The 56,238-nt window shown below is 46.0% G+C and overlaps 2 protein-coding genes across 3 annotated transcripts; both read right to left on the bottom strand.

Moving 5' to 3' along the window:
- Positions 1-20,654: 20,654 nt before the first annotated feature.
- LOC120922735 lies at positions 20,655-30,785 on the bottom strand. The gene is made up of 9 exons (XM_040334775.1): positions 30,427-30,785; positions 27,489-27,613; positions 27,331-27,402; positions 25,911-25,982; positions 24,786-24,845; positions 24,489-24,560; positions 23,365-23,424; positions 23,107-23,214; positions 20,655-21,137 (listed from the first exon to the last, which is right to left on the bottom strand). The coding sequence occupies exons 1-9, from the start codon at positions 30,783-30,785 to the stop codon at positions 20,701-20,703; spliced, it is 1,365 nt and encodes a 454-aa protein (XP_040190709.1). The 3' UTR covers positions 20,655-20,700.
- On the bottom strand, positions 25,935-38,302 carry LOC120922734 (zinc finger BED domain-containing protein 4-like). Of its 2 annotated transcripts, XM_040334774.1 has the most exons (7): positions 33,749-38,302; positions 33,439-33,506; positions 32,389-32,480; positions 27,489-27,613; positions 27,331-27,402; positions 26,208-26,267; positions 25,935-25,982 (listed from the first exon to the last, which is right to left on the bottom strand). In XM_040334774.1, exon 1 carries the CDS (start codon positions 37,925-37,927, stop codon positions 34,868-34,870), a length of 3,060 nt encoding a protein of 1,019 aa, XP_040190708.1. In that variant the 5' UTR covers positions 37,928-38,302; the 3' UTR covers positions 25,935-25,982; positions 26,208-26,267; positions 27,331-27,402; positions 27,489-27,613; positions 32,389-32,480; positions 33,439-33,506; positions 33,749-34,867. The 2 variants fall into 2 exon arrangements, with proteins under 2 accessions (XP_040190708.1, XP_040190707.1); XM_040334773.1 differs by having other exon boundaries at positions 33,439-38,302.
- Positions 38,303-56,238: the final 17,936 nt, after the last annotated feature.

Genomic DNA, 56,238 nt, shown 5'->3' with positions numbered 1-56,238 from the left:
CCTGTTTCCCCATAGACTCCCATGTTAAATGGTCCATCTTTGGAGGCAAGGTACCGGCCAGCCTTAGGTGCCAGTGACCCCACCTTTGGTAGACATGTAGCCGAGAGTCTCCTCTACAAATGTGGGTAGTTTGGAGGTCCTAGCACCAAAGGCCAGAGGGTACCTAGTGTGACCAAGAAATCGGTAAATTCCTGGTAAAAAGTCGAAAAAACTTCAATTTTTTATATGCTCCGGTTGCTATTCAGGAAGATGCTCCCCAAGTTTGAAGGCTCTAGCACCTTCCGTTCAAAAGTTATAGCCCAAAAACCAATTTACACCAATTTCAGGCAAAAGTCCCAAAACACCAAATTTTGGATGGCCAGTTATCCCGAACCATAACCGATAGCGACTTACTTTCTTCACCACATTGTAGCCCCATATGTCCTGAACAGACCAAGCCAAGTTTGGGGTCCAAGGGTCCAATAGCCGTGGAGATATCGCGTCTCAAGCTAACCCTGTTTCCCCATAGACTCCCATGTTAAATGGTCCATCTTTGGAGGCAAGGTACCGGCCAGCCTTAGGTGCCAGTGACCCCACCTTTGGTAGACATGTAGCCGAGAGTCTCCTCTACAAATGTGGGTAGTTTGGAGGTCCTAGCACCAAAGGCCAGAGGGTACCTAGTGTGACCAAGAAATCGGTAAATTCCTGGTAAAAAGTCGAAAAAACTTCAATTTTTTTATATGCTCCGGTTGCTATTCAGGAAGATGCTCCCCAAGTTTGAAGGCTCTAGCACCTTCCGTTCAAAAGTTATAGCCCAAAAACCAATTTACACCAATTTCAGGCAAAAGTCCCAAAACACCAAATTTTGGATGGCCAGTTATCCCGAACCATAACCGATAGCGACTTACTTTCTTCACCACATTGTAGCCCCATATGTCCTGAACAGACCAAGCCAAGTTTGGGGTCCAAGGGTCCAATAGCCGTGGAGATATCGCGTCTCAAGCTAACCCTGTTTCCCCATAGACTCCCATGTTAAATGGTCCATCTTTGGAGGCAAGGTCCCAGCCAGCCTTAGGTGCCAGTGACCCCACCTTTGGTAGACATGTAGCCGAGAGTCTCCTCTACAAATGTGGGTAGTTTGGAGGTCCTAGCACCAAAGGCCAGAGGGTACCTAGTGTGACCAAGAAATCGGTAAATTCCTGGTAAAAAGTCGAAAAAACTTCAATTTTTTATATGCTCCGGTTGCAATTCAGGAAGATGCTCCCCAAGTTTGAAGGCTCTAGCACCTTCCGTTCAAAAGTTATAGCCCAAAAACCAATTTACACCAATTTCAGGCAAAAGTCCCAAAACACCAAATTTTGGATGGCCAGTTATCCCGAACCATAACCGATAGCGACTTACTTTCTTCACCACATTGTAGCCCCATATGTCCTGAACAGACCAAGCCAAGTTTGGGGTCCAAGGGTCCAATAGCCGTGGAGATATCGCGTCTCAAGCTAACCCTGTTTCCCCATAGACTCCCATGTTAAATGGTCCATCTTTGGAGGCAAGGTCCCGGCCAGCCTTAGGTGCCAGTGACCCCACCTTTGGTAGACATGTAGCCGAGAGTCTCCTCTACAAATGTGGGTAGTTTGGAGGTCCTAGCACCAAAGGCCAGAGGGTACCTAGTGTGACCAAGAAATCGGTAAATTCCTGGTAAAAAGTCGAAAAAACTTCAATTTTTTTATATGCTCCGGTTGCTATTCAGGAAGATGCTCCCCAAGTTTGAAGGCTCTAGCACCTTCCGTTCAAAAGTTATAGCCCAAAAACCAATTTACACCAATTTCAGGCAAAAGTCCCAAAACACCAAATTTTGGATGGCCAGTTATCCCGAACCATAACCGATAGCGACTTACTTTCTTCACCACATTGTAGCCCCATATGTCCTGAACAGACCAAGCCAAGTTTGGGGTCCAAGGGTCCAATAGCCGTGGAGATATCGCGTCTCAAGCTAACCCTGTTTCCCCATAGACTCCCATGTTAAATGGTCCATCTTTGGAGGCAAGGTCCCGGCCAGCCTTAGGTGCCAGTGACCCCACCTTTGGTAGACATGTAGCCGAGAGTCTCCTCTACAAATGTGGGTAGTTTGGAGGTCCTAGCACCAAAGGCCAGAGGGTACCTAGTGTGACCAAGAAATCGGTAAATTCCTGGTAAAAAGTCGAAAAAACTTCAATTTTTTATATGCTCCGGTTGCAATTCAGGAAGATGCTCCCCAAGTTTGAAGGCTCTAGCACCTTCCGTTCAAAAGTTATAGCCCAAAAACCAATTTACACCAATTTCAGGCAAAAGTCCCAAAACACCAAATTTTGGATGGCCAGTTATCCCGAACCATAACCGATAGCGACTTACTTTCTTCACCACATTGTAGCCCCATATGTCCTGAACAGACCAAGCCAAATTTGGGGTCCAAGGGTCCAATAGCCGTGGAGATATCGCGTCTCAAGCTAACCCTGTTTCCCCATAGACTCCCATGTTAAATGGTCCATCTTTGGAGGCAAGGTCCCAGCCAGCCTTAGGTGCCAGTGACCCCACCTTTGGTAGACATGTAGCCGAGAGTCTCCTCTACAAATGTGGGTAGTTTGGAGGTCCTAGCACCAAAGGCCAGAGGGTACCTAGTGTGACCAAGAAATCGGTAAATTCCTGGTAAAAAGTCGAAAAAACTTCAATTTTTTATATGCTCCGGTTGCTATTCAGGAAGATGCTCCCCAAGTTTGAAGGCTCTAGCACCTTCCGTTCAAAAGTTATAGCCCAAAAACCAATTTACACCAATTTCAGGCAAAAGTCCCAAAACACCAAATTTTGGATGGCCAGTTATCCCGAACCATAACCGATAGCGACTTACTTTCTTCACCACATTGTAGCCCCATATGTCCTGAACAGACCAAGCCAAGTTTGGGGTCCAAGGGTCCAATAGCCGTGGAGATATCGCGTCTCAAGCTAACCCTGTTTCCCCATAGACTCCCATGTTAAATGGTCCATCTTTGGAGGCAAGGTCCCGCCAGCCTTAGGTGCCAGTGACCCCACCTTTGGTAGACATGTAGCCGAGAGTCTCCTCTACAAATGTGGGTAGTTTGGAGGTCCTAGCACCAAAGGCCAGAGGGTACCTAGTGTGACCAAGAAATCGGTAAATTCCTGGTAAAAAGTCGAAAAAACTTCAATTTTTTATATGCTCCGGTTGCTATTCAGGAAGATGCTCCCCAAGTTTGAAGGCTCTAGCACCTTCCGTTCAAAAGTTATAGCCCAAAAACCAATTTACACCAATTTCAGGCAAAAGTCCCAAAACACCAAATTTTGGATGGCCAGTTATCCCGAACCATAACCGATAGCGACTTACTTTCTTCACCACATTGTAGCCCCATATGTCCTGAACAGACCAAGCCAAGTTTGGGGTCCAAGGGTCCAATAGCCGTGGAGATATCGCGTCTCAAGCTAACCCTGTTTCCCCATAGACTCCCATGTTAAATGGTCCATCTTTGGAGGCAAGGTACCGGCCAGCCTTAGGTGCCAGTGACCCCACCTTTGGTAGACATGTAGCCGAGAGTCTCCTCTACAAATGTGGGTAGTTTGGAGGTCCTAGCACCAAAGGCCAGAGGGTACCTAGTGTGACCAAGAAATCGGTAAATTCCTGGTAAAAAGTCGAAAAAAATTCAATTTTTTATATGCTCCGGTTGCTATTCAGGAAGATGCTCCCCAAGTTTGAAGGCTCTAGCACCTTCCGTTCAAAAGTTATAGCCCAAAAACCAATTTACACCAATTTCAGGCAAAAGTCCCAAAACACCAAATTTTGGATGGCCAGTTATCCCGAACCATAACCGATAGCGACTTACTTTCTTCACCACATTGTAGCCCCATATGTCCTGAACAGACCAAGCCAAGTTTGGGGTCCAAGGGTCCAATAGCCGTGGAGATATCGCGTCTCAAGCTAACCCTGTTTCCCCATAGACTCCCATGTTAAATGGTCCATCTTTGGAGGCAAGGTCCCGGCCAGCCTTAGGTGCCAGTGACCCCACCTTTGGTAGACATGTAGCCGAGAGTCTCCTCTACAAATGTGGGTAGTTTGGAGGTCCTAGCACCAAAGGCCAGAGGGTACCTAGTGTGACCAAGAAATCGGTAAATTCCTGGTAAAAAGTCGAAAAAACTTCAATTTTTTATATGCTCCGGTTGCAATTCAGGAAGATGCTCCCCAAGTTTGAAGGCTCTAGCACCTTCCGTTCAAAAGTTATAGCCCAAAAACCAATTTACACCAATTTCAGGCAAAAGTCCCAAAACACCAAATTTTGGATGGCCAGTTATCCCGAACCATAACCGATAGCGACTTACTTTCTTCACCACATTGTAGCCCCATATGTCCTGAACAGACCAAGCCAAGTTTGGGGTCCAAGGGTCCAATAGCCGTGGAGATATCGCGTCTCAAGCTAACCCTGTTTCCCCATAGACTCCCATGTTAAATGGTCCATCTTTGGAGGCAAGGTCCCGGCCAGCCTTAGGTGCCAGTGACCCCACCTTTGGTAGACATGTAGCCGAGAGTCTCCTCTACAAATGTGGGTAGTTTGGAGGTCCTAGCACCAAAGGCCAGAGGGTACCTAGTGTGACCAAGAAATCGGTAAATTCCTGGTAAAAAGTCGAAAAAACTTCAATTTTTTTATATGCTCCGGTTGCTATTCAGGAAGATGCTCCCCAAGTTTGAAGGCTCTAGCACCTTCCGTTCAAAAGTTATAGCCCAAAAAACAATTTACACCAATTTCAGGCAAAAGTCCCAAAACACCAAATTTTGGATGGCCAGTTATCCCGAACCATAACCGATAGCGACTTACTTTCTTCACCACATTGTAGCCCCATATGTCCTGAACAGACCAAGCCAAGTTTGGGGTCCAAGGGTCCAATAGCCGTGGAGATATCGCGTCTCAAGCTAACCCTGTTTCCCCATAGACTCCCATGTTAAATGGTCCATCTTTGGAGGCAAGGTCCCGGCCAGCCTTAGGTGCCAGTGACCCCACCTTTGGTAGACATGTAGCCGAGAGTCTCCTCTACAAATGTGGGTAGTTTGGAGGTCCTAGCACCAAAGGCCAGAGGGTACCTAGTGTGACCAAGAAATCGGTAAATTCCTGGTAAAAAGTCGAAAAAACTTCAATTTTTTATATGCTCCGGTTGCAATTCAGGAAGATGCTCCCCAAGTTTGAAGGCTCTAGCACCTTCCGTTCAAAAGTTATAGCCCAAAAACCAATTTACACCAATTTCAGGCAAAAGTCCCAAAACACCAAATTTTGGATGGCCAGTTATCCCGAACCATAACCGATAGCGACTTACTTTCTTCACCACATTGTAGCCCCATATGTCCTGAACAGACCAAGCCAAGTTTGGGGTCCAAGGGTCCAATAGCCGTGGAGATATTGCGTCTCAAGCTAACCCTGTTTCCCCATAGACTCCCATGTTAAATGGTCCATCTTTGGAGGCAAGGTCCCGGCCAGCCTTAGGTGCCAGTGACCCCACCTTTGGTAGACATGTAGCCGAGAGTCTCCTCTACAAATGTGGGTAGTTTGGAGGTCCTAGCACCAAAGGCCAGAGGGTACCTAGTGTGACCAAGAAATCGGTAAATTCCTGGTAAAAAGTCGAAAAAACTTCAATTTTTTATATGCTCCGGTTGCAATTCAGGAAGATGCTCCCCAAGTTTGAAGGCTCTAGCACCTTCCGTTCAAAAGTTATAGCCCAAAAACCAATTTACACCAATTTCAGGCAAAAGTCCCAAAACACCAAATTTTGGATGGCCAGTTATCCCGAACCATAACCGATAGCGACTTACTTTCTTCACCACATTGTAGCCCCATATGTCCTGAACAGACCAAGCCAAGTTTGGGGTCCAAGGGTCCAATAGCCGTGGAGATATTGCGTCTCAAGCTAACCCTGTTTCCCCATAGACTCCCATGTTAAATGGTCCATCTTTGGAGGCAAGGTCCCGGCCAGCCTTAGGTGCCAGTGACCCCACCTTTGGTAGACATGTAGCCGAGAGTCTCCTCTACAAATGTGGGTAGTTTGGAGGTCCTAGCACCAAAGGCCAGAGGGTACCTAGTGTGACCAAGAAATCGGTAAATTCCTGGTAAAAAGTCGAAAAAACTTCAATTTTTTTATATGCTCCGGTTGCTATTCAGGAAGATGCTCCCCAAGTTTGAAGGCTCTAGCACCTTCCGTTCAAAAGTTATAGCCCAAAAACCAATTTACACCAATTTCAGGCAAAAGTCCCAAAACACCAAATTTTGGATGGCCAGTTATCCCGAACCATAACCGATAGCGACTTACTTTCTTCACCACATTGTAGCCCCATATGTCCTGAACAGACCAAGCCAAGTTTGGGGTCCAAGGGTCCAATAGCCGTGGAGATATCGCGTCTCAAGCTAACCCTGTTTCCCCATAGACTCCCATGTTAAATGGTCCATCTTTGGAGGCAAGGTCCCGGCCAGCCTTAGGTGCCAGTGACCCCACCTTTGGTAGACATGTAGCCGAGAGTCTCCTCTACAAATGTGGGTAGTTTGGAGGTCCTAGCACCAAAGGCCAGAGGGTACCTAGTGTGACCAAGAAATCGGTAAATTCCTGGTAAAAAGTCGAAAAAACTTCAATTTTTTATATGCTCCGGTTGCTATTCAGGAAGATGCTCCCCAAGTTTGAAGGCTCTAGCACCTTCCGTTCAAAAGTTATAGCCCAAAAACCAATTTACACCAATTTCAGGCAAAAGTCCCAAAACACCAAATTTTGGATGGCCAGTTATCCCGAACCATAACCGATAGCGACTTACTTTCTTCACCACATTGTAGCCCCATATGTCCTGAACAGACCAAGCCAAGTTTGGGGTCCAAGGGTCCAATAGCCGTGGAGATATCGCGTCTCAAGCTAACCCTGTTTCCCCATAGACTCCCATGTTAAATGGTCCATCTTTGGAGGCAAGGTCCCGGCCAGCCTTAGGTGCCAGTGACCCCACCTTTGGTAGACATGTAGCCGAGAGTCTCCTCTACAAATGTGGGTAGTTTGGAGGTCCTAGCACCAAAGGCCAGAGGGTACCTAGTGTGACCAAGAAATCGGTAAATTCCTGGTAAAAAGTCGAAAAAACTTCAATTTTTTATATGCTCCGGTTGCAATTCAGGAAGATGCTCCCCAAGTTTGAAGGCTCTAGCACCTTCCGTTCAAAAGTTATAGCCCAAAAACCAATTTACACCAATTTCAGGCAAAAGTCCCAAAACACCAAATTTTGGATGGCCAGTTATCCCGAACCATAACCGATAGCGACTTACTTTCTTCACCACATTGTAGCCCCATATGTCCTGAACAGACCAAGCCAAATTTGGGGTCCAAGGGTCCAATAGCCGTGGAGATATCGCGTCTCAAGCTAACCCTGTTTCCCCATAGACTCCCATGTTAAATGGTCCATCTTTGGAGGCAAGGTCCCGGCCAGCCTTAGGTGCCAGTGACCCCACCTTTGGTAGACATGTAGCCGAGAGTCTCCTCTACAAATGTGGGTAGTTTGGAGGTCCTAGCACCAAAGGCCAGAGGGTACCTAGTGTGACCTAGAAATCGGTAAATTCCTGGTAAAAAGTCGAAAAAACTTCAATTTTTTATATGCTCCGGTTGCAATTCAGGAAGATGCTCCCCAAGTTTGAAGGCTCTAGCACCTTCCGTTCAAAAGTTATAGCCCAAAAACCAATTTACACCAATTTCAGGCAAAAGTCCCAAAACACCAAATTTTGGATGGCCAGTTATCCCGAACCATAACCGATAGCGACTTACTTTCTTCACCACATTGTAGCCCCATATGTCCTGAACAGACCAAGCCAAGTTTGGGGTCCAAGGGTCCAATAGCCGTGGAGATATCGCGTCTCAAGCTAACCCTGTTTCCCCATAGACTCCCATGTTAAATGGTCCATCTTTGGAGGCAAGGTCCCGGCCAGCCTTAGGTGCCAGTGACCCCACCTTTGGTAGACATGTAGCCGAGAGTCTCCTCTACAAATGTGGGTAGTTTGGAGGTCCTAGCACCAAAGGCCAGAGGGTACCTAGTGTGACCAAGAAATCGGTAAATTCCTGGTAAAAAGTCGAAAAAACTTCAATTTTTTATATGCTCCGGTTGCAATTCAGGAAGATGCTCCCCAAGTTTGAAGGCTCTAGCACCTTCCGTTCAAAAGTTATAGCCCAAAAACCAATTTACACCAATTTCAGGCAAAAGTCCCAAAACACCAAATTTTGGATGGCCAGTTATCCCGAACCATAACCGATAGCGACTTACTTTCTTCACCACATTGTAGCCCCATATGTCCTGAACAGACCAAGCCAAGTTTGGGGTCCAAGGGTCCAATAGCCGTGGAGATATCGCGTCTCAAGCTAACCCTGTTTCCCCATAGACTCCCATGTTAAATGGTCCATCTTTGGAGGCAAGGTCCCAGCCAGCCTTAGGTGCCAGTGACCCCACCTTTGGTAGACATGTAGCCGAGAGTCTCCTCTACAAATGTGGGTAGTTTGGAGGTCCTAGCACCAAAGGCCAGAGGGTACCTAGTGTGACCAAGAAATCGGTAAATTCCTGGTAAAAAGTCGAAAAAACTTCAATTTTTTTATATGCTCCGGTTGCTATTCAGGAAGATGCTCCCCAAGTTTGAAGGCTCTAGCACCTTCCGTTCAAAAGTTATAGCCCAAAAACCAATTTACACCAATTTCAGGCAAAAGTCCCAAAACACCAAATTTTGGATGGCCAGTTATCCCGAACCATAACCGATAGCGACTTACTTTCTTCACCACATTGTAGCCCCATATGTCCTGAACAGACCAAGCCAAGTTTGGGGTCCAAGGGTCCAATAGCCGTGGAGATATCGCGTCTCAAGCTAACCCTGTTTCCCCATAGACTCCCATGTTAAATGGTCCATCTTTGGAGGCAAGGTCCTAGGCCAGCCTTAGGTGCCAGTGACCCCACCTTTGGTAGACATGTAGCCGAGAGTCTCCTCTACAAATGTGGGTAGTTTGGAGGTCCTAGCACCAAAGGCCAGAGGGTACCTAGTGTGACCAAGAAATCGGTAAATTCCTGGTAAAAAGTCGAAAAAACTTCAATTTTTTATATGCTCCGGTTGCAATTCAGGAAGATGCTCCCCAAGTTTGAAGGCTCTAGCACCTTCCGTTCAAAAGTTATAGCCCAAAAACCAATTTACACCAATTTCAGGCAAAAGTCCCAAAACACCAAATTTTGGATGGCCAGTTATCCCGAACCATAACCGATAGCGACTTACTTTCTTCACCACATTGTAGCCCCATATGTCCTGAACAGACCAAGCCAAGTTTGGGGTCCAAGGGTCCAATAGCCGTGGAGATATCGCGTCTCAAGCTAACCCTGTTTCCCCATAGACTCCCATGTTAAATGGTCCATCTTTGGAGGCAAGGTACCGGCCAGCCTTAGGTGCCAGTGACCCCACCTTTGGTAGACATGTAGCCGAGAGTCTCCTCTACAAATGTGGGTAGTTTGGAGGTCCTAGCACCAAAGGCCAGAGGGTACCTAGTGTGACCAAGAAATCGGTAAATTCCTGGTAAAAAGTCGAAAAAAATTCAATTTTTTATATGCTCCGGTTGCTATTCAGGAAGATGCTCCCCAAGTTTGAAGGCTCTAGCACCTTCCGTTCAAAAGTTATAGCCCAAAAACCAATTTACACCAATTTCAGGCAAAAGTCCCAAAACACCAAATTTTGGATGGCCAGTTATCCCGAACCATAACCGATAGCGACTTACTTTCTTCACCACATTGTAGCCCCATATGTCCTGAACAGACCAAGCCAAATTTGGGGTCCAAGGGTCCAATAGCCGTGGAGATATCGCGTCTCAAGCTAACCCTGTTTCCCCATAGACTCCCATGTTAAATGGTCCATCTTTGGAGGCAAGGTACCGGCCAGCCTTAGGTGCCAGTGACCCCACCTTTGGTAGACATGTAGCCGAGAGTCTCCTCTACAAATGTGGGTAGTTTGGAGGTCCTAGCACCAAAGGCCAGAGGGTACCTAGTGTGACCAAGAAATCGGTAAATTCCTGGTAAAAAGTCGAAAAAACTTCAATTTTTTATATGCTCCGGTTGCAATTCAGGAAGATGCTCCCCAAGTTTGAAGGCTCTAGCACCTTCCGTTCAAAAGTTATAGCCCAAAAACCAATTTACACCAATTTCAGGCAAAAGTCCCAAAACACCAAATTTTGGATGGCCAGTTATCCCGAACCATAACCGATAGCGACTTACTTTCTTCACCACATTGTAGCCCCATATGTCCTGAACAGACCAAGCCAAGTTTGGGGTCCAAGGGTCCAATAGCCGTGGAGATATCGCGTCTCAAGCTAACCCTGTTTCCCCATAGACTCCCATGTTAAATGGTCCATCTTTGGAGGCAAGGTCCCAGCCAGCCTTAGGTGCCAGTGACCCCACCTTTGGTAGACATGTAGCCGAGAGTCTCCTCTACAAATGTGGGTAGTTTGGAGGTCCTAGCACCAAAGGCCAGAGGGTACCTAGTGTGACCAAGAAATCGGTAAATTCCTGGTAAAAAGTCGAAAAAACTTCAATTTTTTATATGCTCCGGTTGCTATTCAGGAAGATGCTCCCCAAGTTTGAAGGCTCTAGCACCTTCCGTTCAAAAGTTATAGCCCAAAAACCAATTTACACCAATTTCAGGCAAAAGTCCCAAAACACCAAATTTTGGATGGCCAGTTATCCCGAACCATAACCGATAGCGACTTACTTTCTTCACCACATTGTAGCCCCATATGTCCTGAACAGACCAAGCCAAGTTTGGGGTCCAAGGGTCCAATAGCCGTGGAGATATCGCGTCTCAAGCTAACCCTGTTTCCCCATAGACTCCCATGTTAAATGGTCCATCTTTGGAGGCAAGGTACCGGCCAGCCTTAGGTGCCAGTGACCCCACCTTTGGTAGACATGTAGCCGAGAGTCTCCTCTACAAATGTGGGTAGTTTGGAGGTCCTAGCACCAAAGGCCAGAGGGTACCTAGTGTGACCAAGAAATCGGTAAATTCCTGGTAAAAAGTCGAAAAAAATTCAATTTTTTATATGCTCCGGTTGCTATTCAGGAAGATGCTCCCCAAGTTTGAAGGCTCTAGCACCTTCCGTTCAAAAGTTATAGCCCAAAAACCAATTTACACCAATTTCAGGCAAAAGTCCCAAAACACCAAATTTTGGATGGCCAGTTATCCCGAACCATAACCGATAGCGACTTACTTTCTTCACCACATTGTAGCCCCATATGTCCTGAACAGACCAAGCCAAGTTTGGGGTCCAAGGGTCCAATAGCCGTGGAGATATCGCGTCTCAAGCTAACCCTGTTTCCCCATAGACTCCCATGTTAAATGGTCCATCTTTGGAGGCAAGGTCCCAGCCAGCCTTAGGTGCCAGTGACCCCACCTTTGGTAGACATGTAGCCGAGAGTCTCCTCTACAAATGTGGGTAGTTTGGAGGTCCTAGCACCAAAGGCCAGAGGGTACCTAGTGTGACCAAGAAATCGGTAAATTCCTGGTAAAAAGTCGAAAAAACTTCAATTTTTTTATATGCTCCGGTTGCTATTCAGGAAGATGCTCCCCAAGTTTGAAGGCTCTAGCACCTTCCGTTCAAAAGTTATAGCCCAAAAACCAATTTACACCAATTTCAGGCAAAAGTCCCAAAACACCAAATTTTGGATGGCCAGTTATCCCGAACCATAACCGATAGCGACTTACTTTCTTCACCACATTGTAGCCCCATATGTCCTGAACAGACCAAGCCAAGTTTGGGGTCCAAGGGTCCAATAGCCGTGGAGATATCGCGTCTCAAGCTAACCCTGTTTCCCCATAGACTCCCATGTTAAATGGTCCATCTTTGGAGGCAAGGTCCCAGCCAGCCTTAGGTGCCAGTGACCCCACCTTTGGTAGACATGTAGCCGAGAGTCTCCTCTACAAATGTGGGTAGTTTGGAGGTCCTAGCACCAAAGGCCAGAGGGTACCTAGTGTGACCAAGAAATCGGTAAATTCCTGGTAAAAGTCGAAAAAACTTCAATTTTTTTATATGCTCCGGTTGCTATTCAGGAAGATGCTCCCCAAGTTTGAAGGCTCTAGCACCTTCCGTTCAAAAGTTATAGCCCAAAAACCAATTTACACCAATTTCAGGCAAAAGTCCCAAAACACCAAATTTTGGATGGCCAGTTATCCCGAACCATAACCGATAGCAACTTACTTTCTTCACCACATTGTAGCCCCATATGTCCTGAACAGACCAAGCCAAGTTTGGGGTCCAAGGGTCCAATAGCCGTGGAGATATCGCGTCTCAAGCTAACCCTGTTTCCCCATAGACTCCCATGTTAAATGGTCCATCTTTGGAGGCAAGGTCCCGGCCAGCCTTAGGTGCCAGTGACCCCACCTTTGGTAGACATGTAGCCGAGAGTCTCCTCTACAAATGTGGGTAGTTTGGAGGTCCTAGCACCAAAGGCCAGAGGGTACCTAGTGTGACCAAGAAATCGGTAAATTCCTGGTAAAAAGTCGAAAAAAATTCAATTTTTTATATGCTCCGGTTGCTATTCGGGAAGATGCTCCCCAAGTTTGAAGGCTCTAGCACCTTCCGTTCAAAAGTTATAGCCCAAAAACCAATTTACACCAATTTCAGGCAAAAGTCCCAAAACACCAAATTTTGGATGGCCAGTTATCCCGAACCATAACCGATAGCGACTTACTTTCTTCACCACATTGTAGCCCCATATGTCCTGAACAGACCAAGCCAAGTTTGGGGTCCAAGGGTCCAATAGCCGTGGAGATATCGCGTCTCAAGCTAACCCTGTTTCCCCATAGACTCCCATGTTAAATGGTCCATCTTTGGAGGCAAGGTCCCGGCCAGCCTTAGGTGCCAGTGACCCCACCTTTGGTAGACATGTAGCCGAGAGTCTCCTCTACAAATGTGGGTAGTTTGGAGGTCCTAGCACCAAAGGCCAGAGGGTACCTAGTGTGACCAAGAAATCGGTAAATTCCTGGTAAAAAGTCGAAAAAACTTCAATTTTTTATATGCTCCGGTTGCTATTCAGGAAGATGCTCCCCAAGTTTGAAGGCTCTAGCACCTTCCGTTCAAAAGTTATAGCCCAAAAACCAATTTACACCAATTTAGGCAAAAGACCCAAAACACCAAATTTTGGATGGCCAGTTATCCCGAACCATAACCGATAGCGACTTACTTTCTTCACCACATTGTAGCCCCATATGTCCTGAACAGACCAAGCCAAGTTTGGGATCCAAGGGTCCAATAGCCGTGGAGATATTGCGTCTCAAGCTAACCCTGTTTCCCCATAGACTCCCATGTTAAATGGTCCATCTTTGGAGGCAAGGTACCGGCCAGCCTTAGGTGCCAGTGACCCCACCTTTGGTAGACATGTAGCCGAGAGTCTCCTCTACAAATGTGGGTAGTTTGGAGGTCCTAGCACCAAAGGCCAGAGGGTACCTAGTGTGACCAAGAAATCGGTAAATTCCTGGTAAAAAGTCGAAAAAACTTCAATTTTTTATATGCTCCGGTTGCTATTCAGGAAGATGCTCCCCAAGTTTGAAGGCTCTAGCACCTTCCGTTCAAAAGTTATAGCCCAAAAAACAATTTACACCAATTTCAGGCAAAAGTCCCAAAACACCAAATTTTGGATGGCCAGTTATCCCGAACCATAACCGATAGCGACTTACTTTCTTCACCACATTGTAGCCCCATATGTCCTGAACAGACCAAGCCAAATTTGGGGTCCAAGGGTCCAATAGCCGTGGAGATATCGCGTCTCAAGCTAACCCTGTTTCCCCATAGACTCCCATGTTAAATGGTCCATCTTTGGAGGCAAGGTCCCGGCCAGCCTTAGGTGCCAGTGACCCCACCTTTGGTAGACATGTAGCCGAGAGTCTCCTCTACAAATGTGGGTAGTTTGGAGGTCCTAGCACCAAAGGCCAGAGGGTACCTAGTGTGACCAAGAAATCGGTAAATTCCTGGTAAAAAGTCGAAAAAACTTCAATTTTTTTATATGCTCCGGTTGCTATTCGGGAAGATGCTCCCCAAGTTTGAAGGCTCTAGCACCTTCCGTTCAAAAGTTATAGCCCAAAAACCAATTTACACCAATTTCAGGCAAAAGTCCCAAAACACCAAATTTTGGATGGCCAGTTATCCCGAACCATAACCGATAGCGACTTACTTTCTTCACCACATTGTAGCCCCATATGTCCTGAACAGACCAAGCCAAGTTTGGGGTCCAAGGGTCCAATAGCCGTGGAGATATCGCGTCTCAAGCTAACCCTGTTTCCCCATAGACTCCCTAGTTAAATGGTCCATCTTTGGAGGCAAGGTCCCAGCCAGCCTTAGGTGCCAGTGACCCCACCTTTGGTAGACATGTAGCCGAGAGTCTCCTCTACAAATGTGGGTAGTTTGGAGGTCCTAGCACCAAAGGCCAGAGGGTACCTAGTGTGACCAAGAAATCGGTAAATTCCTGGTAAAAAGTCGAAAAAACTTCAATTTTTTATATGCTCCGGTTGCAATTCAGGAAGATGCTCCCCAAGTTTGAAGGCTCTAGCACCTTCCGTTCAAAGGTTATAGCCCAAAAACCAATTTACACCAATTTCAGGCAAAAGTCCCAAAACACCAAATTTTGGATGGCCAGTTATCCCGAACCATAACCGATAGCGACTTACTTTCTTCACCACATTGTAGCCCCATATGTCCTGAACAGACCAAGCCAAGTTTGGGGTCCAAGGGTCCAATAGCCGTGGAGATATCGCGTCTCAAGCTAACCCTGTTTCCCCATAGACTCCCATGTTAAATGGTCCATCTTTGGAGGCAAGGTACCGGCCAGCCTTAGGTGCCAGTGACCCCACCTTTGGTAGACATGTAGCCGAGAGTCTCCTCTACAAATGTGGGTAGTTTGGAGGTCCTAGCACCAAAGGCCAGAGGGTACCTAGTGTGACCAAGAAATCGGTAAATTCCTGGTAAAAAGTCGAAAAAAATTCAATTTTTTATATGCTCCGGTTGCTATTCAGGAAGATGCTCCCCAAGTTTGAAGGCTCTAGCACCTTCCGTTCAAAAGTTATAGCCCAAAAACCAATTTACACCAATTTCAGGCAAAAGTCCCAAAACACCAAATTTTGGATGGCCAGTTATCCCGAACCATAACCGATAGCAACTTACTTTCTTCACCACATTGTAGCCCCATATGTCCTGAACAGACCAAGCCAAGTTTGGGGTCCAAGGGTCCAATAGCCGTGGAGATATCGCGTCTCAAGCTAACCCTGTTTCCCCATAGACTCCCATGTTAAATGGTCCATCTTTGGAGGCAAGGTCCCGGCCAGCCTTAGGTGCCAGTGACCCCACCTTTGGTAGACATGTAGCCGAGAGTCTCCTCTACAAATGTGGGTAGTTTGGAGGTCCTAGCACCAAAGGCCAGAGGGTACCTAGTGTGACCAAGAAATCGGTAAATTCCTGGTAAAAAGTCGAAAAAAATTCAATTTTTTATATGCTCCGGTTGCTATTCAGGAAGATGCTCCCCAAGTTTGAAGGCTCTAGCACCTTCCGTTCAAAAGTTATAGCCCAAAAAACAATTTACACCAATTTCAGGCAAAAGTCCCAAAACACCAAATTTTGGATGGCCAGTTATCCCGAACCATAACCGATAGCAACTTACCTTCTTCACCACATTGTAGCCCCATATGTCCTGAACAGACCAAGCCAAGTTTGGGGTCCAAGGGTCCAATAGCCGTGGAGATATCGCGTCTCAAGCTAACCCTGTTTCCCCATAGACTCCCATGTTAAATGGTCCATCTTTGGAGGCAAGGTACCGGCCAGCCTTAGGTGCCAGTGACCCCACCTTTGGTAGACATGTAGCCGAGAGTCTCCTCTACAAATGTGGGTAGTTTGGAGGTCCTAGCACCAAAGGCCAGAGGGTACCTAGTGTGACCAAGAAATCGGTAAATTCCTGGTAAAAAGTCGAAAAAAATTCAATTTTTATATGCTCCGGTTGCTATTCAGGAAGATGCTCCCCAAGTTTGAAGGCTCTAGCACCTTCCGTTCAAAAGTTATAGCCCAAAAACCAATTTACACCAATTTCAGGCAAAAGTCCCAAAACACCAAATTTTGGATGGCCAGTTATCCCGAACCATAACCGATAGCGACTTACTTTCTTCACCACATTGTAGCCCCATATGTCCTGAACAGACCAAGCCAAGTTTGGGGTCCAAGGGTCCAATAGCCGTGGAGATATCGCGTCTCAAGCTAACCCTGTTTCCCCATAGACTCCCTAGTTAAATGGTCCATCTTTGGAGGCAAGGTCCCAGCCAGCCTTAGGTGCCAGTGACCCCACCTTTGGTAGACATGTAGCCGAGAGTCTCCTCTACAAATGTGGGTAGTTTGGAGGTCCTAGCACCAAAGGCCAGAGGGTACCTAGTGTGACCAAGAAATCGGTAAATTCCTGGTAAAAAGTCGAAAAAACTTCAATTTTTTATATGCTCCGGTTGCAATTCAGGAAGATGCTCCCCAAGTTTGAAGGCTCTAGCACCTTCCGTTCAAAAGTTATAGCCCAAAAACCAATTTACACCAATTTCAGGCAAAAGTCCCAAAACACCAAATTTTGGATGGCCAGTTATCCCGAACCATAACCGATAGCGACTTACTTTCTTCACCACATTGTAGCCCCATATGTCCTGAACAGACCAAGCCAAGTTTGGGGTCCAAGGGTCCAATAGCCGTGGAGATATCGCGTCTCAAGCTAACCCTGTTTCCCCATAGACTCCCATGTTAAATGGTCCATCTTTGGAGGCAAGGTACCGGCCAGCCTTAGGTGCCAGTGACCCCACCTTTGGTAGACATGTAGCCGAGAGTCTCCTCTACAAATGTGGGTAGTTTGGAGGTCCTAGCACCAAAGGCCAGAGGGTACCTAGTGTGACCAAGAAATCGGTAAATTCCTGGTAAAAAGTCGAAAAAAATTCAATTTTTTATATGCTCCGGTTGCTATTCAGGAAGATGCTCCCCAAGTTTGAAGGCTCTAGCACCTTCCGTTCAAAAGTTATAGCCCAAAAACCAATTTACACCAATTTCAGGCAAAAGTCCCAAAACACCAAATTTTGGATGGCCAGTTATCCCGAACCATAACCGATAGCAACTTACTTTCTTCACCACATTGTAGCCCCATATGTCCTGAACAGACCAAGCCAAGTTTGGGGTCCAAGGTAGGCATGTGCACAAGTAAAAATTTCGTTTCGTTTCGTTTCGTTTTAATTCGTTATTAAAATAATTTCGTTAAGTTAGGTTCGTTACATGTGTTTAATTCGTTTTCGGAATTCGTGTTCGGAATTAGTTCGTTTTCGACCGAATTTCGAAAAATACGGTCGAATCCGTAAATATTTCGACTGGAGTGGATTCGATAATATTTCGACCGGATTCGAAACAAGAATTCTATTCGATTTGGTTTTCTGAAATTCATTAGAGAAAAGATTCGACATGATAGAAAAAAGATGCGACATGATAGAAAAGATTCGACATTATAGAGAAAATAGATTCGACATGATAGAAAAGATTCGACATTATAGAGAAAATAGATTCGACATTATAGAGAATAGATTCGTCATTATAGAGAAAATAGATTCGACATTATAGAGAGAATAGATATAGGGAGGGGCTCAGGGTGGCGGTTTATTATTATAGATTCTGAATCTCTAGTTTTATTTTTAGATTCTATATAGATTGAAATTCTAAGTACACATGTAGCCACTAGCCAATGCCATCTTACTTTTACTTAAAGTGGAGGTTCACCCAAAACAAATTTTTTAACATTACATTCAGACGAGTTGTCCTAATGACAATCTGCTGTTTTTTGTTTTCCTGTACATACCGTATTTCACCGCCGCTTCCGGGTATGTCTTCTGCGGGACTGGGCGTTCCTATCTGATTGACAGGCTTCCGACCGTCGCATACAGCGCGTCACGAGTTGCTGAAAGAAGCCGAACGTCGGTGCGTAGGCGCCGTATACACTAGAGCCGCACCAACGTTCGGCTTCTTTCGGCAACTCGTGATGGTCGAAAGCCTGTCAATCACAATCAGATAGGAACGCCCAGTCCCGCAGAAGACATACCCGGAAGCGGCGGTGAAATACGGTATTTACGGGAAAAAAAGTTGATTGTCATTAGGACAACTCGGCTGAATGTAATGTTCAAAATTTATTTTTGGGTGAACCCCCGCTTTAAACTTACGACGATTGCTAGCAGAGAGAGACAGACATACTCTGAATGATTTCAGAAGAGAGTCAATCTTAGCTGTTCTGTTTGTCAGAGAACCTGAATTAATAAGCACTTCAGCAATAAGCACAAGCTATTGTGTTAATGTGAATTGATCTTGATTTGATATTAGTGATACTAGTGAACGAACTTGTTGCTGCCTGCTTGTGTGTGATAGCCTCAGAGGCTGCCTGTGTTGTGGGGAGGGGGGCGATATTATTATAGATTCTATATTATAGATTGAGATTCTATATACCCTATCTTGTGTTACCTTACCTGTCTGATCCAGACTGTGATCACCACTACAGCAACAGCAATGTACCATTGTAAGGGAAAAGTGAAGGCAGGTCGTGGTCGCGTTCGTGGTGGACGCCTTGCTAAAAAAAGTGCCAAGGTCTCTGCTACTACTAGTGTCTCAGACATGTCTGCCGCCACAAACATGCTATCAGTGTCTACAACAGTGGCTGTCACCACCAATGCCACCAGCAAAGCTATTTCCACCACCAGTTCTACTAGTAGTAGTTTTCCTGCCAGACCACCAACATCTGCTGCTGCTTCCACTGCTAGTGCAGCGCCTCCTTCTACAGGTGTCATGGCTTTGTATTTTTATAGTAGAGGCAAGAAATCTATTAAAAAACAAGTGGAGTTGCCGTTACACCAATCACCCACACCACCCACCACCACCAATGACACCGCCAATGTGCCCAGCTCCCCAAAGAAGCAATTGAGGGAGACAGCAGCAGCCAGAGACAGAGTGAGACTTTGGGCCATATTGTCAAATAATTTACGCCGGCGTATTAGCAGATACGCCGACGTAAGTCCGATCCTATGTTTAAGTGTATTCACAAACTGAGATACACTTAAACATGCCTGAGATACGACGGCCTGCGCCGTTGTATCTTAGGCTGCAATATTTACGCTGACCGCTAGGTGGCGGTCAGCGTAGAATATGAAAATGACTAGTCACGCCGATTCTCTAACGTACGCTTGCCCGCCGTAGTGTTTTAACGTTGTTTCCGTAAGCGATACGCGGCATAAAGATAAACATGCCCCCTAGGTGGCGTACTCAATGTTAAGTATGGCCGTCGATCCCGCGTCGAAATTTGAAAATTTAACGTTGTTTGCGTAAGTCGTCCGTGAATGGCGCTGGACGCCATTTACGTTACAGTCAAAACAAATGACGTCCGTGAGACGTCATTTAGCGCAATGCACGTCGGGTAATTTACCCGACGGAGCATGCGCATTACAATCGGCGCGGGAGCGCGCCTAATTTAAATGATCCACTCCCCCGACCAGGATCATTGGAATTAGGAGGGCTTGCGCGGGTGGACTTTACGCGACGCCGCCGCAAGTTTACAGGTAAGTGGTTTGGGAATCAGGCACTTGCCACTTAAACTTGCAGAGGCGTAACGTAAAGGACATACGTTCCGACGCCTCAGATGTTTAAGAATATGCCCCTTTGTCTTCTTAATTGCCCCATGAGAATGATTTTGAATGCGATGCTCCTCTTTCCCCAACCACTGCAGACATGTTATACAGTCTTACCCCACAAGACTTACAGAATGACTTGGGGAAAGGGCAAGAGGGATATTCTGTGAGGAGTAGGACAGGTAGCATTTCACTTTTTTCATCTGCTCCTAACTCCCCTTCTCCCTCTGTTATTGTGGAGGAAGAATTCTGTGAAGATGACAGTGACACCTAAAATCCCCAGCACCCCTGCCATGAGCAATAGCACTAGTTCACGAAGTGTAACAGTATTGGCAAGTGCAACAGCTTCCACCACTGGTGTGCTACCTGCTGCAGCTATATCAGACCTAAATAGAGATGAACAGGGTCAAGGGACTTGGTCAAGAATATGTTATCTTACCAACACAACATAGCACAAAGAAGCATACAGCTGGAAACGTGATTCTATGCAAGGTCGATTAGTTGGTCATTGCTGATCTGCATCCCGATGCCCGCCCGGGACCCCTCCCATTTGCCATCTCTGACCCTGGGGACAACAGGGCCCTCTCTGATCCTCCGCCTGTTTCATGACCATCTGTAATTGTCTCCAGTTTGAGTAGATTACCCTGCTGCCATGTTACTCAAGCCCTGGAAATGATGACTGCCCTTTGAACTGTTGACGAGTGTATGTGTATTCTGGTGGGGGGATAGCTGTATTGAACGGCGTGACTGGACACAATATGAATATACATGGGATTACCCTTTGCACATCAAAATAGTGTAGAGAAAAATCTCTTACATTTTCTAAGTTCAGCCTGATGATTAAATGTAAGTTAGTAACAATACATGGAATAGTTCATTTACATACAGTACATCACCTAATGAACCTAACAAGGAAAGCAAAAACTCCAGAAAACAATTATTTCTGATCAAATTTTTTTTTATTGAAAAGTAACAAACATGTATAAAAAGAAAACAAAAAAAAAAATTACAAACTTTGGTTTCCTTCCAACTTGGTCAGTATGCATTCAAGTGTGGAGTTTATGGCTCTCATATTCTCACACACCATCCTCCTCGTTGCCCGTTGGTACCTCTCCAGAGCCATATATTGCCGCATCTGCTGGCGATTGTGGAGGGCCAAGGAGTGAGACAGCCTCCTTAACTGTCTTTCTTGACAGTGGCACTTCACAATGCGCCGCAGAGGCTTGCATGGCTCTGGAGAGTGCGCGTGTCCTGGAGTAGGCTGCTGCATTGTGGAGGACGCGCCCGCGTCAATGGGTATGTCCTGGTTGGGGGATGCTGCTGAAGGGTGATGGAGATGATGCGCTGGAGAAACTGCTGGGGAGGAAGAATGGTGAGCCAAACCAGACGCGTCCAGGTCTTCGTCCACTGCATGTAAATCAAGAATGATTAATTCATCTTGATCTGTGAAGAAAAGAAAATATATTAGATAGATAATACAATAGAAATACACATGGCTTCTTCACCCTAACATTATATAAACGCAATTATCTTCCAGCCCTTGTAGACAATCATGTAACATCTTGAGATCTTTTCACTTACATATCATTCTTCAATATATGATATTCAGTGATATGCACCTAATCAATTTGTGTGTAGGAGAGAGTGGTTTCTTTCTGTGTCAATTCGCTGTGTCATCCCAAGTTTGCATAGCTGTGCAGGAAGGTGTAGTACTTTACTGTACTCTGACCAGGGCATAGCTGAGTGTCCTCCCCAGGCCAGGCGGCCAGAATACAAAGGGATTCCCCTCTACACATCAAGCAGTGTAAAGGGGAATCTCCACAAGATTTTAGCAGCTTGGTGGCATGGCGCATCCACTAGGTCCCTATAGAAAATCTAAAGGTGTAATGGACACCTAAGTGCTGACCGACCACCACTAACTAATCTACCTTATCAAGAAAGACTGACTGACTGTCGCAAATATGGAAGAAAAAATATGCACTTGCAAGTAGAAAAACATTAGCTACACCAGCTATTAACATTACATACACCAAAGAGAAGCCATTTAAGCCATTGCATTAGGGACGACTTAAAAAAAGTTGTTTAATAAAATATAGCCGGCTACTAAGTTTTTAAAGTTGATAATTTTGTATGGCCACTTGGCCACTGATTGAATAAGCCCCACTCCTGTTCTAGGCTAGGTAGGTTACTCACTCCTGGTCTAGGCTAGTAGGTATAAAAGAGAATTTACAATTACTGAGCCTTCCATATCCTGGCAGCTGGTGCTTCATCTGCTCCTCTCTGATACTGCATTGTTGGTCTGGTCTCTCCCAGAGCCTTTAAGACCTATGCAGGTCTCAATAATAATAACTTCAGAAGCCCTAGACCATTTAAGTGGAGGTGAGAGAGGGTGCATGGAAATGTGTACGACCACTGGGGATCCAAGGATCAGTATGTCTAAAACTTTTCAAACAAGACCACTAGACAAAATTGAGCAGTTAAATAAAAACTCCAGGATACATGTAAAATAAAAATATATCACTAAACTAAACAGCCTTCCCTATGTGCATTGCAAAACAATACACTGCAGAGTCTGAACTATAGCCTAAAGACTCAGACTTTTTATAGATATTTGACTGCACAAAGATCTACGAGGTCACAAGGCCATTTACAATTTTTTGCTTTAGATCAGGGGTCTCCAAACTTTTCAAACAAAGGGCCAGTTTATTGTCCTTCAGGCTTTAGGAGGCCCGGGTTGTGTCTGTGGCTAGCGGGGGTAGAAATGTTAGTGGCCCGGCATCAGTAAGAATAAATATGGCCTAAGGGTTAGTGGGCACTGGGCAATAGAACGTGTAGTGACCCTCTTAGTAGGAGGAATAATATCCCATCAATGGTATCAGTGGAGTAAATAATGCCCCATTGTTGGTGCCAGTGGGAGTAATAGTGTCCAAGGGATGGATAAAGGCTAGCAAGGGGCCACATCTAGCCCTTGGGCCACAGTTTGGAGACCCCTGATTTAGAGATGCCAAAGGTGAGGCACCAGACATCATGAGGAAAGTGTTAATGCATGCATCAGGGGCATTCCAGAGATTGAACATGTCCAGGGACTGCCAGCCAATAGCTGGAGATTTTTGTCTGACATACCCCCTTCAGCCAGCTGTGTTATTCACAATGGCAGTGATTGGCTCAGACTGGGAATCTTAACTGCAGCAAGAAGGTGGCGTGATCAGGGAAGTGACGTTGAGGGTTTAACAAGCACAGGTAATGCTAACAGGAAGACTGGAATCAACTGCAGAGGCGGACTAATAAATAATTAATAATGGCAGCTCAACCAAAGCCTTGCAGAAGACATTTTTCTAGGTATGCCATCAGCATTTCATATTTAAAATACTATATTTGCCTGGAAAATACAAAAAAAAGTTATACTACTTACTCCCTGGACCTGACGCGCCTGGCTGTTGGACACCATCTTGAGCATCCCCAGCACTGCCAGCAGCTTCTCCAGGGCAGATCTCTTCCACCTCCTGCTCAGCCTCAGTAGCTGTTAATTATGAATAATATAGAAAAGAACATTACAATCTGCAGTGTACAACAATCTCACACATTAGTACAAGAACATTGAAAGATGTACGGTATGATCAATGATCATCACTCAGCAGCAGATACCAGCAAGATTATTATACTAACTTACATGTGGTCGTTGCCGCCTCAGCCTCCTCCTCCTGTGTCTCCCCCTCTGACTGGATGGCACCTATTTATTTAATAAAGGAGAAATGTTGAACGTTACAATGTTCAATCTTCAAAGAAACAATAATACTATAAAATGTATTATATTATCTCTATTAGCATGGCAATACAGGGCAGGCCAGTAGTCACTGGTCACTAATCTACAAGGCATTCACCATTTATAAAAAATCACTTAAAAAAAAAAAGAGGTACTTACCTGTCCTGGTTCCAGCGACCACCACTGAACAGGCGCCTTAGTTCAGACCGCGACGTTCTGTCAAATTGCGTAAGTTACGCAAACGCTTACGTTACCTGACAGAGCATCGCAGAGGCTCAACCTGAGGCTGTCAGTGCACTGCTTGAGCGAGAAGCAATGACACTGAAATTTACAATGGAAGGCTGGACAAATGGAAAAGGACCCACTGTATAGTCAGTCACTAGTACCAGTGGTGCCCCATCCATAGGGGGCGCCCGTGCGCCGCCCCCCCTCCTGTAGTCCAAAAAAAAACGGGCCCTTTAAGAATGTTTATTTCCCTTAAAATTTATTTTTTACTTATACTAACTGCAGTGATGGAGGTTCGTCTATAGAGGGCGCTGCAGCGCCACCCCCTCTGGCTGTCACAAATAACATACATTCATGTATTGCTTGAATGTATGGTATTGTTGCCAGCTGCCGCTGGTCTATTCAGATGGCCGGACCTTGGGCCCCCGGCTACCTGAATAACGGCAGCTGGTTGGCTGTGCGGAAGTGCCTATCAGAGCCAGCGTCAACAATGGTCACAGAGGCGACAAAGGGCACAGTTGCATCAATGGGTACAGTGGTGACAATGGGCACAGTGGCGACAATTAAAGGGCACAGTGACATGCACAGTGGCAACAATGGGCACAGTGTTAACAATTGCCGCAGTGGCTGCGTTTGATGGCATGGCACAGTGGTGATAATTGATGGCACAGTGACTGCATTTGATAGGCACAGTAAGGCTGCATTTATTTATTTTTTCGTTTGCGCCCCCCAAAAATTTGGAGCACCAGCCGCCACCGACGACGAGTACACTACTAGTACTACTACTAGTACACTACAGTACTTACTTCTTGGTGATGAAGAGGAGGACTCCAGCTCCTCCGCCCTCCGCTTCTGGCGGCGCTGGGCCTTGATACGATCTTTAAATAAAATCAAACACAACATGGTAAATGTTGGATGCTTGACAAATAAAATGCCCTGCACACAATGCAATCCTCAGACCAGGAAATAATATAGAAAAGAACATTACAATCTGCAGTGTACAACAATCTCACACATTAGTACAAGAACATTGAAAGATGTACGGAATGATCAATGATCATCACTCAGCAGCAGATACCAGCAAGATTATTATACTAACTTACATGTGGGCGTTGCCGCCTCAGCCTCCTCCTCCTGTGTCTCCCCCTCTGACTGGATGGCACCTATTTATTTAATAAAGGAGAAATGTTGAACGTTACAATGTTCAATCTTCAAAGAAACAATAATACTATAAAATGTATTATATTATCTCTATTAGCATGGCAATACAGGGCAGGCCAGTAGTCACTGGTCACTAATCTACAAGGCATTCACCATTTATAAAAAATCACTTAAAAAAAAAAAAGAGGTACTTACCTGTCCTGGTTCCAGCGACCACCACTGAACAGGCGCCTTAGTTCAGACCGCGACGTTCTGTCAAATTGCGTAAGTTACGCAAACGCTTACGTTACCTGACAGAGCATCGCAGAGGCTCAACCTGAGGCTGTCAGTGCACTGCTTGAGCGAGAAGCAATGACACTGAAATTTACAATGGAAGGCTGGACAAATGGAAAAGGACCCACTGTATAGTCAGTCACTAGTACCAGTGGTGCCCCATCCATAGGGGGCGCCCGTGCGCCGCCCCCCCTCCTGTAGTCCAAAAAAAAACAGGCCCTTTAAGAATGTTTATTTCCCTTAAAATTTATTTTTTACTTATACTAACTGCAGTGATGGAGGTTCGTCTATAGAGGGCGCTGCAGCGCCACCCCCTCTGGCTGTCGCAAATAACATACATTCATGTATTGCTTGAATGTATGGTATTGTTGCCAGCTGCCGCTGGTCTATTCAGATGGCCGGACCTTGGGCCCCCGGCTACCTGAATAACGGCAGCTGGTTGGCTGTGCGGAAGTGCCTATCAGAGCCAGCGTCAACAATGGTCACAGAGGCGACAAAGGGCACAGTTGCATCAATGGGTACAGTGGTGACAATGGGCACAGTGGCGACAATTAAAGGGCACAGTGACATGCACAGTGGCAACAATGGGCACAGTGTTAACAATTGCCGCAGTGGCTGCGTTTGATGGCATGGCACAGTGGTGATAATTGATGGCACAGTGACTGCATTTGATAGGCACAGTAAGGCTGCATTTATTTATTTTTTCGTTTGCGCCCCCCAAAAATTTGGAGCACCAGCCGCCACCGACGACGAGTACACTACTAGTACTACTACTAGTACACTACAGTACTTACTTCTTGGTGATGAAGAGGAGGAATCCAGCTCCTCCGCCCTCCGCTTCTGGCGGCGCTGGGCCTTGATACGATCTTTAAATAAAATCAAACACAACATGGTAAATGTTGGATGCTTGACAAATAAAATGCCCTGCACACAATGCAATCCTCAGACCAGGAAATAATATAGAAAAGAACATTACAATCTGCAGTGTACAACAATCTCACACATTAGTACAAGAACATTGAAAGATGTACGGAATGATCAATGATCATCACTCAGCAGCAGATACCAGCAAGATTATTATACTAACTTACATGTGGGCGTTGCCGCCTCAGCCTCCTCCTCCTGTGTCTCCCCCTCTGACTGGATGGCACCTATTTATTTAATAAAGGAGAAATGTTGAACGTTACAATGTTCAATCTTCAAAAAAACAATAATACTGTATAAAATGTATTATATTATCTCTATTAGCATGGCAATACAGGGCAGGCCAGTGGTCACTGGTCACTAATCTACAAGGCATTCACCATTTATAAAAAAACTGTTAAAAAAAAAAAAGAAGAGGTACTTACCTGTCCTGGTTCCAGCGACCACCACTGAACAGGCGCCTTAGTTCAGACCGCGACGTTCTGTCAAATTGCGTAAGTTACGCAAACGCTTACGTTACCTGACAGAGCATCGCAGAGGCTCAACCTGAGGCTGTCAGTGCACTGCTTGAGCGAGAAGCAATGACACTGAAATTGACAATGGAAGGCTGGACAAATGGAAAAGGACCCACTGTATAGTCAGTCACTAGTACCAGTGGTGGCCCATCCATAGGGGGCACCCGGGCGCCACCCCCCTCCTGTAGTCCCAAAAAAAAACGGGCCCTTTAAGAATGTTTATTTTACAAAAAATGTATTTTTTACTTATACTAACTGCAGTGATGGCGGTCCGTCTATAGAGGGCGCTGCAGCGCCACCCCCTCTGGCTGTCGCAAATAACATACATTCATGTATTGCATGAATGTATGGTATTGTTGCCCCAGCTGCCGCTGGTCTATTCAGATGGCCGGACCTTGGGCCCCCGGCTACCTGAACAACGGCAGCTGGTTGTCTGTGCGGAAGTGCCTATCAGAGCCAGCGTCAACAATGGTCACAGAGGCGACAAAGGGCACAGTTGCATCAATGGGTACAGTGGTGACAATGGGCACAGTGGCGACAATTAAAGGGCACAGTGACATGCACAGTGGCAACAATGGGCACAGTGTTAACAATTGCCGCAGTGGCTGCGTTTGATGGCATGGCACAGTGGTGATAATTGATGGCACAGTGGCTGCATTTGATAGGCACAGTGAGGCTGCATTTTTTTTTTTTCGTTTGCGCCCCCCAAAAATTTGGAGCACCAGCCGCCACCGAAACACTACTAGTACTACTACTAGTACACTACAGTACTTACTTCTTGGTGATGAAGAGGAGGACTCCAGCTCCTCCGCCCTCCGCTTCTGGCGGCGCTGGGCCTTGATACGATCTTTAAATAAAATCAAACACAACATGGTAAATGTCGGATGCTTGAAACATAAAATGTCCTGCACACAATGCAATCCTGAGACCAACCTTGATGAGCCTGGAGCTGGGTGATCTCATCCTCCCCTATCCCCGATAAAAGGTCTGCCTCATGGGGCAGGAGAGACACCCGTTTTCCTCCACGCCCCGGCTGTCTGCGTTTGCGCACAATAGATCTGCAAAAAAAAAAGAGAAGAGACACGGGTTCCATAATTAAACTAGAATTGTAATCTGAAAATGACATCAACACATGATGAGACACATGTAGAATGAACCCATAGAATGAAACATGCAAATGGAATTATTGGATTAGGCGCACTTTTTCATGTAGCTTAAGATTTGTAAAAAAAGTGTTGGGGAAAAAGGGCGTGAATTTGATTTGGGTATTACATCGCAGGAGCGTGCAATTGTGTCATTTAAAGCTGCAGCACGCTAAATATAAATACAACAAGGTGGCCTGGTCAGAAAGGGGGCGTAATCTACAGGTGTTCAAGTGTAAAATAAAAGCACTTACTGCTCTGATTAGTGATAAACTAAGAACAAATAAAATAACTGTCATGAAAATATTCCTCTTACAATGATCGTGGCGAATATATTTAACCGCTAGCGCCTGCACTATTGTCAAATGACAGCTACAGCACAGACCCCAATTGCTGGGAGGACATCAATATATGTCCTCCCCTTTACGTGCGCTCCGAGTGCCCCCTGCACGGCGCGCTGTGATCACCGAGTCACTGAGACTCGGGTGATCACGGATCCGAGTAAGGGGCCCGGTCCATGTGATCAGCTATCAGCCAATGACAGCTGATCACATGATCAAAACAAAGCTTGGTAATCTTTTTTTTCTCCTCATGGTCACAGCGTGAGTAGAAAAAAAAGGCGCTCACTGGCTGTTCAGTAAGGGACATCGATCCCCAGTGGAAGAGGCAATTCTGCCTCAGTGGACATAAGTACCACCTGTCAATGCCCACAGTGAACACCAGCAGTGCCACCTGTCAGTGCTATACTACCACCTATCAATGCCCATTACTGACACCTATCAGTGCCACCTATTAGTGCCAATTCTCAGTGCCCACCAGTTCCACCTATCAATGCCCTTCAGTGCCACCCATCTGTGAAAGCTCTGGGTGCCCACCAGTGCCGCCTTATTGGTGCCCACCAGTGCCGCCTTACCAGTGCCCAGTGGCGTTGCGTGGGTTGTCAGCGCCCGCCCGGGGCAAGGTAAGTACGTTTCGGCCCCCTAATCCACTGACTTTTCGCACGCCCCGAGTCCATTCCCTTCCTACAATAGTACTGACCTGCCTGATTCCTATACTGACCACTATACTATACACTGACCTATCTTATTCCTATACTGACCCTTACACTAACCCACCTGATCAACCACTACTCTACACACTGACCTACCCGATTCCCCACAGACTGCTACACAATACACACTGACCACTACACAATAAACTAACCACTGACCGCTACACAATACACACTGACACTACAGCATTGGTGCATTTTACTATAAAGGCATTGGTGGACTACAAAGCCCAGCATTTTACTATTGGAGGCTTTGGTGGACTACAAGGCCCAGCATTTTACTATTGGAGGCATTGGTGGACTACAAGGTCCAGCATTTTCCTATAGGAGGCATTGGTGGACTACAAGGCCCAGCATTTTCCTATATGAGGCATTGGTGGACTACAAGGCCCAGCAGCTGGGCCTTGTAGTCCACCAAAGCCTCCTACAGTAAAATGCTGAGCCTTGTAGTCCACCAGAGCCACCTACAGTAAAATGCTGGGGCTTGTAGTCCACCAAAGCCTCCTACAATAAAATGCTGGGCCTTGTAGTCCACCAAAGCCTCCTTCAGTAAAATGCTGGGCCTTGTAGTCCACCAAAGCCTCCTACAGTAAAATGCTGGGCCTTGTAGTCCACCAAAGCCACCTACAGTAAAATGCTGGGGCTTGTAGTCCACCAAAGCCTCCTACAATAAAATGCTGGGGCTTGTAGTCCACCAAAGCCTCCTTCAGTAAAATGCTGGGCCTTGTAGTCCACCAAAGCCTCCTACAGTAAAATGCTGGGGCTTGTAGTCCACCAAAGCCTCCTACAGTACAATGCTGGGCCTTGTAGTCCACCAAAGCCTCCTAAAGTAAAATGATGGGCCTTGTAGTCCACCAAAGCCTCCTAAAGTAAAATGCTTGGTAGTGGGCACATAGACTTTCCGGCTTCGGCTGCTCCCTCCCTAGTCTCCCCAGCTGAGCAGAGTCCCAGCCTCAGCCTGTAGCAGAGGCAGGGTGTGCGCTGGGACAGGCAGCCAGTCCCAGGCCTTCCCCAGCGCACACTCTGCTAAACCATTCTCCCCCACCCGGCATCACGTCCCAGCGAGTCACGACACGACACTTACTTGGCTGAGCGGGAGACCGGGAGTCCCTGCAGGCGCCGCCAGACTGCAGAGCGCGTCGCCATCTTGGAGCCTCCGCAGCGTGCGCCGTTGCTATGCCAAACAGGGCATCCCCTGCTTCCTTACAGGCGCGCCCGTGCCGGCCGTTGCGAGGTACTGGCGGGGGGGGGGGCTGTGCGCACAGTGGAGGAGCCGCTCACTGTAATATCAGCAGAGCTGCCGGTTGCCGGCGTCCCCCCTCAGCTCAGCCCGGGGCAGACACACCCCCTGCCCCCCTGGTTGTTACGCCACGGCCAGTGCCCAACAGTGCAGTCCATCAGTGACGCCTTATCGGTGACCATCAGTGCAGCCCATGGGTGCCCATTGGTGCAGCCTTATCAGCGTACATCAATGAAGTGATCAAATACCACCAAAAGACAGCTCTATTTGTGGGAAAAAAAGTGCTTAAATTTTTTTTTGGAGCCACACGCAATTTTCAGTTAAAGCGACGCAGTGCCAAAACGCATAAAACTGGCACGATCATTTGGCAGCCAAATTCTCTGGGGCTGAACTGGTTAAAATGTAAAAAAATAAAAATAAATCGGACACGTTACTTACCGTTTTATGTCGCTGAATTTTTTACGACAGGCAGCCGGGTCACGCCGATGGTGATACATCTCCTCTACCTTTTTGGAGATCTCCTCCCACTTCTGCAATTTCCATTGCGGACTAGTCTCCCTGGAGCGGGGGCCACACAGCTGCATCCAGCAAGGAAGCGTTTCATTCACAAGTACCTGACACTCAATATGAGTCCAGGTAATGTTACGCTTCCTGCTGGATGCAGCCCTCCTGGAAGCTTTTTTTTTTGGTGATGGAGGGGCTGTGGAATGTGTTGCAGCTGCTGCAGCAGCAGTACTAGGCTCAGGTACCTCAGCCTCCATGACTGGGTCGAAATCCATGCCGTGGGATGCCGCCATATTGGTTGTGTTGGAGATGTAAAGCAGGAGATGGAGACTGGAGAAGATGGAGAAACGAAAGTGAAACCACGAAATTGAACGTGGAAGATTCGATGACGCTTCGAATCGCCGATTCTGACATCGAAATCACCGATTCTATCATCGAAGGCTTATGGTGTATATCGAAAGTGCTAGGCAGAGATCTACATTTTTAAATTTCGATGTTCCGTCGATTTTCAGACGACCGCGTTACAGCGAAAAACGAAATAAATCAAAACGATTTTCGGGAGTAACTAACTAAATAGATTTATTAAAAAAAAAAAAAAATTCTGACGAAAACGAAATTACAAAACAAAATCTTTCAGTTTCCGCCACGTGTGAAAGGGGCATTAAACATTTATAGCCAGATTCATAGAGACGTTTAAGCCGGCGTATCAGTAGATATGTCGCAAATTGTAGCGTATTTCTGGAAACCAGATACGCTTAAATTAGGCTAACATATGAGCGCCATAAATCTCCTACGCCGTCGTATCTTAGGGTGCAATTTTTCCGCTGGACGCTACGTGGCGCTTCCGTTGAGTTTGGCGTAGAATATGTAAATCACTAGATACGCCGATTCACAAACGTACGCTTGCCCGTCGCAGTAAAGATACGCCGTTTACGTAAGGCGCTTTCCGGCGTAAAGTTAGTCGAACAAATAGTTGGCCTAGTCAATGTTAAGTATGGCCGTCATTCCCGCGTCAAAATGTGAAAAATTTACGTTGTTTGCTTAAGTCGTCGGTGAATGGGGCTGAACGTAATTTACGTCCACGTCAAAACCAATACGTCCTTGCGGCGTACTTTGTAGAAATGCACAGCGGGATATGTACACGGACGGCACATGCGCCGTTCGTAAAAAAAACGTCAATCACGTGGGGTCACCAATTTACATAAAACACGCCCCCCTCATCCTCATTTGAATTAGGAGCTCTTACGCCGGCCCCATTTACGCTACCCTGCTGTAAGTTAGGAGGCAAGTACTTTGTGAATACAGCACTTGCCTCTCTGACTTAATGCGGCGTAGCGTAAAAACGATACGCTACGCCGCCTCAAAGATGCGCCGATCTCTCTGAATACAGCTATTATTTAACAGTTTTTGTTTTACAACAGTAGTATGCAACTAAGCTGATAGTATTCAGGGCCAGTTTTGCTGAAATGACAAACCGCTCCGAATAGGAACTATTGTCCCCCTTACCTGGGACTCTACAGTCTGCTGGTAGTGGTTATGCAGATATACCACATTTGTGTTCTTCTGCAGTTTACAACCCTGATAACAATGACAATACTGCTGTCTATTTAGTGGCAGAGAGTGTTAGTAGACTGTTCTCCTTTAAAAAAAAAATACTAAGCCAGTCATTTGTGAATGGATGGATTAAATCTTCACCTGATATGTAAAAAAAAATCCATGGAGTGCCCCCAATCCTCCTCCTCTGGTGTCCACCCACCACTGTTGCTTCTAAGTCATCCTTTTCAGTGATTTCCCCCAGTTACTAGGTGGTTCTTACAGGGATGCTCATATGGAATTTCTTTCTGTTGATCCTAGCTGCCATACTAGCAGACAGTGTGTCTTGTCTATAAGTCTCACGTTTTGCTTTGTTGGCCAGGTGCATCGTCTGCATGCCAGGGTTCCTCTCTCTCCCGAGCCCTAGTCGATCATCTGCCCATTCTGGTAAGTACCTAAAACGAATAGAAATGTTTTGCACTCTTGAAGATTTATTTTTACAATTCTTGTTGTACAACAAAACGTAGTATGATACTATGCTGATAGTATTCAGGGCCAGTTCTCTGCTGAAATGACAAACCGCTCCGAATTGGAGCAATTATCCAACTTACCTGGGACTCTACAGTCTGCTGGTTAGGCAGATATACCACATTTGTGTTCTTCTGCAGTTTACAACCCTGACAACAATGACAATACTGCTGTCTATTTTGTGGCTGAGGCCCGGTACACACGACCGAGTTTCTCGGCAGAATTCAGCCAGAAACTCGATCGGAGCTGAATTCTGCCGAGAAACCCGGCCGTGTGTACACTTTCGGCCGACGAGTTCCTCGTCGAGCCAAATAGAGAACATGTTCTCTATTTCCTCGTTGTTCAATGAGGAAAGTTGGCTCGCCGAGATCCTTGGCGGCTTCACACAGAACTCGACGAGCAAAACGATGAGTTTTGCCCGTCGAGTTCCTCGGACGTGTGTACGGGGCCTGAGAGTGTCAGTAGACTGTTCTCCTTAAAAAAAAAATACTAAGCCAGTCATTTGTGAATGGATGGATTAAATCTTCACCTAATATGGAAAAAAAATGCATGGAGTGGCCCCAATCCTCCTCCTCTGGTGTCCATCACTGTTACTCCAAAGTCATCCTTCTCAGTGATTGTCCCCCAATAACTAGGTGGTTTCTTGGATTGCAATGGGGCTAAAGAAATTAAAACTGGAGTATTTCGGAGGTAGGAATCTCATCAACTAATTTATTTTAAGGGTTAAAGTTCAGAGATAAAATGCAGTAAGATATAAAAAAAGAAGCTAGGTTTAAAAAAAAAACTGTACACTTCATTTTTTTTCTTCATTAATATTAAACCCAAAAAAGTTAATGTTTGGGTTAATATCCCTAAAAGTTTACTGTATCTACAACATTACATTACCTTTTCATTTTTCCTTAACAGAGAGCCTTTATCGTTGGACATCTGTGCCAGGGATAACTTTCACTTTACTGGGAAAGCGAGAGAGAGAGATAGTTTGTTTGCTACATCAAGGGATATGGTTGAGAGAAAGTGAGAAGAAGAAAAGAGAGTGTTACATACATAGTGGACACAGTGTTTGGCGAGGGAAAGAGCTGGATCCATAAGAGGAAATGGTGGACAGAAAGAGATAAAATAGGAAAGTGGTAATAAACAAAAAGTGTATATTCAATGATTGACAAGACAGTAAGTTGGCAATGAGAAAGTTAATTACCTTTTATGGTAGAATCCAGAGGGGTAAGCTTTTCCGGTCTTGCTATGGACTGGAGTGTGATTTTCAGGAGTGCCCCAATCTGTGGCCAGCTAATGTGATGTCATGTGGTTGTTTGACATTATGGCAGCACATAGCAGCAGGCTGTCATCACAATGCCACAGGTCCAGTTCAAGGTGACACAAAGTAACGTTTTTTCTGATGTAGTGGGAGGGAGCAGTGGGAGTCGAGACAGTAACTATTTACTAGCCCATGCATGGACTTCTGATGTCTGTGTTATTTTTAATTTATTTAAAAAAAAAAAGTTATTGAGCACCACCAGTCCACCACTGCTAAGTTGTCAATCATGCTGATGTAAAATTAGAAGTGAGAACCGCTCACCTCATAGAACAATATCTGTGCAGCTGCACCACCAGAGTACTGGTACTGCAGGTTTAATGCAAACACTACATTTATTCTCGTTGGAGAAGCGACGATTGAGAGGAGGGGCCATGATAACGATCTACAAATACCTCAATGGGGATCCCAGCATAGGAAAAAAAAAAAAAGTCTCATAGACTGTAATAGGACACAGAGTCATACAATGAGAGGAGAAGCATTTTAAACTTAAACTTTGCAGGGGGGGTTTCACTATCAAGGCAATAAGGATGTGGAACACTTCCACAACCAGTGGTGGCTGCGGGGAGAATGATGGATACTTTTAAAAGAGTTTTGGGTATATATCTTAGGCCTCGTACAGACGAGCAAACATGTACGATGAAAACGGTCCACCATTCCAGTTTCAGCAGACATGTTCGGTCATCTGTACGGGGCCTTAAAGAACACACATACAGGGATATGGGAATTAATTATAAACACACGTACACTACACCTACAAAGGTTGAACTAGATGGACTATTGTCTTTATTCAGCCTACTGTAAGTAATAAGTATTCAAAACTAAAACATATTTTTTTTTTTTTTTTTACTTTTTATTGTTTTTTTGTGGCATAAGACTCCATTGTTTAGACTGTAAATGTGTTAGAACGCTTTATGTTAATCCTTCAAAAACGTGTAAGGAAACATAATAGGAAAAATGTAACGTAACACAGTGAACACAAATATGAAAAAACATTTTTGACTTTTATTCAGTATCATAGCTGAGAACTGGGTATTCCAGCTTGGGCAAATTGACTTTTAGGAATGCAAGTTTTTCCATTAGCTGGGGGGCCAGTTGAGAACGTTGGGGGCACAATATGTTCCCAGTAACAGAAAAAACACGTTCACTTTGAACACTGGTTGGTGGGCATGAGAGGAGTTCCTGGGCTACTTGAGAGAGAGCTGGCCAAATATCTCTTTTGTCATCCCAAAATTCTAAAGGATTTACGGTGGGGGGTAAAATGGCCTCTGCAAGGTATGTAGTTACCATGTCCTGCACACCAATTTTTTTATGGGAGGGAAGTCTGATGGGTCCCACTACGCTGCCTAGTGCCCGAACTAAAACAGAGGTAGACTGAGGAGTGGTTGCACTATTGCTATGGCTGCTGGACAGAGACACAGATTCATTTTCCTCCAGCTCTGCTTCTTCGTCCTCTTCCTCACGTCGAAGCCTGGAGATTTTGTAATGTTTCTCTCTGACCCTCTCTACCAATTTATCTCGCCAGAAGGTCAGGGAATTGGATGTCAGGGCCATCTTGCCCTTCATCCGTGGATCACAAAGAGTGGCCAACATAACTTCAGGGCATGAGTCTGTGAGGTTTTTCAGCCGCCTATTTAGTTCAACCTTACACCTCTTGAGCAGGGCCATTACTTCTGGCACATGTCCCCCAGGCAACACCTCCTTATAGGACAGAAGAGCATCGATGTTATTTACTAGATACGTCACGAGTGGTACTACTTCAGATATGCTGGCACTTTCTTGGCTCAGTTGTTCCGTGACAGCCTTGAAAGGCTTGAGTACTGACACAAGCTGAGCAATCATTGCCCAATCCTCCCTAGCAAGCGGTCTGTCAATACCAATGTAATGTTCGTTTGACATTGCATGAAGGGCCTTCTGCTGTTCGAGTATGCGTTCCAACATATCCAAAGTAGAATTCCATCTCGTGACAACATCAATTTTGAGGCGGTGCTCGTTCAGCCCTTGTTTTTTTTGCTCCTTTCTAAGGATATTGCTATCTTTCACACTGCGATGAAAGTGTGCTGCAATCTTGCGACATGAGTCAAGTAGTGTGGCCAGCTTTCCAGATGTGTTGTCCTCAGAAAGGGCATCTTTCACCACAAGATTTAGCAAATGGGCTGAGCAGCGCACACTCACATATTTTCCATCCCTTACAGCTTTAAGCATATTTGCCCCACCATCTGTAACGACAAAGCCCATCTCTGCATGAGTACCTGCCTGCTCTCCCAACCACTGTGCCACCATCCTCTTCAGAGATTGGAGAATGTTGTGGGAAGTGTGTTGCTCATCCATGACCTCAGCATGGAGAAGGAAGGAACGGTGCCCTTGCTTGGCTAAGGTGGCTGAGCCTCTTGGCCCAGAACATGCAATGTCTTGCGGCACCTTAGGTTGCCACCAATGTGCCGTCAGGGACAAAAAGGCATGCTGGCCACTTGGAGCACTCCATATATCTGTTGTAAAGTGCACCAACTGCCCAGGAGCCTTTGCCAGCTCCTCCTTCAACACTCCAACACATGAGCTGTAAAGCGATGGTATTACAGTACGGCTAAATGTTGTACGAGAAGGTACTTTGTAGCCGGGGGCCAAAGCTTGCATAAGTTGTTTAAAGGGCTCCCCTTCAACCAAATTAAAAGGAGCCCCTCCAACTGCTATGAGCTGTGCTATCAATCTGGTAACTTTACGGGACTGCTGGCGGGACAGGACTTTTGAATGAAAGGTACCAACTTGTTCAAGAGTCGCCTGTGTGTAAGTGGAATGGCGGGTATGTGACATATGACTTGATGATGATGATGCTGTGACAGAAGTGGCATGAGAAATCTGTGCCTTAGCCTGGGTAGTACTGATAGCAACATCCAAAGCTGAACTTCCCCTAGTGGTGCATGGAGTAGAAGCCACACCATGTTCCTCCCTTAGTAGCACAGGTTTGTGGTGAGAGCGCATATGCTGATTCATGCCTGCATTTGTTAGATGTCCTATCTTTTGCCCACGGCTCACCTCCCGACTGCACAGCTTACATTTGGCTATGCGACCATCACCATTTGCTACAAAATGGTTCCATATTTGGGAACGGCGAGTGGAAGAGCCACTGGACGCAGGTGCTGAGGATTGCTCTTCTGAGGTTTTAGCAACCTGCTGTGCTGGGACAGCTGTTTGCGTGATGTTCCCTGCTGTGGACTGTGACTTGACCACAGGGGGCATAAAGATAGAGGGAATGGTGGGCTTGGTGGAAATGTCAGGCTTTGGAGGCCTACCCTGAATGGTGACACCAGTAGCATAACTTTTAGATACAAGGGCAGGAGACTCCAATATTAAAATTGGAGAGGATGGAGAGTCCATTAGAGGTGACATTTGTGGTGACGGTGACGGTGACGAATAAAGTAGGGGTGATTTACTGCTACACTCACGTCCATAGTCAGGCTGCTGAATGTCTACTTCCCCCAAATGAGTTCCCTCATTAGAATATATACTGATACTCTCAGAAATGGAAGAGCTTGCAGCAAATGTTGTGTTAGTGGCACTGGCAATAGAATTGGAAGTACTGTTGCTTGCTGTGGCAATGTCAGCAGAATTCTCCAAATGTAAGACCTCCATTTTTGGCTGTCTGTGTGGATTAACAGGCCATAAACCGTGTGCAGTCATTGCACGGCCTTTGCTGTAGAACTTGGAAGTTGTTACAGCTATGTTTGTACTGGTGGTTGTGTTTGTGGGTATGGGGTTACTAAACAGACGGCGCTTAGTAGGTGGCTTACTCTTTTTCTGCACACTGGCAGTATTAGCAGCTCCTCCAATTTTGCTAGTGATTGTTCTTTTTAGCTTAATAGGTGGGCTGCTCAGCTGACAACTCGGACTGTTTTCTCTCCTCCTTCTAACAGCTCGGCTGGACATCTGTTCAAGGTCAGAAGAAATAACACTAGTACCAGGCATGATATTATCTACTGCTGGACTGGTGGTGCTGCTGCTTGTGATGGTACCATGAGCGCTTTTGCTCAATGTGTGAGCAGTCTGACTCTGAGAAGGCTTCATCATAAAAACACAGCCAGAGCCTGTCCTCCTCAATCAAACAACTATGGTATGAAAATCACACTGTCTGAAACAGTTACTCCACCACTTCACACACGACACAGCTATCTGATGATTACCTGACTTTATGACTGCAATTATTGTAAAAAAAAAAAAATTAATCCTGCCACTATCTCTATCCCACTTTCTCGCTCCAAAACATCAATAGCACTAATACTTGTCAATTAATAAATTTTAAGACAGTCTATTCAAGGCAAATATAAAGGAAGGTACACCTCACCACACACAGGAGGACAGGACACTCTCTCTATCTGTGGTAAACCCTGCCATGTGGCATTATCTTAGATAGATCCTAGCCCCACCCACAATGAGAAATGAAAGTAGCTGATTGGGAGAAATGAAAGTATCTGATTGGACATGGACAACATTGGACAATTCTTTCTGAATAAAGTGAATAGCACATTTTTTTTCGAATTCGAATTCGAATTGTTTTTAGAATTCGATTCGAATTTTTATTTTATTTTTTCGAATTCGCGTCGAATAGAATTTGATTCCGAATTTGCGTCGAATTTCGTCCGTTGGTTTTCGACGTTCGTTCGGATTCGGTTAATTCGTTAATATTGTGATTCGGCCGTTCGTATGCATACGAATGTCCGAATAATGAAAAATTCGTCCGAAATTCGATTCGGAACGAAACGAAATGCACATGCCTAGTCCAAGGGTCCAATAGCCGTGGAGATATCGCGTCTCAAGCTAACCCTGTTTCCCCATAGACTCCCATGTTAAATGGTCCATCTTTGGAGGCAAGGTCCCAGCCAGCCTTAGGTGCCAGTGACCCCACCTTTGGTAGACATGTAGCCAAGAGTCTCCTCTACAAATGTGGGTAGTTTGGAGGTCCTAGCACCAAAGGCCAGAGGGTACCTAGTGTGACCAAGAAATCGGTAAATTCCTGGTAAAAAGTCGAAAAAACTTCAATTTTTTTATATGCTCCGGTTGCTATTCAGGAAGATGCTCCCCAAGTTTGAAGGCTCTAGCACCTTCCGTTCAAAAGTTATAGCCCAAAAACCAATTTACACCAATTTCAGGCAAAAGTCCCAAAACACCAAATTTTGGATGGCCAGTTATCCTGAACCATAACCGATAGCGACTTACTTTCTTCACCACATTGTAGCCCCATATGTCCTGAACAGACCAAGCCAAGTTTGGGGTCCAAGGGTCCAATAGCCGTGGAGATATCGCGTCTCAAGCTAACCCTGTTTCCCCATAGACTCCCATGTTAAATGGTCCATCTTTGGAGGCAAGGTCCCGGCCAGCCTTAGGTGCCAGTGACCCCACCTTTGGTAGACATGTAGCCGAGAGTCTCCTCTACAAATGTGGGTAGTTTGGAGGTCCTAGCACCAAAGGCCAGAGGGTACCTAGTGTGACCTAGAAATCGGTAAATTCCTGGTAAAAAGTCGAAAAAACTTCAATTTTTTATATGCTCCGGTTGCAATTCAGGAAGATGCTCCCCAAGTTTGAAGGCTCTAGCACCTTCCGTTCAAAAGTTATAGCCCAAAAAACAATTTACACCAATTTCAGGCAAAAGTCCCAAAACACCAAATTTTGGATGGCCAGTTATCCCGAACCATAACCGATAGCGACTTACTTTCTTCACCACATTGTAGCCCCATATGTCCTGAACAGACCAAGCCAAGTTTGGGGTCCAAGGGTCCAATAGCCGTGGAGATATCGCGTCTCAAGCTAACCCTGTTTCCCCATAGACTCCCATGTTAAATGGTCCATCTTTGGAGGCAAGGTACCGGCCAGCCTTAGGTGCCAGTGACCCCACCTTTGGTAGACATGTAGCCGAGAGTCTCCTCTACAAATGTGGGTAGTTTGGAGGTCCTAGCACCAAAGGCCAGAGGGTACCTAGTGTGACCAAGAAATCGGTAAATTCCTGGTAAAAAGTCGAAAAAAATTCAATTTTTTATATGCTCCGGTTGCTATTCAGGAAGATGCTCCCCAAGTTTGAAGGCTCTAGCACCTTCCGTTCAAAAGTTATAGCCCAAAAACCAATTTACACCAATTTCAGGCAAAAGTCCCAAAACACCAAATTTTGGATGGCCAGTTATCCCGAACCATAACCGATAGCAACTTACTTTCTTCACCACATTGTAGCCCCATATGTCCTGAACAGACCAAGCCAAGTTTGGGGTCCAAGGGTCCAATAGCCGTGGAGATATCACGTCTCAAGCTAACCCTGTTTCCCCATAGACTCCCATGTTAAATGGTCCATCTTTGGAGGCAAGGTCCCAGCTAGCCTTAGGTGCCAGTGACCCCACCTTTGGTAGACATGTAGCCAAGAGTCTCCTCTACAAATGTGGGTAGTTTGGAGGTCCTAGCACCAAAGGCCAGAGGGTACCTAGTGTGACCAAGAAATCGGTAAATTCCTGGTAAAAAGTCGAAAAAACTTCAATTTTTTTATATGCTCCGGTTGCTATTCAGGAAGATGCTCCCCAAGTTTGAAGGCTCTAGCACCTTCCGTTCAAAAGTTATAGCCCAAAAACCAATTTACACCAATTTCAGGCAAAAGTCCCAAAACACCAAATTTTGGATGGCCAGTTATCCCGAACCATAACCGATAGCGACTTACTTTCTTCACCACATTGTAGCCCCATATGTCCTGAACAGACCAAGCCAAGTTTGGGGTCCAAGGGTCCAATAGCCGTGGAGATATCGCGTCTCAAGCTAAATCTGTTTCCCCATAGACTCCCATGTTAAATGGTCCATCTTTGGAGGCAAGGTCCCGGCCAGCCTTAGGTGCCAGTGACCCCACCTTTGGTAGACATGTAGCCGAGAGTCTCCTCTACAAATGTGGGTAGTTTGGAGGTCCTAGCACCAAAGGCCAGAGGGTACCTAGTGTGACCAAGAAATCTGTAAATTCCTGGTAAAAAGTCGAAAAAACATCAAATTTTTGATATGCTCCGGTTGCTATTCAGGAAGATGCTCCCCAAGTTTGAAGGCTCTAGCACCTTCCGTTCAAAAGTTATAGCCCAAAAACCAATTTACACCAATTTCAGGCAAAAGTCCCAAAACACCAAATTTTGGATGGCCAGTTATCCCGAACCATAACCGATAGCGACTTACTTTCTTCACCACATTGTAGCCCCATATGTCCTGAACAGACCAAGCCAAGTTTGGGGTCCAAGGGTCCAATAGCCGTGGAGATATCGCGTCTCAAGCTAACCCTGTTTCCCCATAGACTCCCATGTTAAATGGTCCATCTTTGGAGGCAAGGTACCGGCCAGCCTTAGGTGCCAGTGACCCCACCTTTGGTAGACATGTAGCCGAGAGTCTCCTCTACAAATGTGGGTAGTTTGGAGGTCCTAGCACCAAAGGCCAGAGGGTACCTAGTGTGACCAAGAAATCGGTAAATTCCTGGTAAAAAGTCGAAAAAACTTCAATTTTTTATATGCTCCGGTTGCTATTCAGGAAGATGCTCCCCAAGTTTGAAGGCTCTAGCACCTTCCGTTCAAAAGTTATAGCCCAAAAACCAATTTACACCAATTTCAGGCAAAAGTCCCAAAACACCAAATTTTGGATGGCCAGTTATCCCGAACCATAACCGATAGCGACTTACTTTCTTCACCACATTGTAGCCCCATATGTCCTGAACAGACCAAGCCAAGTTTGGGGTCCAAGGGTCCAATAGCCGTGGAGATATCGCGTCTCAAGCTAACCCTGTTTCCCCATAGACTCCCATGTTAAATGGTCCATCTTTGGAGGCAAGGTACCGGCCAGCCTTAGGTGCCAGTGACCCCACCTTTGGTAGACATGTAGCCGAGAGTCTCCTCTACAAATGTGGGTAGTTTGGAGGTCCTAGCACCAAAGGCCAGAGGGTACCTAGTTTGACCAGTAAATCAGTAAATTCCTGGTAAAAGGTCCAAAAAACATCAAATTTTTGATATGCTCCGGTTGCTATTCAGGAAGATGCTCCCCAAGTTTGAAGGCTCTAGCACCTTCCGTTCAAAAGTTATAGCCCAAAAACCAATTTACACAAATTTCAGGCAAAAGTCCCAAAACACCAAATTTTGGATGGCCAGTTATCCCGAACCATAACCGATAGCGACTTACTTTCTTCACCACATTGTAGCCCCATATGTCCTGAACAGACCAAGCCAAGTTTGGGGTCCAAGGGTCCAATAGCCGTGGAGATATCGCGTCTCAAGCTAACCCTGTTTCCCCATAGACTCCCATGTTAAATGGTCCATCTTTGGAGGCAAGGTACCGGCCAGCCTTAGGTGCCAGTGACCCCACCTTTGGTAGACATGTAGCCGAGAGTCTCCTCTACAAATGTGGGTAGTTTGGAGGTCCTAGCACCAAAGGCCAGAGGGTACCTAGTTTGACCAGTAAATCAGTAAATTCCTGGTAAAAGGTCCAAAAAACATCAAATTTTTGATATGCTCCGGTTGCTATTCAGGAAGATGCTCCCCAAGTTTGAAGGCTCTAGCACCTTCCGTTCAAAAGTTATAGCCCAAAAACCAATTTACACCAATTTCAGGCAAAAGTCCCAAAACACCAAATTTTGGATGGCCAGTTATCCCGAACCATAACCGATAGCGACTTACTTTCTTCACCACATTGTAGCCCCATATGTCCTGAACAGACCAAGCCAAGTTTGGGGTCCAAGGGTCCAATAGCCGTGGAGATATCGCGTCTCAAGCTAACCCTGTTTCCCCATAGACTCCCATGTTAAATGGTCCATCTTTGGAGGCAAGGTACCGGCCAGCCTTAGGTGCCAGTGACCCCACCTTTGGTAGACATGTAGCCGAGAGTCTCCTCTACAAATGTGGGTAGTTTGGAGGTCCTAGCACCAAAGGCCAGAGGGTACCTAGTGTGACCAAGAAATCGGTAAATTCCTGGTAAAAAGTCGAAAAAAATTCAATTTTTATATGCTCCGGTTGCTATTCAGGAAGATGCTCCCCAAGTTTGAAGGCTCTAGCACCTTCCGTTCAAAAGTTATAGCCCAAAAACCAATTTACACCAATTTCAGGCAAAAGTCCCAAAACACCAAATTTTGGATGGCCAGTTATCCCGAACCATAACCGATAGCAACTTACCTTCTTCACCACATTGTAGCCCCATATGTCCTGAACAGACCAAGCCAAGTTTGGGGTCCAAGGGTCCAATAGCCGTGGAGATATCGCGTCTCAAGCTAACCCTGTTTCCCCATAGACTCCCATGTTAAATGGTCCATCTTTGGAGGCAAGGTCCCAGCCAGCCTTAGGTGCCAGTGACCCCACCTTTGGTAGACATGTAGCCGAGAGTCTCCTCTACAAATGTGGGTAGTTTGGAGGTCCTAGCACCAAAGGCCAGAGGGTACCTAGTGTGACCAAGAAATCGGTAAATTCCTGGTAAAAAGTCGAAAAAAATTCAATTTTTTATATGCTCCGGTTGCTATTCGGGAAGATGCTCCCCAAGTTTGAAGGCTCTAGCACCTTCCGTTCAAAAGTTATAGCCCAAAAACCAATTTACACGAATTTCAGGCAAAAGTCCCAAAACACCAAATTTTGGATGGCCAGTTATCCCGAACCATAACCGATAGCGACTTACTTTCTTCACCACATTGTAGCCCCATATGTCCTGAACAGACCAAGCCAAGTTTGGGGTCCAAGGGTCCAATAGCCGTGGAGATATCGCGTCTCAAGCTAACCCTGTTTCCCCATAGACTCCCATGTTAAATGGTCCATCTTTGGAGGCAAGGTCCCAGCCAGCCTTAGGTGCCAGTGACCCCACCTTTGGTAGACATGTAGCCGAGAGTCTCCTCTACAAATGTGGGTAGTTTGGAGGTCCTAGCACCAAAGGCCAGAGGGTACCTAGTGTGACCAAGAAATCGGTAAATTCCTGGTAAAAAGTCGAAAAAAATTCAATTTTTTATATGCTCCGGTTGCTATTCGGGAAGATGCTCCCCAAGTTTGAAGGCTCTAGCACCTTCCGTTCAAAAGTTATAGCCCAAAAACCAATTTACACCAATTTCAGGCAAAAGTCCCAAAACACCAAATTTTGGATGGCCAGTTATCCCGAACCATAACCGATAGCGACTTACTTTCTTCACCACATTGTAGCCCCATATGTCCTGAACAGACCAAGCCAAGTTTGGGGTCCAAGGGTCCAATAGCCGTGGAGATATCGCGTCTCAAGCTAACCCTGTTTCCCCATAGACTCCCATGTTAAATGGTCCATCTTTGGAGGCAAGGTCCCGGCCAGCCTTAGGTGCCAGTGACCCCACCTTTGGTAGACATGTAGCCGAGAGTCTCCTCTACAAATGTGGGTAGTTTGGAGGTCCTAGCACCAAAGGCCAGAGGGTACCTAGTGTGACCAAGAAATCGGTAAATTCCTGGTAAAAAGTCGAAAAAACTTCAATTTTTTTATATGCTCCGGTTGCTATTCAGGAAGATGCTCCCCAAGTTTGAAGGCTCTAGCACCTTCCGTTCAAAAGTTATAGCCCAAAAACCAATTTACACCAATTTCAGGCAAAAGTCCCAAAACACCAAATTTTGGATGGCCAGTTATCCCGAACCATAACCGATAGCGACTTACTTTCTTCACCACATTGTAGCCCCATATGTCCTGAACAGACCAAGCCAAGTTTGGGGTCCAAGGGTCCAATAGCCGTGGAGATATCGCGTCTCAAGCTAACCCTGTTTCCCCATAGACTCCCATGTTAAATGGTCCATCTTTGGAGGCAAGGTCCCAGCCAGCCTTAGGTGCCAGTGACCCCACCTTTGGTAGACATGTAGCCGAGAGTCTCCTCTACAAATGTGGGTAGTTTGGAGGTCCTAGCACCAAAGGCCAGAGGGTACCTAGTGTGACCAAGAAATCGGTAAATTCCTGGTAAAAAGTCGAAAAAAATTCAATTTTTTATATGCTCCGGTTGCTATTCAGGAAGATGCTCCCCAAGTTTGAAGGCTCTAGCACCTTCCGTTCAAAAGTTATAGCCCAAAAACCAATTTACACCAATTTCAGGCAAAAGTCCCAAAACACCAAATTTTGGATGGCCAGTTATCCCGAACCATAACCGATAGCGACTTACTTTCTTCACCACATTGTAGCCCCATATGTCCTGAACAGACCAAGCCAAGTTTGGGGTCCAAGGGTCCAATAGCCGTGGAGATATCGCGTCTCAAGCTAACCCTGTTTCCCCATAGACTCCCATGTTAAATGGTCCATCTTTGGAGGCAAGGTCCCAGCCAGCCTTAGGTGCCAGTGACCCCACCTTTGGTAGACATGTAGCCGAGAGTCTCCTCTACAAATGTGGGTAGTTTGGAGGTCCTAGCACCAAAGGCCAGAGGGTACCTAGTGTGACCAAGAAATCGGTAAATTCCTGGTAAAAAGTCGAAAAAAACTTCAATTTTTTATATGCTCCGGTTGCTATTCAGGAAGATGCTCCCCAAGTTTGAAGGCTCTAGCACCTTCCGTTCAAAAGTTATAGCCCAAAAACCAATTTACACCAATTTCAGGCAAAAGTCCCAAAACACCAAATTTTGGATGGCCAGTTATCCCGAACCATAACCGATAGCGACTTACTTTCTTCACCACATTGTAGCCCCATATGTCCTGAACAGACCAAGCCAAGTTTGGGGTCCAAGGGTCCAATAGCCGTGGAGATATCGCGTCTCAAGCTAACCCTGTTTCCCCATAGACTCCCATGTTAAATGGTCCATCTTTGGAGGCAAGGTCCCAGCCAGCCTTAGGTGCCAGTGACCCCACCTTTGGTAGACATGTAGCCGAGAGTCTCCTCTACAAATGTGGGTAGTTTGGAGGTCCTAGCACCAAAGGCCAGAGGGTACCTAGTGTGACCAAGAAATCGGTAAATTCCTGGTAAAAGTCGAAAAAACTTCAATTTTTTATATGCTCCGGTTGCTATTCAGGAAGATGCTCCCCAAGTTTGAAGGCTCTAGCACCTTCCGTTCAAAAGTTATAGCCCAAAAACCAATTTACACCAATTTCAGGCAAAAGTCCCAAAACACCAAATTTTGGATGGCCAGTTATCCCGAACCATAACCGATAGCAACTTACTTTCTTCACCACATTGTAGCCCCATATGTCCTGAACAGACCAAGCCAAGTTTGGGGTCCAAGGGTCCAATAGCCGTGGAGATATCGCGTCTCAAGCTAACCCTGTTTCCCCATAGACTCCCATGTTAAATGGTCCATCTTTGGAGGCAAGGTCCCGGCCAGCCTTAGGTGCCAGTGACCCCACCTTTGGTAGACATGTAGCCGAGAGTCTCCTCTACAAATGTGGGTAGTTTGGAGGTCCTAGCACCAAAGGCCAGAGGGTACCTAGTGTGACCAAGAAATCGGTAAATTCCTGGTAAAAAGTCGAAAAAAATTCAATTTTTTATATGCTCCGGTTGCTATTCGGGAAGATGCTCCCCAAGTTTGAAGGCTCTAGCACCTTCCGTTCAAAAGTTATAGCCCAAAAACCAATTTACACCAATTTCAGGCAAAAGTCCCAAAACACCAAATTTTGGATGGCCAGTTATCCCGAACCATAACCGATAGCGACTTACTTTCTTCACCACATTGTAGCCCCATATGTCCTGAACAGACCAAGCCAAGTTTGGGATCCAAGGGTCCAATAGCCGTGGAGATATTGCGTCTCAAGCTAACCCTGTTTCCCCATAGACTCCCATGTTAAATGGTCCATCTTTGGAGGCAAGGTACCGGCCAGCCTTAGGTGCCAGTGACCCCACCTTTGGTAGACATGTAGCCGAGAGTCTCCTCTACAAATGTGGGTAGTTTGGAGGTCCTAGCACCAAAGGCCAGAGGGTACCTAGTGTGACCAAGAAATCGGTAAATTCCTGGTAAAAAGTCGAAAAAACTTCAATTTTTTATATGCTCCGGTTGCTATTCAGGAAGATGCTCCCCAAGTTTGAAGGCTCTAGCACCTTCCGTTCAAAAGTTATAGCCCAAAAAACAATTTACACCAATTTCAGGCAAAAGTCCCAAAACACCAAATTTTGGATGGTCAGTTATCCCGAACCATAACCGATAGCGACTTACTTTCTTCACCACATTGTAGCCCCATATGTCCTGAACAGACCAAGCCAAATTTGGGGTCCAAGGGTCCAATAGCCGTGGAGATATCGCGTCTCAAGCTAACCCTGTTTCCCCATAGACTCCCATGTTAAATGGTCCATCTTTGGAGGCAAGGTCCCGGCCAGCCTTAGGTGCCAGTGACCCCACCTTTGGTAGACATGTAGCCGAGAGTCTCCTCTACAAATGTGGGTAGTTTGGAGGTCCTAGCACCAAAGGCCAGAGGGTACCTAGTGTGACCAAGAAATCGGTAAATTCCTGGTAAAAAGTCGAAAAAACTTCAATTTTTTTATATGCTCCGGTTGCTATTCGGGAAGATGCTCCCCAAGTTTGAAGGCTCTAGCACCTTCCGTTCAAAAGTTATAGCCCAAAAACCAATTTACACCAATTTCAGGCAAAAGTCCCAAAACACCAAATTTTGGATGGCCAGTTATCCCGAACCATAACCGATAGCGACTTACTTTCTTCACCACATTGTAGCCCCATATGTCCTGAACAGACCAAGCCAAGTTTGGGGTCCAAGGGTCCAATAGCCGTGGAGATATCGCGTCTCAAGCTAACCCTGTTTCCCCATAGACTCCCTAGTTAAATGGTCCATCTTTGGAGGCAAGGTCCCAGCCAGCCTTAGGTGCCAGTGACCCCACCTTTGGTAGACATGTAGCCGAGAGTCTCCTCTACAAATGTGGGTAGTTTGGAGGTCCTAGCACCAAAGGCCAGAGGGTACCTAGTGTGACCAAGAAATCGGTAAATTCCTGGTAAAAAGTCGAAAAAACTTCAATTTTTTATATGCTCCGGTTGCAATTCAGGAAGATGCTCCCCAAGTTTGAAGGCTCTAGCACCTTCCGTTCAAAAGTTATAGCCCAAAAACCAATTTACACCAATTTCAGGCAAAAGTCCCAAAACACCAAATTTTGGATGGCCAGTTATCCCGAACCATAACCGATAGCGACTTACTTTCTTCACCACATTGTAGCCCCATATGTCCTGAACAGACCAAGCCAAGTTTGGGGTCCAAGGGTCCAATAGCCGTGGAGATATCGCGTCTCAAGCTAACCCTGTTTCCCCATAGACTCCCATGTTAAATGGTCCATCTTTGGAGGCAAGGTACCGGCCAGCCTTAGGTGCCAGTGACCCCACCTTTGGTAGACATGTAGCCGAGAGTCTCCTCTACAAATGTGGGTAGTTTGGAGGTCCTAGCACCAAAGGCCAGAGGGTACCTAGTGTGACCAAGAAATCGGTAAATTCCTGGTAAAAAGTCGAAAAAAATTCAATTTTTTATATGCTCCGGTTGCTATTCAGGAAGATGCTCCCCAAGTTTGAAGGCTCTAGCACCTTCCGTTCAAAAGTTATAGCCCAAAAACCAATTTACACCAATTTCAGGCAAAAGTCCCAAAACACCAAATTTTGGATGGCCAGTTATCCCGAACCATAACCGATAGCAACTTACTTTCTTCACCACATTGTAGCCCCATATGTCCTGAACAGACCAAGCCAAGTTTGGGGTCCAAGGGTCCAATAGCCGTGGAGATATCGCGTCTCAAGCTAACCCTGTTTCCCCATAGACTCCCATGTTAAATGGTCCATCTTTGGAGGCAAGGTCCCGGCCAGCCTTAGGTGCCAGTGACCCCACCTTTGGTAGACATGTAGCCGAGAGTCTCCTCTACAAATGTGGGTAGTTTGGAGGTCCTAGCACCAAAGGCCAGAGGGTACCTAGTGTGACCAAGAAATCGGTAAATTCCTGGTAAAAAGTCGAAAAAAATTCAATTTTTATATGCTCCGGTTGCTATTCAGGAAGATGCTCCCCAAGTTTGAAGGCTCTAGCACCTTCCGTTCAAAAGTTATAGCCCAAAAAACAATTTACACCAATTTCAGGCAAAAGTCCCAAAACACCAAATTTTGGATGGCCAGTTATCCCGAACCATAACCGATAGCAACTTACTTTCTTCACCACATTGTAGCCCCATATGTCCTGAACAGACCAAGCCAAGTTTGGGGTCCAAGGGTCCAATAGCCGTGGAGATATCGCGTCTCAAGCTAACCCTGTTTCCCCATAGACTCCCATGTTAAATGGTCCATCTTTGGAGGCAAGGTACCGGCCAGCCTTAGGTGCCAGTGACCCCACCTTTGGTAGACATGTAGCCGAGAGTCTCCTCTACAAATGTGGGTAGTTTGGAGGTCCTAGCACCAAAGGCCAGAGGGTACCTAGTGTGACCAAGAAATCGGTAAATTCCTGGTAAAAAGTCGAAAAAAATTCAATTTTTATATGCTCCGGTTGCTATTCAGGAAGATGCTCCCCAAGTTTGAAGGCTCTAGCACCTTCCGTTCAAAAGTTATAGCCCAAAAACCAATTTACACCAATTTCAGGCAAAAGTCCCAAAACACCAAATTTTGGATGGCCAGTTATCCCGAACCATAACCGATAGCGACTTACTTTCTTCACCACATTGTAGCCCCATATGTCCTGAACAGACCAAGCCAAGTTTGGGGTCCAAGGGTCCAATAGCCGTGGAGATATCGCGTCTCAAGCTAACCCTGTTTCCCCATAGACTCCCATGTTAAATGGTCCATCTTTGGAGGCAAGGTCCCAGCCAGCCTTAGGTGCCAGTGACCCCACCTTTGGTAGACATGTAGCCGAGAGTCTCCTCTACAAATGTGGGTAGTTTGGAGGTCCTAGCACCAAAGGCCAGAGGGTACCTAGTGTGACCAAGAAATCGGTAAATTCCTGGTAAAAAGTCGAAAAAACTTCAATTTTTTATATGCTCCGGTTGCTATTCAGGAAGATGCTCCCCAAGTTTGAAGGCTCTAGCACCTTCCGTTCAAAAGTTATAGCCCAAAAACCAATTTACACCAATTTCAGGCAAAAGTCCCAAAACACCAAATTTTGGATGGCCAGTTATCCCGAACCATAACCGATAGCGACTTACTTTCTTCACCACATTGTAGCCCCATATGTCCTGAACAGACCAAGCCAAGTTTGGGGTCCAAGGGTCCAATAGCCGTGGAGATATCGCGTCTCAAGCTAAATCTGTTTCCCCATAGACTCCCATGTTAAATGGTCCATCTTTGGAGGCAAGGTCCCGGCCAGCCTTAGGTGCCAGTGACCCCACCTTTGGTAGACATGTAGCCGAGAGTCTCCTCTACAAATGTGGGTAGTTTGGAGGTCCTAGCACCAAAGGCCAGAGGGTACCTAGTGTGACCAAGAAATCGGTAAATTCCTGGTAAAAAGTCGAAAAAAATTCAATTTTTTATATGCTCCGGTTGCTATTCAGGAAGATGCTCCCCAAGTTTGAAGGCTCTAGCACCTTCCGTTCAAAAGTTATAGCCCAAAAACCAATTTACACCAATTTCAGGCAAAAGTCCCAAAACACCAAATTTTGGATGGCCAGTTATCCCGAACCATAACCGATAGCGACTTACTTTCTTCACCACATTGTAGCCCCATATGTCCTGAACAGACCAAGCCAAGTTTGGGGTCCAAGGGTCCAATAGCCGTGGAGATATCGCGTCTCAAGCTAACCCTGTTTCCCCATAGACTCCCATGTTAAATGGTCCATCTTTGGAGGCAAGGTCCCAGCCAGCCTTAGGTGCCAGTGACCCCACCTTTGGTAGACATGTAGCCGAGAGTCTCCTCTACAAATGTGGGTAGTTTGGAGGTCCTAGCACCAAAGGCCAGAGGGTACCTAGTGTGACCAAGAAATCGGTAAATTCCTGGTAAAAAGTCGAAAAAACTTCAATTTTTTTATATGCTCCGGTTGCTATTCAGGAAGATGCTCCCCAAGTTTGAAGGCTCTAGCACCTTCCGTTCAAAAGTTATAGCCCAAAAACCAATTTACACCAATTTCAGGCAAAAGTCCCAAAACACCAAATTTTGGATGGCCAGTTATCCTGAACCATAACCGATAGCGACTTACTTTCTTCACCACATTGTAGCCCCATATGTCCTGAACAGACCAAGCCAAGTTTGGGGTCCAAGGGTCCAATAGCCGTGGAGATATCGCGTCTCAAGCTAACCCTGTTTCCCCATAGACTCCCATGTTAAATGGTCCATCTTTGGAGGCAAGGTCCCGGCCAGCCTTAGGTGCCAGTGACCCCACCTTTGGTAGACATGTAGCCGAGAGTCTCCTCTACAAATGTGGGTAGTTTGGAGGTCCTAGCACCAAAGGCCAGAGGGTACCTAGTGTGACCAAGAAATCGGTAAATTCCTGGTAAAAAGTCGAAAAAACTTCAATTTTTTTATATGCTCCGGTTGCTATTCAGGAAGATGCTCCCCAAGTTTGAAGGCTCTAGCACCTTCCGTTCAAAAGTTATAGCCCAAAAACCAATTTACACCAATTTCAGGCAAAAGTCCCAAAACACCAAATTTTGGATGGCCAGTTATCCCGAACCATAACCGATAGCGACTTACTTTCTTCACCACATTGTAGCCCCATATGTCCTGAACAGACCAAGCCAAGTTTGGGGTCCAAGGGTCCAATAGCCGTGGAGATATCGCGTCTCAAGCTAACCCTGTTTCCCCATAGACTCCCATGTTAAATGGTCCATCTTTGGAGGCAAGGTACCGGCCAGCCTTAGGTGCCAGTGACCCCACCTTTGGTAGACATGTAGCCGAGAGTCTCCTCTACAAATGTGGGTAGTTTGGAGGTCCTAGCACCAAAGGCCAGAGGGTACCTAGTGTGACCAAGAAATCGGTAAATTCCTGGTAAAAAGTCGAAAAAAATTCAATTTTTTTATATGCTCCGGTTGCTATTCAGGAAGATGCTCCCCAAGTTTGAAGGCTCTAGCACCTTCCGTTCAAAAGTTATAGCCCAAAAACCAATTTACACCAATTTCAGGCAAAAGTCCCAAAACACCAAATTTTGGATGGCCAGTTATCCCGAACCATAACCGATAGCGACTTACTTTCTTCACCACATTGTAGCCCCATATGTCCTGAACAGACCAAGCCAAGTTTGGGATCCAAGGGTCCAATAGCCGTGGAGATATCGCGTCTCAAGCTAACCCTGTTTCCCCATAGACTCCCATGTTAAATGGTCCATCTTTGGAGGCAAGGTACCGGCCAGCCTTAGGTGCCAGTGACCCCACCTTTGGTAGACATGTAGCCGAGAGTCTCCTCTACAAATGTGGGTAGTTTGGAGGTCCTAGCACCAAAGGCCAGAGGGTACCTAGTGTGACCAAGAAATCGGTAAATTCCTGGTAAAAAGTCGAAAAAACTTCAATTTTTTATATGCTCCGGTTGCTATTCAGGAAGATGCTCCCCAAGTTTGAAGGCTCTAGCACCTTCCGTTCAAAAGTTATAGCCCAAAAAACAATTTACACCAATTTCAGGCAAAAGTCCCAAAACACCAAATTTTGGATGGCCAGTTATCCCGAACCATAACCGATAGCGACTTACTTTCTTCACCACATTGTAGCCCCATATGTCCTGAACAGACCAAGCCAATTTGGGGTCCAAGGGTCCAATAGCCGTGGAGATATCGCGTCTCAAGCTAACCCTGTTTCCCCATAGACTCCCATGTTAAATGGTCCATCTTTGGAGGCAAGGTCCCGGCCAGCCTTAGGTGCCAGTGACCCCACCTTTGGTAGACATGTAGCCGAGAGTCTCCTCTACAAATGTGGGTAGTTTGGAGGTCCTAGCACCAAAGGCCAGAGGGTACCTAGTGTGACCAAGAAATCGGTAAATTCCTGGTAAAAAGTCGAAAAAACTTCAATTTTTTATATGCTCCGGTTGCTATTCGGAAGATGCTCCCCAAGTTTGAAGGCTCTAGCACCTTCCGTTCAAAAGTTATAGCCCAAAAACCAATTTACACCAATTTCAGGCAAAAGTCCCAAAACACCAAATTTTGGATGGCCAGTTATCCCGAACCATAACCGATAGCGACTTACTTTCTTCACCACATTGTAGCCCCATATGTCCTGAACAGACCAAGCCAAGTTTGGGGTCCAAGGGTCCAATAGCCGTGGAGATATCGCGTCTCAAGCTAACCCTGTTTCCCCATAGACTCCCTAGTTAAATGGTCCATCTTTGGAGGCAAGGTCCCAGCCAGCCTTAGGTGCCAGTGACCCCACCTTTGGTAGACATGTAGCCGAGAGTCTCCTCTACAAATGTGGGTAGTTTGGAGGTCCTAGCACCAAAGGCCAGAGGGTACCTAGTGTGACCAAGAAATCGGTAAATTCCTGGTAAAAAGTCGAAAAAACTTCAATTTTTTATATGCTCCGGTTGCTATTCAGGAAGATGCTCCCCAAGTTTGAAGGCTCTAGCACCTTCCGTTCAAAGTTATAGCCCAAAAACCAATTTACACCAATTTCAGGCAAAAGTCCCAAAACACCAAATTTTGGATGGCCAGTTATCCCGAACCATAACCGATAGCGACTTACTTTCTTCACCACATTGTAGCCCCATATGTCCTGAACAGACCAAGCCAAGTTTGGGGTCCAAGGGTCCAATAGCCGTGGAGATATCGCGTCTCAAGCTAACCCTGTTTCCCCATAGACTCCCATGTTAAATGGTCCATCTTTGGAGGCAAGGTACCGGCCAGCCTTAGGTGCCAGTGACCCCACCTTTGGTAGACATGTAGCCGAGAGTCTCCTCTACAAATGTGGGTAGTTTGGAGGTCCTAGCACCAAAGGCCAGAGGGTACCTAGTGTGACCAAGAAATCGGTAAATTCCTGGTAAAAAGTCGAAAAAAATTCAATTTTTTATATGCTCCGGTTGCTATTCAGGAAGATGCTCCCCAAGTTTGAAGGCTCTAGCACCTTCCGTTCAAAAGTTATAGCCCAAAAACCAATTTACACCAATTTCAGGCAAAAGTCCCAAAACACCAAATTTTGGATGGCCAGTTATCCCGAACCATAACCGATAGCGACTTACTTTCTTCACCACATTGTAGCCCCATATGTCCTGAACAGACCAAGCCAAGTTTGGGGTCCAAGGGTCCAATAGCCGTGGAGATATCGCGTCTCAAGCTAACCCTGTTTCCCCATAGACTCCCATGTTAAATGGTCCATCTTTGGAGGCAAGGTCCCGGCCAGCCTTAGGTGCCAGTGACCCCACCTTTGGTAGACATGTAGCCGAGAGTCTCCTCTACAAATGTGGGTAGTTTGGAGGTCCTAGCACCAAAGGCCAGAGGGTACCTAGTGTGACCAAGAAATCGGTAAATTCCTGGTAAAAAGTCGAAAAAAATTCAATTTTTTATATGCTCCGGTTGCTATTCAGGAAGATGCTCCCCAAGTTTGAAGGCTCTAGCACCTTCCGTTCAAAAGTTATAGCCCAAAAACCAATTTACACCAATTTCAGGCAAAAGTCCCAAAACACCAAATTTTGGATGGCCAGTTATCCCGAACCATAACCGATAGCAACTTACTTTCTTCACCACATTGTAGCCCCATATGTCCTGAACAGACCAAGCCAAGTTTGGGGTCCAAGGGTCCAATAGCCGTGGAGATATCGCGTCTCAAGCTAACCCTGTTTCCCCATAGACTCCCATGTTAAATGGTCCATCTTTGGAGGCAAGGTACCGGCCAGCCTTAGGTGCCAGTGACCCCACCTTTGGTAGACATGTAGCCGAGAGTCTCCTCTACAAATGTGGGTAGTTTGGAGGTCCTAGCACCAAAGGCCAGAGGGTACCTAGTGTGACCAAGAAATCGGTAAATTCCTGGTAAAAAGTCGAAAAAAATTCAATTTTTTATATGCTCCGGTTGCTATTCAGGAAGATGCTCCCCAAGTTTGAAGGCTCTAGCACCTTCCGTTCAAAAGTTATAGCCCAAAAAACAATTTACACCAATTTCAGGCAAAAGTCCCAAAACACCAAATTTTGGATGGCCAGTTATCCCGAACCATAACCGATAGCGACTTACTTTCTTCACCACATTGTAGCCCCATATGTCCTGAACAGACCAAGCCAAGTTTGGGGTCCAAGGGTCCAATAGCCGTGGAGATATCGCGTCTCAAGCTAACCCTGTTTCCCCATAGACTCCCATGTTAAATGGTCCATCTTTGGAGGCAAGGTCCCGGCCAGCCTTAGGTGCCAGTGACCCCACCTTTGGTAGACATGTAGCCGAGAGTCTCCTCTACAAATGTGGGTAGTTTGGAGGTCCTAGCACCAAAGGCCAGAGGGTACCTAGTGTGACCAAGAAATCGGTAAATTCCTGGTAAAAAGTCGAAAAAACTTCAATTTTTTATATGCTCCGGTTGCTATTCAGGAAGATGCTCCCCAAGTTTGAAGGCTCTAGCACCTTCCGTTCAAAAGTTATAGCCCAAAAACCAATTTACACCAATTTCAGGCAAAAGTCCCAAAACACCAAATTTTGGATGGCCAGTTATCCCGAACCATAACCGATAGCGACTTACTTTCTTCACCACATTGTAGCCCCATATGTCCTGAACAGACCAAGCCAAGTTTGGGGTCCAAGGGTCCAATAGCCGTGGAGATATCGCGTCTCAAGCTAACCCTGTTTCCCCATAGACTCCCATGTTAAATGGTCCATCTTTGGAGGCAAGGTACCGGCCAGCCTTAGGTGCCAGTGACCCCACCTTTGGTAGACATGTAGCCGAGAGTCTCCTCTACAAATGTGGGTAGTTTGGAGGTCCTAGCACCAAAGGCCAGAGGGTACCTAGTGTGACCAAGAAATCGGTAAATTCCTGGTAAAAAGTCGAAAAAACTTCAATTTTTTATATGCTCCGGTTGCTATTCAGGAAGATGCTCCCCAAGTTTGAAGGCTCTAGCACCTTCCGTTCAAAAGTTATAGCCCAAAAACCAATTTACACCAATTTCAGGCAAAAGTCCCAAAACACCAAATTTTGGATGGCCAGTTATCCCGAACCATAACCGATAGCGACTTACTTTCTTCACCACATTGTAGCCCCATATGTCCTGAACAGACCAAGCCAAGTTTGGGGTCCAAGGGTCCAATAGCCGTGGAGATATCGCGTCTCAAGCTAACCCTGTTTCCCCATAGACTCCCATGTTAAATGGTCCATCTTTGGAGGCAAGGTCCCGGCCAGCCTTAGGTGCCAGTGACCCCACCTTTGGTAGACATGTAGCCGAGAGTCTCCTCTACAAATGTGGGTAGTTTGGAGGTCCTAGCACCAAAGGCCAGAGGGTACCTAGTGTGACCAAGAAATCGGTAAATTCCTGGTAAAAAGTCGAAAAAACTTCAATTTTTTATATGCTCCGGTTGCTATTCAGGAAGATGCTCCCCAAGTTTGAAGGCTCTAGCACCTTCCGTTCAAAAGTTATAGCC

Source organism: Rana temporaria, unplaced genomic scaffold (genome assembly GCF_905171775.1).
Source record: "Rana temporaria unplaced genomic scaffold, aRanTem1.1, whole genome shotgun sequence".
NCBI classification, from domain to species: Eukaryota; Metazoa; Chordata; class Amphibia; order Anura; family Ranidae; genus Rana; species Rana temporaria.
The sequence above is the reverse complement of the archived record's forward strand: the minus strand, read 5'-3'. Positions and strand labels throughout refer to the sequence as shown.

Coding starts and splice junctions, on each gene's coding strand:
- LOC120922735 (XM_040334775.1), bottom strand. CDS start 30,785: ATGGCGGCATCCCACGGCATGGATTTCGACCCAGTCATGGAGGCTGAG. Junction 24,561..24,785: donor TGAGGCGGCAACGCCCACAT/GTAAGTTAGTAT, acceptor TTTTATTTAAAG/ATCGTATCAAGGCCCAGCGC. Junction 21,138..23,106: donor AGGCGCGTCAGGTCCAGGGA/GTAAGTAGTATA, acceptor TTTTCTTCACAG/ATCAAGATGAATTAATCATT.
- LOC120922734 (XM_040334773.1), bottom strand. CDS start 37,927: ATGATGAAGCCTTCTCAGAGTCAGACTGCTCACACATTGAGCAAAAGC.